A 72,089-nucleotide genomic window follows, 5' to 3' on the forward strand; every position below is an offset into this window, starting at 1 on the left:
TTTTCTTTTTTGTACATATATATATGTCGTTGAGGTGATTGACATCATCTTCATCTATTCCACCAATATAAGGTAATAGCATGAATCTCTTTCATTATTCAACTTTAGATCCATCAATCAGGGCATGTACCTTCATCCCATGTAATCTTCGTCGTTCCTCTCTGATCCTTTAACCGACACGTGCTTTAGTTGGGCTTAACTTTACCAAATGTAGGTCCACCCAGACAATAATAAATGAGGCCTGCATCATGGTAGGTCTAGCCATGTTTACTAGTTTTATGCTAGGGGTAATGGGTTCTGCCAGCCCAATGATCAGCTAGGCTTGGTAAGCATGGTTATGGGCTTGGGCTTTTCTGTTTAGTGGGAAGTTGATCGTACAGATGTATTTGATATTATCAAAGCTTCCTAATTTTTAAGGTTCATGGTGTAATAAGTCTTCAATTGAAAATGAACTTTACTCAAATGTAAGGCTTGGTTTCGGTATGCAAATTGTCTTTGAGTTCGGCCCTATATGATTGAGGACAATAGTTGGGCCTAAATATAACATTTGGAGCCATACTATGGGCCTACAAAGGGTCTGAGGCATACCAATATTTCATGGGATTATTTGTACTTAGCCCATTTAGTTGTCATAGATTATCTATATATCATTACGTGGACAATATTCTAGACAACATTTTGTCCTATATGGTAAAAAAGTTTCGGAATGGGCTGATTTTTTTGTGAGAATGATCTCTATGGTGAGTAGAGATCCTTCTTACAAAAATTCAGTTAATTCTAAAACTTTTAACCCTATGAAAAGTGGTCACAAACTAACAATTAAAAAGAACGGCCCACGATTCTTTAACTTGTAAATTGGGGCTCAAGGATGATCCCCTCGTCATATAAATCATCCTCACAAAAAATCAACTTATTCTGAAACTTTTTTACCGTATAAGACAAAATGTTATCTACGGAACGTTGTCTGGAATGTTGTCTACAGAATGTTGTTTATATATAACCCTATGGGATCCGTAGACAACATTCTAGGGAATGTGTTTTGTCTTATATGGGTAAAATGTTTCGAAATGGGCTGATTTTTGTGAGATCATCCTTACAAAAAATCAACAGATTCTAAAACTTCTAACCCTATAGAAAATGCTTAACTAATAGTAAAAATAAACAATCCACAATTCTTTAACTTGTAAAATGGGACAAGCAATTTTAAAATTAGTTGATTTTTCGTGAGGATGATCCCCTCATCATAGAGATCGCCCTCACAAAAAATCAGCCCATTCCCAAACTTTTTGCCCATATAAGACAAAACATGTTGTCTAGAATATGTTCTTCATTAAGTCAAGAGAATGAGAAATAAAAATAAAACAAGAGCTCATTGAGATCAGATCAAACACATAGTATGATTAATCCCTTTCTGACAACGACAACAAGGACAATAACAGATTACCTAAACTATGTGCAACTTATAATTATTAAAAGGAAAACCTCAATGAAACAACTCATAAGCCCTAACCCCAGACAGTTCTTCAAGGGAAAATTTTCATGGAAATTCAAACAAGTAGAACATCAAATTTCCTTTAAAAATTTGATGAATGGTGTATCAGTACAAGGAGAGTATTAAAATTAAAATTAAAATAAATAAATAATCAAAGAAGTCAGATTTCTTTAAGAAGCTCCCCCAAAAAGAATCAAATAAACTATTAAATATTAAATAATAAATAAATGAGATCTCCATATATTGAACATTGTTTTCTTTATTCATCTTCATGATTCGCCCCACTGCCCGGTGATGAAAAGATGGAAAAGATGAGAGGGGTGGAATAGTTTTGCCATGGAGGAGTGGGATGGTATTTTTTATTTTTTTATTGGATTAAAATTTGAAAAAAACAAATATTAGCCAGAGTTGATTGATAAGGTTGGGGTGTTAATTTGTTGTCTACGTGGCGTGTTGTGAATGGTGTAAATCATGCTATAGGAAATGAGTGGGATATTTGCAAAAAAACCTTTGAAGCAGGCAAACCGATTTAAAATTTTAAAGAGTCGTGATAATCTGACTTAATCACGTGGCAAACTCAATCGACTTATCTGACATGACAAGCTTAGAAATCGTAGATCTACCATCCTCGAGATACAAAACTGTATCTTTTATGGGGAACCGTAGTTTTGTATCCCGAGAAGAGCAGATCTATAGTTCCCAACCTGTCACGTGAGGTAAGTCGATTGAGTATACCATGTGCCTAAGTCAAATTATCATAATTCAATGTTATAGGAATTATTTTAATTGGAGTACACGTGGCATTTCCAAGGAGGTATTCCAAATTTTGACAGACATGTAAGGGCATAAATTAAATTCAAAATACCACGTGTCTTGTAACAAAGAGGTTTCCTTTAAAATTTTGAAGCGACGGACTCATATCTTCGCAGATACCTTTCCCGTATATGGTGCGTCATGCTGGGAAGTTCCATCTCATCATAATTAGTCATAGGGCCCACTCTCTATCAATTGGGATCTCTTGATGCATTTTTCAACGATTCTTCCGTCTATCGATAGAGATAATGATTGTAATTGCATGAGCTGTTCCATAAATTCTCTCTACTTCCTACGTGGATGCATTATTCCCTCCCTTATTGTTTCTAATTTCTGCAAGAATGATTAGATCTCAGGGTGCATCAATGTACAATACGATTTTCATTAATAATAATTATTTTAGAAAGAACAACTCACTTAATATTTGATTAGTATAACATGATATTTCATCTAAATCCAATAATTCAAAAAATTTCAAAATTTTTCATTAAATGTAATTGTTCTTCTATTGAATTAGGGTTTCACCATTGCCCAAGCCCCAACAAATTGGGTCGGTTTCCACAACATCGATGTGACACCCTACCACTCCCCAACTGCTTTGAGTATCACTTTTTTTTATTTGGTTTTTTTATTGTTTCTTGTGGGGTCGAAGGTGAGAGGGGGGGCACATGGACAAAGGAAGCTCCTTCTTCAACAATAAAAGCAAAAGGAAAGATTGAAAGAAAAGTAGAAAAGAAGAACTTGGAAAAAGAATAAAGCCACCATAATGAGATAAGACATGTACGGATTGTGATGTCAACGAGCTATCCAAAGAAAAAGTTGTTATACTTTGTTGATTATTTTCTAGATACATTGGCCTTAGAAATAGAGAATGTTTATGTTATCTTGGAAAGGATGATACAACATGTCCCATCGCTTAAAAATCCGATTAACTCATCGCAGTCTCAAAAACTATCAAGGGAGGTGCTAATCGGATTCATCTATCATGTTTACTCAATTCAAGATACAAGATGGTTCAACTAATAGTTTGAAAAAATCGAAAGAGTTTTTGAGAACTTGACTAAATCAAATTTAGTTATAGAGTTTTGTATTTTTATATAAAATAATTAATTTAAATAATTTAAATATTTATTATTCATATAAATAATTCTTTACCTCAAATATATGTAAGAAGAAGTAATAAATAAATACTTATTTTGACTCATGTGTAAACACATTTCTTGGTCTTTTACATTTATTTATTTATTATCGTGTATCCCTATAGATAAGGGAATAGGCCTATATCTGGGATTTGCTCAGTTCATAGACCATGGTCTTGTCCAAAGATTAGTCTCGAGGCATGTGCAACGCCTGCACATCACATGCACCATGTAAGTGATGGTGTGCCCTCGCAGATGGCCCTTAAGGAGCTAATACTCATATTGGGTATCAAACTTACGACCTAAGGGCACTAACCGCCTATTGATCCGAAAATGCCATTGAGCCAATCCCTCGAGGTTTTCTCATATTTATTATATTTGACTATTGTTGTATATTATTTTACACATTATTTTTATAGGCAGTCCTACACACATTGTTCACGAATTATTCCTTGCAAATTGAATAGATATTTGCTTAGTTTACATTGATAAAAATATAATTAATAGAAAAGATATCTCCAGAATATTAATCCTTAAAAGGAAAAATATTTAAAATGCAAAAGTTATCTGGAAGTATTCTACACACCTTTCCTGCTAATTATGAAAATTATTATTTTTTAAAATTACAAAAACTTATTGCATTACATTACTTGAAATGATACAAGGGTAGAGCCAGGATTTTGGTCAGTGGGGGCAAAGTGCTAACGATGATCGATCGATAGTCTTGGTTTCCTTCAACACTAAAACACATCTTTGTCTTTTTTCAAAAATCATATCTTGATCTTCATGGTTGAAGAAAATTTAAGGTTTAAGTTAATTTGTTCATCTCATTTTAGACCCGTCACTTCAATATCTTGTAGAAATCCTTTGATTTTCCTATTTATAAAAAAAAGATTAGTTATACTTCTCTAAATCGAAATTTGCTCTTGACGTTTGAAAGTTTTATTGCCAATATGGCTATGTGGGCCTAATGATGATTTTGGGAGAGAATGTTGAGAGGAGAGAGAAGATATAATAATTATTTAATTTAAAGAATTAAGCTATTTATAGGTATTTAATATTTTAAAATAATATGGGTCCCACTCAAGTTTATTGGACAACAAACTAGGTAAATTAAGGGTCTGTCTGTTATAAATTCTAGTTTCTACTTCAGACTTCTGTGTCTAGGAGAAACAGAAGCCCAAGGTTTGTAAATTACATAAGCCAACTCTAACTCCAAAAGCCCAGAGTTTAAAAGCCACATACAACAAAAACTTATTTGTTATAGAAACACATAAGTCAAAATTTTATATTTGTTTGACAACTTTTTATTGTTAGATTTTTGTAAAATGATCAGAATACCCTTAATGTTGATAATACATTCAAAATGCACTAAAAATGAGTAGAATACCTTAATAAATATATAATTACACTATATATATATATATATATATATATATATATATATATATAATATATATATATATATATATATATATATATAATAAATTTATATTAAAAAATTATAAAAATAATATATTTTCAATTTAAATAAATTTTATAATTCTATCGAAATTTCGACAGCATCTCCTCTTAAAAATTAACATATGATAAAGAAAATACCTACATAATATATAATACACAATCCAACATCCACATAAAGATAAAAGGTGTTTTGTTAATAAAGTAGTGATGATAAATTATTTTTTGTCTTGGTAATAAAGATGAAGGGTATTTTGATAAAGATGAAGAGTATTTTGGTAATTCCATTTTATTTTTTAAGTTTAAGTTTGATTGAAAATTTGATTAAAGATGAAGGATATTTTGATAATTCCCTTTTGTCTTGTAAGGTTAAGTTTGGTTGAAAATTTGATTAAAGATAAATGATATTTTGGTAAATGTGAAGAGTATTTTGGAAGATGAAGGATATTTTGATAATTTTCTTTTATTTTTAAGGTTAAGTTTGATTGAAAATTTGATTAAAAATAAACGGTATTTTGATAAAAATGAAGGGTAAAGCAAAAACAATACACAATCACATTCTATATCATTTTGAGTTTCATGTCCATACAATGCATGGTACATAGATTTGTCACACCCCCAATGTGTGACTTTAATTAAAAATGTGCCAATTTCAATTTTTTTTCTTAAAATATGATTTTCAAAAATATATATATCATAAGATAAGAATTGAAAAAAAAAAAATCTTTTACGTACACCAAAGTGTTCAATAATAGGGTTTCAACAATTGGGTGAAAAATAATTTTATTGATTCGTCAAAACAACCCAGAATGGTATGTGCCATTAGAAACATGGTTTAATCATTTTTTAAAATTAAATATAAAACAAATGCATTTTATAAGAAATTATTGAAGTAATTTATAAATTTATCGGACCAATGTGTTGTCCTCTTGAGGACAAAACTGTCACATTTTAAAGATTAGATTATTGGAGACAGCATACATTGTATTTTTAAAAATGGCCAAAAGGGTTAAAAAGGTAATTCTAGATCTAAAACTTTTGTATTTTAGAGAATTCTGATTTAAACTGTAATTGGGTCAAAATTCGATTTCAAATCGGGTCAACGACAAAAACAGATTTTTTTTATAACTGTAATTAAAAATTCTGAACTACTAAATTGGATGTCCAATTTGTAAACCATATCACCTTAGTTTTATATTTTCGACCACCATCCAACCTATATTAGTTAGGTTTCAGACGAACTACAAAAATTTATGGGTCGAAATTTTAAAACAATAACTATTTATCCATTAAAAAAAAATTGATATTCAAATAACAATCCAAACTTTATTCTAATTCTTTCCAATCAATAACTATCAATCAAACTAAGAGTTTCAAACATGAAATAAGTACAAAAAAATCTTAATCTAAAGAAAATTTTGGAAAGTAATTAAATCCTTAATTATCATCATTCATCGCCAAGACCGCTCCTTGATCTAAAATGTTTGGTATGAAATCGTAAGTTATGAAGTTTAGTAGGAAAAATCACCATACCATATGAATAACATGTTTATAATATCACATGAAATAAAAATAATAATTACTGTCTTACATTATCCAATTTCCGGCATTTAGCATTCAGTTTCGGCACTTATGGCCTAACTCAAACCTTCTACACACATGACCTAACTCATTCTGAGATATTCTCTGAAAGCTTTATGGACTACAACCTAAGGATTTCCTTCCTATTTTATTTTCAATGTAAGAATTTTTTGATAGCATTTTCATATAAATCAATGAACATGATCATAACAAAATCTTAATTTAACCACATAATATCATAACATGCATACACTACATGAAATCTGTAAAAAAAAGTGAACCTCTCGAAATTTTTTGAAATTCTTGACGATCAGAGAATTTATTTATTTTTAGATCGGATTCAATCAATAGAACTTTGACTATGTTTTGGGTTTAGAAAATTTCCATAGTTGGAGACTCTAGCACCTTCTTAAACTCTTATCTTCTGCAAAACACCATTAATCAATAGTGAAAATTTTGTGAGCCCAATATATAGTCGAAGTTCCGTCAATTGAACCTGATCTAGAAGAACAAAACTCTTTGATCATTGAGAATTTTAAAATATTTAAATCTTAGAAATTTTTTATAGGTTCACTTTCTTTACAAATTTCATGTAATGTATGCATTTTATGATATTATGTGATAAAATTAATATTATGTTATGATCATATTCATTGATTTATAGGATGAAGCTATAAAAAAAGTTAGATTGAAAATAAAACAAGATGGAAGTCCTTGGGTTGTAGTTCTTACAACTTTTTAAGAAGATATTGAAATGAGATAAGTCATGTGCTCCGAAGGTGGGAACTAGGCTGTGAGTGTTGGCATTGATTAAAGCATGTATGTTCGTAAATTTTTTTTTTTTTTTTGGAGAGTAATATCTTCGTAATTATTATTTTCATTTCATATGATATTATAAAGATATTACTAACATGTTATTCTTATGGTATAGTGATTTTTCCTGCAAAGCTTCATAGCTTATAATTTTCATATCAAACATGTTTAGATCAAGGAGTAGTCTCGATGACAGTAGACGATAGCTAAAGATTTAATTACTTCCTAACATTTTCTTTAAATTAAGATTTTTTATTTTCTTTTGCTTTGTTTTGTTCTATTGTAATTTTTTTATTGGGACAATTACTGCAAAGACCTAATTTTTTTAAATATGTATCTAAAAGTCCCTTCTAAAAAAAATATGGACTCTTTAGTACCCAATTTATGAAATATCAATCTAAAAAGTATTTTTGAAGCAAAAATACCATAATTACCCTCTCAATGATTTTTTTTAAGTTTAAAGAAACATATTTATTTGAGAATATTTGAGCTACTCCTATGTTTCATAATTAATGACATGCCCCTTAACTATGGTCATCTCTTATAGATAAATTTAAAAGAAAAATGTGTTTTTCTTACCTAAGTTAACAATCTTTAAAACACAGAAGATGATGATGATGATGACGGAGAAGAGGATGATTATTATCAAACTGATTTGGTTTTATGAATATTAGATTTATTAAAATATGTAAATAATTTTAAATAATTAAAACATAATTTAAAAACTAGACATGAATGTTCATCGAATTGATTCAACTCAAAAATTAGCAAGTTGACACAAATGTGTCTTATAAAATTATATTGAATTTAATTTTTAATAAATGAAAATTTTATTTTTTATTTTCACAGAAATATTAATAACTAAATAAATTGGTCGAGTTTTTTAATTGACTCCCAATATTTTTATAAGAAATACTTTGTAAAGTTGTTAAAAAAGGTATTTCAGGTATTTTTCTTTAAATATTCTTCAAAAGATCATTAATAGACTAATGTTTTATTAAGTGAGATTCAAATGGTCCATATTCTTTACTAAGGGACTATTCGGTACATATTCTCAATAAAAAATCCTTCAAAGTCATTTTTTTTTTTTCTATTTCATATTTGCAACTCTTAGTATGATTGGTAGTTAATGTTTGGAAAAAAGTTTGGATTGTTATTTGAATATCAGTTTTTTATGGATAAATTGTTATTGTTTTAAAATTTCTACCCATAAATTTTTGTAACTGGTTTGAAAACTATTATGTGTTGGATAGTGGTCGGAAATATGATATCAAAATTATATGATTTACAAAAATTGGACTTAAGGTTTAATAGTTATGAATTTTTAATTACGATTGTAAAAAAAAAATATGTTTTACAAAAATCTACGATTAACCCGATTTAAAATTAAATTTTGACCCAATTATAGTCCAAACTCAATTTGGACACTTATACACACTTCTAATAATAGCCTAAAGATTTAAAACGAAATTAAAAAAATACAAACCTAAAAATAAATTAAATACTAAACAAATTAGAAACTAGATAGAACAGAAACTTCTAAAAATTAAAATAGAAACTAAACTAAAAACTTCTAAAACTAAAATAGACAAAACACATAAGACTAAAATTAGAAACTGAGTCAATCCAAACCAGGTTGATAAACCTGAGTTGATCAAATTTGACTGAGTCAACTCAATCTAAAAATTATGATCTTCCTCATGTAGATGTCCTACATCAAAAACACACGAGCTAGCTATAATATTGATCGAAATGCAAGGGCTAAATAAAAAACAATTTTGTTATAAAACTCAATGGAGGCTATAGTCCCCACTTATAGGACCTAGCTCCACTACATTTTATAGAGTTAGATTATGAATCATGACAAATCAACGCATTAAAGATACGCGGTCTATACGCGGATGGCATGGCAAGGGCATAAAATAATAGATCTTTTTCATCGGTATACACGAGGAAAATGACCTACAATTATGAGCCCTTGCCATGTCATCCATGTACAAACAGTGTATTTTTTAGTGAGTCTATTTATCATTAGCCTTAGAATATTTATTTGAAATTTCTAAAATAATTATAAAGACAACTCTAATCTTATATAGAACGTGCCCCCCACTAGTTATGTATAAAAAGTACATGATGAAATTCAAGTTCTAAAGGATAATTACTATTGGAAAAAAAAAAAGGGGTGATTTAGATATGCCCTCCACATTTTGGTAAATAACAAAGATACACTTGTATATTCAAATTGATGGCCCTTTGATTCAGGTCTTCTATGAGAGACTAACATAAATGATCAAATGCCCTCATCTTCGACCTCTAGCTGGAACCCTTTGATTTTCTCCCCCAAAACAAATTAGTCTTCAACCTTGGTCTATAACACTTGTATATTCAAATTGATGGCTTCCCCCTTTGATTCAGGTCTTCTCTGAGAGACTAACATAAATGATCAAATGCCCTCGTCTTCAACCTCTACCTGAAAACCCTTTGATTTTCTCCCCCAAAATAAATTAACCATCAACCTTGGTCTACAGTTTTTAATAGTGTTTTCAACCTTAGATCCTATTTACTTCAACCTTCAAACCTCAAGAACAAATTAAGATTTTTGATAAAATATAATGATAAATTTTTGGGTAGAAAAATCAAGAAAACTTGCTAGGCATTAGAGATAATGGATTGAAGACAAGATTGAATAGGTAATTTATCCTAGAAACATCTAGAAGATGAAAGATTTTTAAGGTAAAAGTTTTTACTTTGATTTCAACTTTTAAGTTTTTATCTTCATCAATCTTCAAATCTCAAGAACATAAGATGATTTTTTTTGGAGAAAGCTAGAATTTTGCATTAAAATATCTAGGGTTTTCTACGAAACATTGAAGACAAGGTTAACGATAATTTACCCTAAAAGTTGACAATTTGAAGATGACAAATCTTCTGGGAGAGAAACCACAATTTTGGTTTACATGTAAAGTTTACAGCTTCAAGACAATATATTTTCTGATAGAAAAATCTAAGGATTTTGGTTAGAGCATTTAAATAATTTTATGTATCTATCACAACGTGAAAAGGGGGTAAATTCGGCACCAAGGTACATCAAATTTACTTGGATTTAGTAAAAATCGACAAAGCTTGACATTAAATTTACCTCTTTTTCAATCAGTATCATACAAAACCTAGGTGAATGGGGGCATGTCATCCATTTGACAAGGTGGGGATATCTCAAACATTGACCTAAACGTTTAAGTGTATTTCTAAATCACCCGTTTTTTTTTTTTTTTTTCAAGTACAAATATAAATATAAATTCCATTAACAATGAAAGAAGGGAACATAATAGCTAGGGCAAGTGTCAATGGGTCGGTTTCCTAAAGGAACCAGAAATAGAAACATTAAATTGTCTTCATTCTGGTTCCTTTGAGTTCTAATTCCGATTCTCGAAGTTCTCAAATTTATGAAACCAGAACTGGAAGGGTTAAAAATTAAGGATAACCATTGGTTTCAATTTTTAAATGGGTATTTAAATTTTTAATCTAATTTGAAATTTAAACTAACACTAAAGCTATGAAAACCATAAAAGATATCTAATTGAAAATAAGAATAGACGCAAAGACTTACAAATAAATAATAAATAAAAAGAAATGAGAAAGGCCATGAATCTTGTAAGTTACAAAAGTGAATATGTTGCTTTGATTAGGGTTTTTGAGAAAATGAGTTTCGCTCGAACCAAATACCTTCAAACACCCTACTTGTAGAGTCGATAGTTTCAGATTCTCAATTGGTTCAATTTTTTTAGATACGACTCTAATCAACACCAATAAAAATGGATTCAGAACCACAGTTTTCAGTTCTAGTTCAGGTTCCAATTGGGTACCCCATTATCACTAGTAAACTTACCCAAGGACCAACAGAAACAAAGAGAAAAACAAGCAAGAGCACAAAAATCAAAACAAAACAGACATGAAGAATCTCCCTCTTGCTTTAGAAGCTTAATGATATTATCAATGAGAGCTAAATAGCATAGATAATTAGGTAACATGGCACCTACAGACTACATACCTTTGAAACACAAAACTATCATTCAATGAGATATAATCTATATGGCTTCCATATGTAGGGGAGATTTTTCTTAATTGTTGACTTGAAATGTCAAATATCACTTTCTATAATTGCTTTTGGTCAATTATTTCCTTCCATTATGATCTCCACCTAGTTATGACACAATGATAGTGAAAGGTGTATCACTTATTCGAATACAACACTTTTAAAAAGTCCAAAACATTCATTCATGTATACAATCGTGGTTTAAAATCTCGTTTTGAGGCAACTCTTCGATAAGGAGAGAACCAAAATTGTCTCAAGAGAAACATTTTGAACCAATCCAAAATATTATGAAACATAACTAGACATCTTGAAACATTCTAGAAGCATTGAATGTTTTGGAGTCAAAAGTTTCAATCTGGTTTCGGCCGAAATCAATCTAAATGTTCCACTCAAGCATTCCGAAAAGGACAACAAAAATACCATGGTTATAACCACCAACGTGAATGAAAGACAAAACTACACAACTACTTGAGAGAGGAATGTATGGTTCAAAGACAAATAAAAATTTTAACCATTTTAATACAGAATTGCATCAACACCACACAATGTTACCTTTGCACTTCCACTTTCAAAAAAATTGACGACAAAACTTAGCATGATATAACACGCTAGGCACTTTCCATACATATGGCAGAATTAATTTACACTAAAAGTACTTCTCTAGGAATTTAACATGAAGAAAGTGAATCTTCTATCTATTCTAATATGTAAGATAGCTATCCTGCACTAAATTTTCCTGCATGCGCTACAATTACACTATTGTACCACCTAAAATAAATGTCGTACCACAACTAAATATTTGCACAATCATGCTATTGTTTTGAATTTTAAGAGGTTTCCATGTTGGACACCTTGACACTTGGCACAAGTGCCACATCTCAAGGCAATGTTTCTGTTGAGAAAAACATTGAGACTGTCTTGACTGAAACATTCCGAAATAATACAATACATTCCAACACAAACCAAAATTTTAAACCATATGGCAACCAATAAATGACCTTACTAGACCAATTAAGAGTTAAACTGCAGTCAAAGTTGAAAGATCCAATTTAGTAAAACAAGTAGATAAATTCTAAACCAATGAGAAACCTATTAAAATAAAGGGAAAAAGAGGAACACAATGAAGATGAGTCAGGCTGGTTTGGACTCTTTGGCACTACCCATATCCCAAAAGAAAAAAAAAATTATAGCACAAAATCACCATCTCAATATTATCTAGACTAAATAATCCAAACTTTCACTCCTATATGACACACATTAATTGAGTATATGAAGACATTTACATCCCATTACCCTCTCCACTCTTTCCGTCCCATAACAAATCTGTCATTTTTCACTTCTTCACCAACACCATCCCATCCTACATAACATGAGAAGTCATCATAATAACCATTGTATCTCACTCAAAATAACTTAAAATACTTACGAAGTGCACTACTAAACATTGGCAATGTTTGCTTACAAGGAAGAAATGACTTCACATATTCATACAAGAAATTTGGAAAGTTGATCATTGAAGTTACCAGGATGCGGCTCCATGCTGAATATCAAAGAAGAGAATAATGAAAATCATTTATTCTTACTAGTAGGTCAGGTCAATAGGTGAAATGGCCAAGCCAAACAAAATTTCTTGGACCAAAAACCTACGGTTTAGTTAGTGAGGCAAATGTGCAATAGGAGACACCGTCAACAACGATAAAAAATGGAGATCATCTATACACTTTTCAGCACCTTCAACGAAAGGGTAACATCATCATGATTAAACTAGCCTCGTCCCTCAATGATCTTCAAGTTGCAAAATAGCAATTCATAAATATATAGTCACCAAGTCGGGGTTCAAGAATAAGGTGCCAAAGCAAATTTATGAAAAAAAGAAGAAGAATTAAAAATAATCCCAAAAAAAAAAAATTAAAAAGAATTCGGGTTGAGGTTGTGTAATTGTGTCTACCAAGTGCTGCACTAATATATTATCATCAAATCCCACATAAAACTACAATAATAAATTACCAAACCACATTAATGATATCATCCATATATCAACAAAAATTAATCACATTTACTCCAAAGCTAATTATGATTCACTTTGAAATTTAAATCACCGTGGAAGTCCTCCAACTTTAAAAAAAAAAAAAGGTACCTATTAGGGTATTATTTTTCTAATTTTAAAAAAATAAAATAAAAGTACTTGTTAGGATTTTCTTTTTGTTGATAAGTACATGCTAGTATTTTCTTCTTGAGAGGGAGTAAAAGGAGAGGTGAGAGACCAAGGTTTAGGTTATCAGAATTACTAGACAAGATCCTAAGAATTTTAAATATCAGAACATTATTACTTTTCTTCTAAGCACAGTCCAGCCAAACCCCAACTTACTTTCCAAAAGGAAGGAAATTAAATTCACATAATTATATGTTTCAGTGTTCATTTACAAATGACTAAAATGGATAATAATACCTTACACAAGAAAAAAAATCTAGATTGATGAAATATAAGTGCTTTGCTATTTCGATCAATTTGCCACTTCAAACAAATTCCGAAAAAGCAAACAAGAGTTGCACTCCAAATCTTCACTTTCAATTCCTGGCTGGTAATCCATACGAACCAAAAGGGGTTAAGATATATTTACTAAGATAGTGATGAGATGATAACAATGGTCATAGAAAAGGTATCTGAGTTGTGAAATTCAAGAAGTTCAAGACTGATCCTCTTCTGGTAGAGATCTGACTTTCCCATCCTTCTTGGGTCCCTTCCATGCACAGTGTAATTTCCTAAATATCCATTAGATGCATGGGAGAGTAATGGTTTCCTTGAGATTTAGGAATGAATGAGCAAAATTTTAATATGTCTACAATTACGGGTTGAAGGATATGAAGCCAAGGGGAGGGCTGAAAAGCACATAGATTGACTTAGTCAAAATAGATGCAGCAATATGTTCTAACAAAGGAAACGGCTCCAGATATAATTGACTCAAGGGATGGGCTTCATGGATCCAACCCCAAATACTTGGGATACGTCCTAATCGAAGGAGGAAAAAAACTCGAGATATGACAGGTGTGATGATGGTTTCTATATCACTTTCTAAGAATAGGAATCAGTAGCAAACAAGTAATCAACTTAAGGATAAAACATATATTTCAATGTGAGTGGTAAACTTCCACTTCATCCCTAATGAGAGACTGGTGTGAATGGCTGTATGCTAGGGGTGTCAACAGGTATGTTTTGATTTAGTTCCAGATATAACCAGAATTGAAACCTAAATAAAACATTGGTTCAAGCTCTTATTGGTTCTGGTTCCAGGTATGAGACACTTGGAACTAGAACCAATCCTATAAATACCCCAATAACCATTCGGAACCCAGCCAATAAGATAGACAATGTACAGTTTTTACTGGCTTGTCTGCTTATTGTGTGGTACATCCAAAGCACATAGACTGGCATAGGTATTTTTTAACACCAAAAAAAACACAAGAGAAAACAAAACTAACCTGTAATTTCCCATTTGATAGTTGAAACCATGGATTCTTCAAGCAAAACAAACTTCTGGGAAGAAAACCTTTGAAAATTTTGGATCTGGAGTCCTTATTTGTAGTTGACAGTGAGAGAGAATGGGGAATATGAATGGACGTTTGTGTAAAGAGAACGTAAAAAAAGAAAAAATAAAGACTCCACGTTCCTTGGATTCTAATTTTTCTAAAGTGCGTTACTTCTAATTACTTGATTGATTGGTATTTAATCAAATTACTTAGTGCCCGTGTAAATAAATTATAAGTAAAAAAATTACACTACTTGTTTACCAAATGCATACCTGTCAGGTACCTGAAGGAGATCTAATTCTTAATGGGTCCCTAAGAAGGCTAACAAACTGCAAAATTATCAAGTCCATCAGGCCATGTGGTAGACCCAAAACCAAACAATCAATTCCGGATACATTGGGTCCCATTTAGTGATGATTCCTTTTCTTGTACTATCTTCTTTCCTATTTCCTATTTCTTTTGCATGTAGTCTCTCATTCTCTCTTTTCAACAAAAATTATTACGGAAAAAAAAAAAATTTGAAACAAATGAGATACATTGAATCTAGTAGTAGTATTTGTCATTTTCAAGGGCTTTAATGCGTTGTCATGAACACTGAAAATACAATGAACTAAAATTGGATACATGCAGACTCACTCCCCTTTGCATTACACAACACAGTGACTAAACATGCATTTAAGGTACATAGATGTTTAAACAACCAGATTTCCCCCAAAAAAAGCAAACTATAGACATAATTAGTCACTAGCAATGAAAAACTTACATTGAAAGAAGTCACAACAATATAAGATATTAATGTCAAACTCAAAAATTCCTTCAACATAAATCGAACAGCAGAATATCCATGCATTAATTAAAAAATAACAGCATATATAGAATAGAAGCAAATCATCTAAAAAGGACCAACCAATCAAATCTTATCATTTAGTTCCTAAAATTCTGGTAGCCGAATAAGATTGATAGCCCTCAAAATACAAGAAAGAAGTAAAGGAAACAACATATCCAGATAACCCGAAATTCCGAATTTCAAAAACATGTAACACGAATGAGATAACTCATCGAAAACCAACCTATCCGAGAAGCCCCTGCAACGGGCCACAAAATAAATATATACAAATGAAACATACCGAGCGCAATCGGAGAGCCAGTAATAGAACCCACATTGTAAACTACCTGATTGTGACAAACTTGTTGGTTCCATGTTTTGCCCAATAAGTCTTCAAATCAATTGGATTTGAAAGGTTATAACCTTCCGCTGCGAGCTTCTCCAAAACTTTCTTAAATGCACCCTGACTCATCTTCCGTCCAGCTATCCTTGCACCACGCCTTTTGGTGCTCATCGGTAACGGGTATATCGATACACTTGTGGTACAGCATGCAGACTGCCACCCACCACAGCCCCATCGATAACATTGTTGAGGAATTCCGGTACACGAGCAAACCGGTATTGGGATCCCCAAAGTATCCATGTCGATCCCATTTATGACAACTCCAGTGTTCTTCCTTGGCTTTGTTGCACGTTTAACCGAAGAATTAGTTTCATCCTTTGGCCCAACCTTCTTAGCCTTCTTAGTTTTCGGGGATTTTGGGGCTTGGGCACTTTGTCTCTTCTTCAAAGGTCCATCCTTTTTAATTCCCGACTCTTCATCCTTTGATGAACTAGGTGGCTGTGGTGGTGGTGGTGGTGGTGGAGGTTGTGGTTGTGGTTGTGGTTGTTGAACCATGTGCATGGCTTGAGTTCCGGACGTTTCAGATAGGACCGAATAATTAGAGTTCCCCGGAAGCATTTGTAGAATCTTCTCTCTTTGGTGGATCCAACCATCCCTCACAAACTCAGTGGGGATGGGCGATTCCGAGACCCCACAATCCCTATGGTGGAAACCTCTATTTGCACCTACCATCATAGAGGGATCGCGTCCAGAGAGGAAAGATTTAGTATCTCTCTCCGCTACACTTGACATTAGCTGTAATGCAAGATTCCCTTTAAGAGAAGGTTCATAATAGCAACCCCAATTACGGATACCCAATCCACTATCATCATCCATGATCACCACAGATGGATGAGAATTGCAGCAAAAAAAAAATTATTAAATCTTTATATAGTTTCTGGTCAACCCATCAAATGCATAGCAAGCTCCAGCCACCTCAACTAAAAATAGTTACAGAAATCAGATATCAAACATAAGGAAACTAAGCAACCCAAGAAAGAAAGATCGATCAACAAACAACACAGATGAACAAAAAGTAAAATCAACAAAAGGGTTTCAATTTTCAGCAATAACTCAAATACCAACAAAATAAACCCTAGAAATCTGCATTCCACTTTTCTACAAAAAAGATCTCAGCTTTTCTAGGGTTTTATGACTTAGATCTTTAAATAAAGAGGAAACAGACATGAATCAACAAAAAACTAACAGATTCACAATCATATTTTAAAACCCATAAAAAGAAACCTAAAATGTAAGTGAATCAGTACAGATTTGAGAAAATGAATTTAGATAGAGAGAAGAAAGAGGGAAGACTTACTTACAGGTCTCTAGGCTGTCAAGAGAGACGAAAGGGGCAAGAATCGATGAATAAAATGGAACAAACCCTAATAAAGAGTTTATATTGAATTTCCAATTTTATACCAAAAATATAGAAATCCGAAGCGATATCTTTCTTGGCGTAAATGCCAGGTGACACAAAACCAATGTTTTTATCAAAAATACCAAAATAAATAAATAAAATAAAATCACCTTCCCTTGGTTGATTCCTATCCTCCATTCAAGTGGAGGCACCCACTTTTATTTTTCTCTATATCTATATATATTTAGGAAACATTATTATAGGCTTGGCATAATTATACCATATAGATCAATTGTCTTCTCATAATTTATAATCATAGGTTGGAGTGGCTTGGACCATGTAGTTCATGTGGATGTCAATGGGTCAAGTTTGGGTTTGGACTTCAATAATTTTTTAAAAGACCAAACCCAGACATAAAATTCAAATTCAAGTCAACGGGCTCGCATTGATACTCTGAAGCTCAAGTGGTCGACGTAAATAAATTTAAGCTTATGCATGCTTCTATTAATATCGTCAAGGAGTAAATTGATTAATTATTCTTAGGTCCTTTTTTGCTCAATTAACAACTTATTTAGTAATAAATAATCGCAATGGAAAATTCACCGACTGAGGTGATTCATCTTACTATTTTCTTTTGTCTTTGTTGTTTTTTCTTCTTTTTCTTTCTATCTTAGAAACCTATGCCAAGGTTAGTGGAAGTAACTTTTGAACACTATCTTTAACATCTTTAAAATGATGAATATCATTTGGAATGTCATCATATCAAAAGTATGATGGATCAAATTGTTTTTATTTATTTTAAATAATTTTTTAATTAATATTGTTAGGAAATATTTAATAAATTTTTAAGTTTTGAATTGTTTTTCTTGATCTATTTTGAGATGATTCCTTATTTATATGGATTTTGATTTTTTTTTTTTTTTTTTAATTTTTTTTTTTAAGATTTAGAATGAGTGTATAAATATTCATCCTCAAAGTGGTTTCAAGGCACAGTCTCCCACCAAGATATTGATCTTTCTTTTTCACTTTATATTTTTATTGTTTTCAAAGCCATATGATAAGATTTAGTCTTATTAATTCGATATTAGATGATGTGGTTAGTTGAAAAAAGTTAGAAGTTGATAGATTACATTGATTGAGATAATTGATCAACATAATCAAACCATAATGAAAATCATCAAAGTTGTCAACCAATATTTAACGCAAGTCTATGGAGCAACGATTAAACCTAGAACCAAAACACATATCAAGTTAAAAAAAAGGAAAATCAATATTTAGCAACCTTTGAAGATTCAGTAGCTAAAATTGATTTTTCATATACGAAATAAATGATATGATTGAATCAACTTTTGAGTTTTGATAATGCAAACAATGGAAAGTATATTGCACAAAGGGTCGTATAATGTCCCATACCATAAAGGAATCAAATCTAGTGAGCATTATATCAACGGTTAAAGAAAGTGCTCTTCTATCCAAATCAAAAAATGAGGAAAATATGGGGGGCAACATATTTTCAATGTTCCAAGAGTGTTGTATAATTTATTTTTATAAGCAACCACATGTTTCTTCACGATAGGATAAATAAAATCTGAAAAACAACAAAGACATGAGATTCTATACATACAATTATTTTACAATTGTTCTATCAAGATCATTTTCTCATTCTACATTGTGAGAATATAAATATTATTTCAATTCAACATTCATGATGCGGAATATCAAATCATAAACTATATTGAATGTTTCTCAAAGTTTTGATGGTTTCTTTCGTTGATAAGTTCAAAAAAAATCATACTTTACAAAGAACAGTTAATGCTTATCTAATAGTCTTGACCTAATTTATTGTATACTCTTGATCTTGTTTCTATTATAATTGTTTAATTTCCCGATCCACAAACATTAGCTTTGTTTAGTGGATTGAAATAAATAGAGAACCAGAATTCACTAATAAAAATTGTGAAGGTGAATTCAATTGATCTACACTTCTCTATCGTATTTTTAAGTTTTTATTTTAATAGTTTATTTTAGATAAATCTCTCTCAAAAATTATTTTTAATCGACTATATAAACTTGAATTTGATTGGAAGTAAAAATACTTTGGATTAATGTTGTCTATGTGGTTCGACCCTTGTTTGTCAAGGTTTTCTTTTGTTATTTATTTTATCATCATCTACAGAAATTGATGCCGTTGTCGGGGACAATAGTGTAATCCAATACTTTTTTATTCAAAAATCTAATTCGGTTTTCTATCGATCAAAATTTTATTTCAGAAAAATTTGAAAAAAAATATCATTGGATTCCTGGTGCCAGTACGAACAAAATCCTAAAAATTGAGCCAATTTCATCAAAAAAATTATGCAGCTCTTGGGTCATCTGTGGCACCATGATCAAACTTCAAGATTTGCACTTCAAATTTGTGCAGAATCATTCTTCAGACTTTTGGATTTTCAAGAACATATAATTTTTTCTAGAATTTTAACTTTGATTTATCTTCTGTTTTCAGTCGAAGGATTCAACGAGGAACAAATGGTTCGAAATTTTATCCTACCACCCGGATCTGATTTTTGACAAATAAACATGAATTTATTTTTGTCTAAAGTAAAACTATAGTAGGATTTTCCTTTCAGAAGTTTTTAACTTATTTTCAGAATTTAATTTTAATTATTTCGAGAAGGTTTGAACTATAATAGAATCAAGAGAGGATGACAGTGAGACGTAACTATCTCGACTCCTCGGTTTAGTACACCGAGTTTGGTGTCAGTGGCCCGAGTTGACTCAACTCGATCAACGTCCGTTTAAAACGATAGGTAAAACTCAAAACCCTCAGGCATCCCTTGCAAGTGGATTTTTGTATTGAATTTGAGTGAGTTAACTGCACACTTCTGATTATACATTAGTAAAAATGACATATTTACGAGGATGACACGAATAACATAAGAATCGAATTTCATCACCACATTCTTGCTCTATTAGGAAATTAATTCACATGAGCCCAAATTTAATTAAAATCTGATTAGACTCGACCATAGGTCCCATCGAGCTCAATAGGCAAAGCTAGCCTAAGTTGCACCAATTGCACTTCTTAATCAGAGTCAGTGCCTAAGTGCAATCTTACCCCACTGTACCCTAATGTACTAGAGGGATAGACTACGTCTATTATAGACAAAGAGGTGATTTAAGAGTACCTTTGTTCAACATCGTGCACCACCTATCGTCTAGGGATTAAATTAGTTGATTTCAATTTCAAAGAACTAGGTTAGAGGCTTAAGCTATCCTTTTGAAATAGTTATGAGCTATCTAGTTTAATAGGAACCCATCAAGCATGTGTGAAATTCTTCCCTACTATATGTGTTCATTATTAGTGTATGTTAGGTAAGAGCTTTCAAAAGAATCCACTTGAATCATTCGATCCCGAGATCACAAGATCTCATCTACTTCAAGGGATTAGAAGAGAATTTGATTCCTCACATATCTTTCAGTCATCTGAGATGGCTCAACTAATCGTCCCATTGCAAATGATCCAAGAAGATCAATGAACACTAAATGAGTTATTTGCCCCCACTACAACCACTCTTCCTTCATGTATTGCCTTGCCAGCAACCAATGTGGCACAATTTGAAATTAGGGTAGCTACCATCAATATGCTCTTTAAGTTTCATGGTTTCGAGAACGAACAACCCTATAACCATTTGAACAAATTTCTGACTTTATGTCAAACCTTTCGAAATGGTCACCTCGATGATGAAAATGTCAAATTGAGGTTTTTTCCTCTATCTCTAGAAGATCATGCAGCAACATGGTTGAACTCGATGCCCTCTAACTCGATTACCACTTGGGACGAGTTATCACGAAAATTCATGACTAAGTTCATTCTAATGGCAAAAATATAACAAATCAAAAATGCCACTATGAACTTCAAGGGCAAACCCGATGAATAATTTTTCCAAACTTGGGAAAGTCCAACTAGTCAAATGCCCACATCATAAGATTGATAAAGTCCAACTAGTCAATTTCTTATATCGTAGTCTTCGACAACCCAACGTATCCTTTTAGAGTCTATGGTGTAAACACCCCATTTTCGCACTCGCATAATTAATCAACTCGTCAATCCGATTGTGATGGTTATCAATGATGGATGAATATTCTAATATTTTATTTTGTTATTAGATATGTTTTAGAAATTCGGATGAGGTATTTTAAGCAAGCAAAATTTTAGAAATCACGTTACGCTAAGAAAATATGATCAAAAAACATAGAAATCATCATTCTTCAGACAAAAATAAATTTTACGAGAAAAATCACTAAAAATGACCAAATTACTGAAATATCTCTGACATCAAAATATCCCTAAAGTCTACATTACGCTTAAGAAAATTCCTCCAAACACATAAAACAACAAATTATAACCAAATAAATCATTTCGTCAATTTTTATAATATTTGATAAAATTACGAAAATGCCCTTCATAAGGTCTTCACTCCAAAAACCCATAAGTGAAACAAACTGATACTCTCATTGAATTCCTTACGAAAAATTAATTTCAAAACATCCCAAAATATCAAAAAACGACCTCTCAATACCAAAGCCCTCTTTGAGGGCAAAACGGTAAAATTTTCAATCCTAAAAATTTAAAATTTCAAAATTAATAATTAAAACATTAATTTACGTAGAGTGAAACATTAATAAATCAAATTAAAATTTTGAATAAATAAAATCAATCAATCAAGTCCATGAGCCAAATTTTAAGTGGTTACCTACTTATTTAGTGGGGGCCCATATAATATTTATTAAAAGACCCTTCCATCTAGGGTCTCAAAGAATTAAAAATATAATTATGAGGTTCTCCAAAAAACTTAAAAATATTCATTGTACGTAAGAATTAAAATCCTAATTAAAGAAATATAATTAAATCCTAATTAAACAACTTAATCTTATCTTGAAGAAACCTAATCAAACTTTATACAAAGGAGCCTCTACAACCCAATCTCACAGGTAAAAAAAACCTTTGGAAAGAGATGTTAAAAATTATCTCCAGTCTTTTCAAAACCTTAAGTCCCTATTTAGCACCCAAATCCTATTTTTTCCTCAAAAAACACTCAGAAATACTCAAAAAACATATAAAAACCCTCAAAACACCCAAAAAATCATAAAATACTCAGATCTAAAAGGAAAATACCTTATCTTGAAAATCAAAATCAGATCTAATGACGGAGACAAAAGTAGGAAGATTCACACGAGGAACGCTCTCCACAAGTTCTGAGGTAATCGATCGTCGCAATCACTCGGGTATGTTAGGTTTTTTATTTTATTTTATTTTATTTTATTTAAGTCGTTTTTAGCAATGTAATTTTTAGGAAAAGTTCCGGGTAGGATTGATACCTAACACCTTCTAATCCCATAACGTGATCCCTAGACACATAGTTTCTTTTTTATAAATCAGTATTGTTTATATGTTTAGAGTCATGATTCGGTTCCTAAACCGTAAAACTAGGTGACGACTCCAAAATACCAAAATACAGATCTGCACTCACGGATCGATGACGCTTTCATATGCACAAAGAAAAATTCATGAATCAAACTCCAAATCAAGCTTATGAGTTTCTCATAGAACTCACTGAAAATTCTCGAAATTGGAGCACCAATTTAGGAGATTCTGATAGGAGTGACTTTTGAGCCAATAAACCAGGAATGTACGAGATCTATGCAATGACTACTCTAGTTAGTACTATGCAAAATTTAAATAAGAAATTTGATACTTTCAACATACAAATTAACCAACAAGAGATACATCATGTACTCCAAATCACTTCAGAGATGTCTTTCTCATGTAACATATGCGAAACTTTTGACTACCTCATGGAGAACTGTCCTATAACCAATACAAAACAAGCCAATGTCATTGGGTCATATAATACTTTTAGAAAACCCACTCCAAATTCATATAACCAGACTTACCATCTGGAATATAGGTTTCACCCAAACTTTTCCTATCGTTAGAACGAACCTATCTAACCAGGTGATACTCCTAATTTTCAAAAAGGCTATAATAGGCAGTTTCAGTCCAATGCAAACATTTCTTTGGTTCCACAAGCATCTTACTTCTTACCTCATACGTCTTATCAAAAGGCGATTGTTGTAGACCCTATGACCAACTATTCTCACCCAATTGCACAAACAAATTCTACATTAAAAATAATGGTGGCTGAGATGTTGAAGCAACAACAACAATTTCAGTTAAAATAATAGAAGAAGAGAAGTTGATCTCCGAAGACATGAGATAATTTTTTACTCTAATTTGGTATCTTATTTATAGAGACTAGATTAATTTATGTAAATATAATATATCAAAATCATAATTTAATAAAATACTTTCAACCGTAAAGTTTCTATGCAAATCTCGAGGAATTCCTTGATTTATTCATCATGCCATCCTACCTAACCTAGGCACTACGGTCCATGTGGGTACAATTGACTTGGGTCTTGGTCAGATGACTTTTTCCGAATCCTTGATCACAATGACATCTTCTAATTTTCTAATTTGTTTTCGAAAATTTATGATTTTTTTCCTATTACACGAAAATAACAGTAATTAGTTCCCAAAACATATAATTTTATGGAAAACAATAATTATTATGGACTAACAATGCATTATGTCTAATAAAATATTTTAATGTATATTTTATCCATAAAATCAATGCAATAAGGTCTCTAGAAACCACTTTCTAGACACTGATTAACAACAACTCCCCCTTTCGTGTATTGTCTTGCCAATTACCAATGTGGTACAATTTGAAATTAGGGTAGTTACTATCAACATGCTCATTAAATTTCATGGTTTTGAGAGTAAGCAAACTTACAATCATATTAACAAATTTTTGTCTTTATGTTAAAGCTTTCGAAATGGTCATCTTGATAAGGAAAATGTCAAGTTAAGCTTGTTTCCTCTCTTTCTAGAAGATCATGATGCGCATGGTTAAATTATTTGGCCTCAAACTTGATTAGCACATAGGACGAGTTATTAAGAAAATTTATGGCCAAATACTTTCCAATGGCAAAAATGAAATAATTCAAAAATACCATTTGGAACTTCAAGAGAAGACCCGATAAAGAATTCTCCCAAGCTTGGGAGATATTCAATGACCTACTAGTCAAATGCCCACATCATGGGATAAATAAAACCCAACTGATCAACTTCTTCTATCAAGGTCTTACTATAATCCAACGTATTCTCCTAGAGTCTATGCATAAAGAAAAATTCATGAATTAGACTTAGAATCAAGCTTATGAGTTTCTTGTAGAACTCATTGAAATTTTTTGAAATTGGAGCACCAATTTAGGAGATTTTGATAGAGGTGACTTGGGACCAATAAACCAGGCATGTATGAGATAAAAAATGATCCTTATCTCAAAAATGTAATAACCAGCCTGATTAATAGTATGCAAAAATTGAACAAAAAGTTTGATGTTTTCAATATCAAAGTTAACCAACAAATGGCCACCCCAATTTTGCAAATCACCACAGAAATACCTCCAGTATGTAACGTATACAAAAGTTTCGACCACCCCATCGAAAGTTGTCCCAGTTTACCCATAATAAAGGCAGAACAAACAAATGATATTAGGTCATATAACAATTTTAGGAAATCCACTTCCAATTCTTACAGTAAGACACACCACACTGATAATAGGTTCCACCCTAATTTTTCATACCGTCGGAATGAACCTATCCAACATAATGGTGCTCCAGGTTTCTAGAAAAGTTACAACCAATAGCCTCAATCTAATGCTAACCTATGTTTGGTTTCGCAACCATCTTACTCTTCATCTCATACTTCTCATTAAAGGACGATTGTTGTCAACTTTATGACCAACTACTCTCTCCTAGTTGCACAAACAAAATTTTCATTAAAATCAATGATGACAGAGTTGTTAAAGCAACAACAACAAATTATGCAACAGTAAATACAGACCTACCAGAACCAATCGTAAATAAATCAAGTTAATGATCAAGAAATTAACAAACTTAAGGTTCAGTTGGGTCAACTAGCTCTGTCTCTCAGGAAAAGAAACAAAGGGCAATTTTCAAGTCAAATGGTGCCCAGCCTAAGAGGAATTGCTATAAAGGAAAATATGAAATGATGAGTCAACCTGGTCCTTCTAATGACTCTATACAAGTAGTCCACATATTACATTCTAATAAACTAGTGGATAAACCAGGTGCATATGCTCATTGAGGTCCCAACACAAGGGAAAACCCAAAGTGCACCTCCTATAAAAGAAAAAGACCTACAAAAAGAAATTCCTCCACCACATGAAACTCAAATAACCATTTCTAATACCTTATTTCCACATAAACTAGCAGACAATAAGAAATGAAAACAATTGAAAGGGATTCTAGAAGTATTCAAGAACGTCTAAATTAATATTCCTTTTCTAGTCGCAATTCGTCAAATCCCTTTTTATGCCAAATTTCTCAAGGGTCTAATTATTGGGTAAAGAAAAACCCTGTGCCAAGAGAGACTGTGATCAATCCAATCTTCTTGTCTGATTCAACAGACTATTGTACCTAAATTCAAAAATCCTGATTATCTTATAATTTCTATGCATATCGGAGAACTATGATTGAGAAATGTTAATGGACCTGGGGGCCAGTGTAAACCTTCTCCCTTCTTTATTTCTACAAACAAATAGGTTTAAAGGAACTCAAACTTATATATATCGCTTTAAGTTTAATAGACAGATCTGTTAAAGTTCTCAAGAAAATAGTAGATGATGTGATCATCAAAGTAAAAGACTTTAATTTCCCTGTCGATTTTGTGATTCTTAATATCGAACCTATCATTAATCCAAATAACCATGTTCCCATCATCGTGGCCAACCTGTCTTAGCCATATCCAATGCTATTATTAGATGTCGAAATGAAATCATGACCTTAGCTTTTGGAGACATGAAGGTGAAAATAAATGTCTTCTACAACAAATTTCAATCCGTTGATATAGATGATCTGAAAGAAGTCAATATGATTGATACTTTGGTCAGTAACACATTCAAAGAAATGAAGAATATTGACCTTCTAAAAGAGTAATTAGGCAAATTCGACAAATTCGACTTTGATTTTGATGAAAAGAAGTCCATCAGGGAGGTAAACTCCCTATTAGAATCTGTCCTTGAGATGGATTTTCAACAATGACAACTAAAAGTCGAGAATCTCCCTACCCCTTCACCTCTACCATCAGTTGGAAAAACTTCCAAGCTTGAACTAAAGTAGTTGTTAGATATGTTGAAATACGTGTTCTTAGGAAAGGTTGAGACCTTTCCTATCATCATCTTGTCCAATTTAAAAAAGTCACAACAAATGTAGTTATTAGACGTTCTACACAAACACAAAGAAGTTATTGATTGGACCATAGTTAATTTCAAGGGTATCAGTCCTTCTATGGCCATGCATCAAATACATCTCGATGAAAATTCCAAACCTTCGAGAGAACCACAGAGAAGACTAAATCCGATTTTACAAGAGTAGTCTGAGGAGATGTCCTCAAATTGCTAAATGCAAGTATTATATACACAATCTCAGATAACAAATGGGTTATTCCAGTTCAGGTGATCCCAAAGAAATTTGGCGTCATATTTGTTACCAATAAAGACAATGAATTTATACTTACTCACATCTAAACTGGATGCGCGAGTTTGTATCGACTATAGGAAGTTGAGCTCAATAACATGTAAGGATCACTTCCCTTTTTCATTTATTGATCAGATGCTAGAGTGTTTGGTCAAACATGCCTATTACTACTTTCTTAACGGATAATCGAGATACAATCAAATCCCGATTACCTTTGAAGACCAAGAAAAAACTATTTTCACATGTCCCTTTGAGACTTGAGACTTTTGCCTATTGTTGTATGCCCTTTGGGCTTTGCAATGCTCCTACGACCTTTCAACAATACATGTTAAGCATTTTTTTAATATGATAGAGAAATTTTTTAACATCTTCATGATTGACGTTTTGGTCATTAAATCCAGCTTTGACGACTGTTTGAATCACCTGAAACTAGCCTCAACTAGATGTCATGAGAAGAATCTTGTGCTAAATTGGGAGAAATGCCATTTTATGGTCACCTCCGAGATCGTATTGAGACATTATATCCGACAAGGGGATTGGGGTAGGTAAGGAAAAAAATTGATCTTATCGCTAACCTACCTCTCCTTAAAACTATGAAAAAGTCCATTCTTTCTTGGGACATGTAGGCTTTTACAAGCGTTTTATCAAGGATTTTGGAAAGATTTCCAAACCCCTGTGCGATTTACTAAATATGTCACCTTTGAACTCTCAACAGCTTGTTTAAATGCATTTGACAAGCTCAAAACTGAGTTAATTTCAACACTTATCATCCATCCACCCAATTGGGATTCTTCTTTTGAGGTGATGTGTGATGCATCTGGTTATGCGATAGGAGCTATTCTGAGGTAGTGAGTTGACAAACTCCCCTATGTCATTTAATACGTAAGTATGACACTAAATTATGCCCAACTCAACTACTCCACCACTGAGAAAGAACTATCAGATGTAGTTTTTGCTCTGGATAAATTTCACTCCTATTTAATAGGATTCAAGGTAGTAATCTTCACTGACCATGTAGCGTTGAAATACATTCTTTCTTAGAAAGATACAAAAATAAGATTAATCCGATGGATTCCCCTACTTCAAAATTTTGATTTTGAAATTCGAGATAAGAAAATATGCGAGAATGTGGTTGTTGACCACCTATCTAGATTAATAGTTGAAACAAGTTCTGACATTGTCAACTATCTGGTGATAGGACAAACATCTACTACATGAAAGAAATAAGAAACGATGAGATTTCTCACCTTAGCTAAATGATTTTTCTAAGATGATCTATACTTATTTACGTATTGCCTAGATCAAATAATTCGTTGATATGTTTTTAATAGCGATTAGAAAAATATTCTTAAGTTTTGCACAACCACGTTTATGATGCTCATTTTGGAGATAGGAAAACAATAACAAAAGTCCTATAATACGATTTCTACTAGTCAATGCTTTTTTATTACGCCCATCTTTTTGCTAAATTATGATCGATGCCAACGTTTAGGTAAGATTAACCGAAAGAATAAAATACCTCAACAACCAATTTTGATCATCGAAATCTTTGATGTTTAGGGCATTGACTTCATGAGACCCTTCCCCATTTCATAAGGATTTCAATATATCGTAGTCACAGTCGACTACGTGTCTAAATGGGTTAAGGCAACAACATGCCGAACCAATGACTACAAGGTCGTTGTTCAATTCCTTAAGAATATCGTGTTTGCCCATTTTAATACTCCTCATGTCATCATTAGTGATGGGGGTAAGCATTTTTACAAACAAATTTTTAAAAGCCTAATACATAAATATGTCATTACTAACAAGGTCGCCACCCTGTATCACCCATAAACAAGTGGGCAAGTTGAAATCTCTAATGGTTAAGTTAAAATCATTCTTGAAAAAATAGTCAACCTTTCTCGAAAAAATTGGTCTTTGTGTTTAACTGATGCCTTGTGGACTTATATAATGGCTTTCAAAACTTCGATCGGCATGTCCCCCTATCATCTCATCTTCAGGAAAGCTTGTTACCTTTCGGTCGAACTCGAACACTAAGGTTATTTGGCTGTCAAACATCTAAACTTCGATTTTGCCAAGGTAGGAGAACACAAAAAACTTTAACTCTCCGAATTAGAAAAACTACGTAATGATACATTATAGTGTTAAATTGTACAAGGATTATACAAATGCTTAGCATGACAAACATATTTAGAGGAAATCCTTCCATTTAGGTCAAAAGGTGTTACTATACAATTCTTGCCTCCATCTCTTCCTTGGAAAATTGAAATCTTATTGGACAAGACCATTTGTGGTCCATAACATTCATCTCCATGATGATATTGAGATTCTCAATCCCGTAGATGGTAGTATTTTCCAAGTCAACGGTCAAAGTCTCAAGCCTTTCCTTCCTCTCTCAATATCCTAAGAAAAATATTCATTTCTAAGTGATCCTGTGTACCAGGATTAGTCCTATGTCGTTGTCTGGTTGAAGATAATAAACTTAAGGTATGTTTGATTGCACATGGAAAATAAGGTGGAAAATCAATTTCTATGGAAAATGACATTTTTCAAGTATTTGATTGCACATGGAAATGGAAATTCATTTTTCACCCCAATCAAAAAGTCCACCAAAACATGGATTTCATTTTCCCACCCATATGGGTGGGAAGGTGAAATCCACCCATATTTTTCATCCCCAATTCTTTCCTACTCATATCTTCTTCTTTCCTACCACAACCACCACCATTACACTAACCTCGTTGTCACCGTCGCCGTCGTCGTCACTATCTCTATCATTACCATCTCCAGCCACCCTCTTTCTCTCTCTCTCTTCTTTTCCATCCCTCACCTCCTCCGCTACCACCACCACCACATTTTCCCCCAATCTTTCTCATCATCTTCTTCCTCACTTACCTCCACCGTCGCCACCATCACCATCACGTTCTCCCTTTTTCTTCTTCACTTACTTCCACCGCCACCATCGCTGTCGTCGCCGCTGTCACATCCTCCCTCCTCCCTCTTCCTCCTCATCTTCTCTTCTTCTTCTTTCTCATATTTTTTCCATGATTTTATTAAAATAAAATCAAACAATGGAATTTGATTTTCCAACCCTACCTATTTTTCACCACTATTTTTTCATGGATTTCAAATTCCATGGAAAGTCACTTTCCATGCAATCAAACATACTTTTATCATTTTTTGAGAAGTAACCCTTAATGTAGAAGACTTGCAAATTGTATTTGCTACCACGTAAGATAAAATTTTCACTTCTTTTTCTCAATTTGAACTCACCATGGAGGGTAAAAAAGGGTTAAATTTTTGCAAAATTTCATAAGAAAATTTTCTTAGAAAATTTATTTTTCATTTTGAAATTTTCTTGGAAAATTAAGCATTTTTTAAAAGAACCCTAAAACTATTTTTCATCTTCTCCAAGCCTCTATTTCCATTTTCACTACATTCTCAACATCCGATCGTTAAAATTCAAATCCAATCGACTTAATCAAAATCTCTGTACAAAATGACTTATCTCCATTTTGCACAGCATCATCCTCCATAATCCCACTGTGCCGCCCAACCCATTCACGACGCTGCAATGATCTTAGGGCCCACGTCCTCCAAGTTTTTGGCTAAGCTTCTCTTCCTCCACCTTTTTCAATCCAGGGCTCTAAAAATCTGAATAATCTTTTTCGAAGAGGTATACTATGATGCATTTAACACTCCCCAAAGTATGTGGTTTCACAATGAACTACTGCACGTGGTTGAAGTCAATTATTTTATAAGGGGAATGAAAAGTTTAGCAATGAATTAGTCCGAGGATTTTATGGTTCGTATGCCTCTGTCGACTCCTCAACTATTTCGATCACCATCAATTTTCATGGCATTTTGTTCATGATTGACGCTCCAATATTCAAGCGATCTTAAAAATTGAATCGATGAAAAACGGTGAGCATGAGTCCAATTTTGGTTTCAGTTACTACATTACACGCTTCGACCTCTCCAAACAAGATATTCATATCAAAGATGGCAAGTTGAAATCCAAGTGCCTTTACAAAAATCAATACCTATGTTGGTGTTGTATTACAACCAATGTGCTCGGTACACAACACTCGATGAAGATGTATACTAAGCATCTCTACATCTTGCATGTCATTCAAACATGTGACCCGACATTTTGTCTGGTCCGTTTGCTTATAGAGACATTGGTCGATGTAATGACTGATCAAAGTGAACCTTTTGAGTTATCTCATCTCGTCTGTCGCATTCTCTAATGACAGATGGGTGTCCCAATGGCTGGTTTGATAACATAGGGTGGCCTAGAGCGACTTCCAACCTTTAAGGAGAAAGCACTTTAAAAAATCGTGTGCAAGGATTTTGGGCCCTAGGTATCAATAAGAATGAACACGACAGCCCCCATGACTATGGACCACCAAGAGAATAATTTGAAGAAGAGAAACCTGAGGAAGATCGAACATCAAGTCCGAATTTTGAGGACATTTTGACCAGATACCCCCGAAAAGGCATCACACTGCCTTTGAGAAAGTTTTTAAGGGACTCAAGAAGGTCAACTAACGTAACAAAGATTTGCAAACAGGTCAACACTTGTCGATTGAACAGTAGGGACAAATAATGACCTATATTGAGGAACAAAAGGCATGTGTGAGTACACGAGTTGCTGCGAGTTCAAATTCTAATTAGGATGTATTTTCTTAGATTATGATATTTTTAATTCCCTAATTAGGATGTTTTTGCTTTCGTAGGTAGGATTTTTGTTTCTATAATTCCCTGTCAATCATATGTATGTTATGAATGTTCAATCTTTGCATATAAGTTATAACATCAATGCAAATTAATGATAAAATTGTTTTGGGTGTGATCTAACCTTTTTTCTCTTTTTATATTACTTCATATTGGGGATAATATTTCGTGTAGGTTTGGGGGTAGGGTTAGCTTACAATTGCATTACATTACTAATTTATTTTCAATTTTTTTAAAAAAATTGAAAAAATCAACAATATTTACCACTTTTAGTGTTTATATAAGAATTTCAAATCTCAGGCTCATGTCCTAAAATTTATTGATCATGCGGTTTATTTATTCTTCATCAAGATAATCAAAAGATTACTTTGAAAGTTTCACAATATTTTTAATTGAATACAAGCAAAATAAGATTTTATAAAAATAAAAGTTGACCTTCTTCTTTGTCTAGAATATTAGGAGAAACCGAGTCTAGTGAACTATGATTTCCTTGTCCTTTGATTGGTTGGTTAGAAGAAAAATAGAATTGGAATTAGCATAACTTAGACTTCAACCATAAAATTAGATTAGGTACCTTGAAAATGACTACTTATTTTTTCAAAAAAGAACACTAGAAAAATGATGGTGTGAAAAAGTTGAAAAATAAAAAGTAGAAAGATGAAAAAAAGATCAAAGTAAAGTAAAAAGGCTAAAACTAAAAAAATGCAAAAAGAAAAAATCCAATGAGATCAAATAATTTCAATATGGTGAAAGTTGTCAGTGGTAAAAATGTGAGTAAATTGGAATATCACGGATAAAAGTTCTTAGTGGTATTAAAGTGAACTATCCACATCTCACAATATTAGACATGATGTTTAGTTTTAAGTTAGAACTTAGGTAGAATTGACTATTCTTAACGAATAAGAGGTGAAATCTTATTCTTGAAAAGATGTTGCTTTTAAAAAGAAAAATTAAAAAAATTTGCACAAGCACTCAAGTTATTCTTGAAATTTTTTAAAATGAGGAATATAAATTATAACTTTACTCAAACATAAAAGACCTTTGACTGATTTGTGAAATGTTGTTATGTTCACCTTATATACTTGGAGTTTGATTTTATAGTTTTGTAAAGTGTTGGAATTTTGTAGGTATATTCACTGCAAACCTTCACGAATCAAACTCATCCACTAAGAGTTTAAGGGATTGTTGCATTTGCTAAATGCAATCGTCTAACCTATGAAAGTGGTCTATACTTTAATTTTTACTTTACTTTTGTTCGGGATTAGAAAAATATAGGTTTGGGGGTGTGATCATGGTCTAGAAAGTGATTTCTAGATCTCAAATTATATAAAATTTATGGGTAAACTATACACTAAATCTCATTATTCGATATAATTCATTGTTAGCCCATAATAATTGTTGATTTCAATAAAATTATATATTTTTTAAACTAATTACTGTTATTTTCGTATAATAGGAAAATGTCGTAAATTTCTGAAAAGATGTCAAAAAATTCAAAGAATTCAGTACGAGTTAAGACTCGAAAAAAGTCAACTGACCAAGACCAAAGTCAATTGGGCCTATATTGACTACGGTGCCTTAGACAATGTGGGCGGCGTGGTGACGTTGGTGAAGACTTACTTGAGATTTGGGCAGAAGTTTGGCGGCCGAAGATAATTCGTATTGAATTAGGGTTTGAAATCTATTATGTTTACAAAAAGATCTCGAACCCTATAAATCTTAATCTGATCTCTATAAATAGGAGACCAGACCAGAGTTTAGAAATATCTAGAAATTTAGGAATTTTCTTTCTCTTGTTTTCTTTGAGTTTTTATTTAAAGTAGAAGTTTTGTAACCAAAGAGAATTTTGTTGGTTTCAGAAGTAAGATCAATAAAGAAAACTTTTTTCGTTATCTCATCTCCATTCTCCTTTTCTTTTATGCTTATTTTATTTATTGTTCTTGCAATGTCTATTAGTTAAACTCTCTGTTAAATTGGTCAAGGAAGCTTGAACAAGTTTCTGTTAATCTATTTTTACTGTTCCCATAACAAGGTTTATTGGTTTAAAGTGAAACTTCTTAAGTAGAAATTATCGTAAATAATATTGATTGTTCTATAATTTTGATAGTTTATATTTTGATCAGCTCAAGATAAATCATACTTTACAGAAAACATTTAATATTTATCTCATAATTTTGACTTAATAAGTTGATCACATGAATTGAATCCCTTTTTAGTATAACTACTCAATATTCCGACCCATAAACATTAATTTTATTTAGTGAATCAAGATAAATAGAGGATAATTAAGATATTAAAAGAACTTGCAAGGGTTGATCAAACCAATCTAAACTTTTCTATAGTAATTTAAATAGTTTATTTTATAGTCTTTTTAGATAAGTTTTATTCTCGAAAACTATTTTTAATTTAGTTACGTAAATCTAAATTGGTTTTGAGTTAAAAAAAATATTGAATCAACATTGTCTATGTGGATCGATACTTGCTTACCAAAGTAAACTTTTTTCTTTTTTTTATTATTGATAATCTACACCGAACAATAAACTTCTTGAAAGCATTTTAATTTCTTATTAGTATTTTCAATTTATTTTTTTACATACAAAATTCTTAGTTATAGTTTTTTCTTCTATTATCAATGACTTAAGAACTAGAAAGTAAACCATCTTTGCCTTTTTGAGGTGATATTCTCTGTGTAAAACTATTCATGCACACATCACAATCTAAAAAAACTATGAGCTAAGGTGTGGATTCTTATAAATCCATATCTAAACTCCCTTGGCCAACAAAAATAATCTTAAAGATGACACAACTCTTGCATAAGGTCTTTAATCTTTACATGGTGGTGTGCAACTCACGAACACCTCTTAAATGCTAAAAAAACAAAAAAATAATCCCAACTGAGTACATAAACTTTTAAAAAGAGCTTTGGGATCTAAGATGGTGAGATCCATGTGGATTTCCATCAAAATCCTAGGCTTACAAAAAAAATCTAGCAAGCACCATTTTCCAATTTTAGCTTGCTCACTAGTTCATTTATTTCATTTTCCAAAACTAGACTATAGTCGATTTTCACTAAATTCTCTCTATAATTCCTTCTACTTGCAAAATCCAAAAAAAATGAGTTTCTTACTTCACTTATAGTCAATAATGGTAACCATCATTGGATGAGAGGGACAAAGTGCTTAACACTTCCCTTGTCCCTCAACCGAATCTTCTTATCTTAGTTCTCTAGGTAGCCCTTCCTCTTTATCCTTTGGATATGTGACTTACTATGAGGCAAACAAAATTTTTTTTAACTTTTTTATGATGCCTATTCACATCCAAACTCTTTGAATGGTGATGACTACAAAAATTCCAAATAGGTGAGTTCAAAATCTTAAAAAGTTTTGAATCATCACGTCTACAGATTTAATACTTGACCGTGATATAATAAGACATAAAATCATATTATTGATTGTGTATTGTTAGAGCATCCAATCCAATCGACATCAAGACCATGAGGTATGGATTTAAAATACATTATAACCTTAGGCAATGATGTATAACACCTTAAATATATCAAAAAAAAATTTTAACAGGTTCTTGCATGTTTTGATGCACAACATTGGCATAAAGTGCATATCAAATCTTATAAACACTAAATATTATAACTTGTGTGATATAAATGTCCAATCATTTACAGTATTGTAGGAGACAAATCTAATGAAATTTTTTTCATCATTTACAGTGTTGTGAGTTAAACCTCCTATCAAACTATAGTGTCATGAGACCCATTTTATTTCCTTTATTCTTTAGCTCCTATAATTTTACTATATTTTCTCTTCTACCATTTAATCAACTTTATTATTTTTTATTTTATCCCTTAAACCTCAATTTTTTTAATAATACCCTTCCAACCCTATTTTTTCACTTTTACCCCCTTAACCCGGAAGAGGATGTCCCCTCTTACTTTACTATATTTTTTCTTTTACCCTTGTAATCCAATTTTCATCTCTTACTTTTTTAATCTCAATTTTTTTTTAATAATACCCCTTCCATCAAGTTATAGTTTTTGAGACCCATTTTATTTTATTTATTTTTCACCTCCTATAACTTTATTATATTTTCTCTTTGACCTTTTTAATATAATTAATTATTTTCATTTCTTACATTTTTAATCTCAATTTTTTTTAATAATACCCCTTCCATTGAGCGTTAGTTTTTTTGACCCACTTTATTTTATTTATTCTTCACCTCTCATAACTTTATTATATTTTCTCTTTTACCCATTTAATCCACTTTATTATTTTTCATCTTTTACCCATTTAATCTCATTTTTTTTATAACAATTGTACGTTAAACCTCCTATCAAATTATAGTTTCACGGGACCCACTTTATTTCCTTCATTCTTCACTTTTTTTAATTTTACTATATTTTCTTTTCTACCATTTTAAATCACTTCCTCTACTTTTACTATATTTTCTCTTCTACCCCTTTAATTTATTTTTTTATTTTTCATCTTTTACCCATTTAATCTCAATTTTTTTTAATAATACACCCCAAACTCTTTTTTTGTTTTCATTTTTACCCCCTTAAGCCTAGAGAGGATGCCCCCTCTAACTTTATTATATTTTCTCTTTTACCCATTTAATCCATTTTATTACTTTTCATCTCTTACCCCTTTTAATTGCAATTTTTGTAATAATATCATTTCCATCAAATTGTAGTTTCTTTAAACCCACTTTATTTCCTTTATTCTCCACCTCCCTAGCTTTACTATATTTCCCTTGTTACCCTTTTTATCTCTTTAATCTACTTAATTGTTTTTCATCTCACTACAAAAACTAGGGCTTTTGGAGGCCCTTATTTTGGGCGGTTCGGTTGAAGCGTCGAGATAAATAAACGAAAGGGGCTTTCGAAGGCGATTTTGTCGGAAACGCCGTGAAAGAACAAAATCATCTTCAACGGAGGTTGATCGGAGGCTTTTTCACACCGGCGGTTCTAGGAAAATGCCTCAAATTTCAGACTAAGAAGGACGTTTTTCGAAAAATGCCGCACAAACCAGATCAAATGAGGGCGTTTTTAGGAAAAACGCCACAAAATCCAGATCAAGTGGGCATGGAAATGTTTTGGCGCGATTTTTTTTCGATCTGCCCTCTCTCTCTCTGTCTCTCAAAATCGTTCCGTCTCTCGATCTGTTCACGCTGAAGTGTTCATCAGGTTTTTTTTTTTTTTTTTTTCAATTTTTCGAGCTCTCGATTTGTTCTAGTGGTTGACCTATCTATCTAACTCAGTGATATTGGATTTTTTATTTGTTATTTCTTCAGATCTGTGTGTTTCAGCTCTTGGTCTCTATCCATCTCTCTATAATCTTTGGTTGTTTTGGTGCTACGGTTCATCAGGTTTTGGGTTTTTTTTTTTTGTTTTTTTGTTATCAAAACTTTAATCAGGTTTGATAATTTGTTTTTGGTTCAATTTCAAATCGAAACCCAAGTTTCTTTAGTGTTGATTCGATTTTTGGTTCAATTTCAAATCAAAATCCTAATTTCTATAGTTTGATTTTTGGTTCAGTTTCAAATCAAAACCATAATCTCTCATTTTTATAGTTAGGATTTTAATAAAAGAATGTCGTACTTTTGATTACAGTGTGGCAATCGATCCTTGAACACTAGATTTCATTTTCCTGGTTTTTAATATCGAGAGGAGATCATCTCAGTAGAGCTTCCTGCACTGACAAACACGTTTTTTAAGGTTTCTATGGAGAAGGAAAAGGTTTGATTTCTTTAATTTTGCTTTGCTTCGATTTATGTTTTTCTCTTTCCCTAATTCATCATCTTTAGAGCTTCTCTACAATTTGAAGTCTTTTTAGCACTTAATTTCATTGTTCTTTTCCATAGTTGTGAAATTCACAAAACCTAAATTACTGATTGTATAGGTAGGTATACAAGATTGGTTGAGATTAGGATACAACCCTGATTTCAATCACGTTTTGGACAATAGTCACTTCAAACCTGGAAATACGCACTTTAAAGCTGCGAAATTGTCACTCTAAAACCACCAAATTCGTTACCGTTCTGAATTTTTCTTTAACGAAAATGTGATCATTCACATGTTGGCAATTAAAATGAATAGTTAGGCAAAATCATAAATAATTCATTTTTAGCTCACGAAATGGTAATTCACCCAATTATTTACATTAGAAGTAATAACTCTCTATTTCTCAAAACTATTAATTACAAGTTTCAAATGGATACTTCTAAGTCACTATTGTATCAAGGTCATAGAACTTGGTATTACTCTATTCAAAAAACATATTTTTGTTATTTATTTTTGCTTTTTGTCTATTGGACAGTGACTTAGTAAGATACTTTGTGTACAGGCTATGGCTTCCATGAAGATGGATTGAAGGTAATGATTATTGGATATATCCTTGATGTATTGGTAATATTTGCATTTGAAACAATCTATAGTATTGTATCCTACTCATGTCCAATGATATATGGTCTTAAGCAAATCATGGTGATTCCTATTTACTTGTTTGATATATGCTATGCAAATAAATTCTGGTTCTGTTGTAGGTTGGCATGGTTGTTGCGTATAGTGTTCTTGGAAAGAATTGTGTACTTTTGGGAGACAGAAAATATATGGTTCTTGTTCTGATTGAAATAGGAGCGTGCTTTTTCGTTACTAGGTTCCTTGAGAATTTTATCACTATAGGTTGTTTAATGTAAGTCCATTTCCTAGTTGTTGACTGTAGTATTATGAGTTACTAGTGTATTTTTGTGTATTTTTTATTTATTTATATTGGTAAATGCTTGGTTAGTATAAGAATATTGTTAATTGTTAATAGTTAGCATAAGAAGAATAGGTTCAAGGGGTGGTTTGAACTTCGGACCTGGGAACAACCTCCACAAGTCTTACCACTTAATTAAGTGGCACTTCTTGTGTTTGTTTTTTTTATTTCCTAAAACTTCAAAGCATGTTTTCTATGAATTCTATAATATTTCCATATTTTTCGAAATTCTAAAGTACCACGCTTACCGAAATATTTCTTTTGCCTAGCTGATGAAAATGTAAATGAAATCGAAATTTGAAACCTCGCTTGTTTGCCCATAAAAAAATGCTAATATGTATGCGTTCCATACTCCATGAACTGCATAACTTTGATTTCCTCTGTCAAAAACCGAGTAATGGTTTTCTTGTGAGTGTCAGGTTGGAGGTACTTTTAATTGGCATTATGCATTTTTTGGGGAGGCTATCTTGATGCTTCCATTTGTTGTGCTAGACTTTGTTATGAAACCTTTGCAATTGAAAGGTGCATGGTTTGTCATGTATTTTATCTCTCATTTCTGATTTTTTATCTTGTTGCTAATATTTTTAGATGTTGTTAACAATTTCTAATTGCAGGTTTTGTTTCCATTGAATCAAAAGAAGCATCTTTAGAGATAGTTGCATATGAAGTTGAAGGTACTGCACATGCCATTACTTTGGACTGTTGCTACACTAAATTATCTTTCTTAATATGTACCTATGTTTCACTTTTCTGATGAAGCCCCATGCACCAATGCTGAATGACCTAACACATGTCGTGGTTGCATAAATACGCTTAGAATTTCATTGAATTCAGTGGGCCCATAAATGTTGCATGTATAAAATACCCAAATGAAAAGTTCACTAAATAAAATGGAGTTTTTGAAGTTAAGGAAGTTTTTTAATGAATGCTTATAACATTGATATTAATGAAATTATACAATCCAATCATTGGAATTCAAATGGTATTTCTTAGATAAATTATTGAACTATAATCTTTATAAAAAGATTGAAAATCTTCTTTATTGCAAAAGTTCTATTGATATAATCAGTGCTCTTTTACAGTTTGAATCCTATTTTAGTAGATGTTAAATATGACAATAAAAAATGTATACAAGTCACCTAATATCACCTAACATAACATGGATGACAAGAAATTTATGTTCATGCATGTAGTTTGAATATTGAGAATTGAGAGTCAATTAGTAATGGAAACTTTCAATTTAATAATGAAGTAATGATACATGATTCTTATTTTTCATTCCTCTATGAGCCTAGAATAGTGTTTCTATTAAAAAAAATAGTGAGATCATTCAATTCATAAAGATTTTTCTTTTAAGAGCTAATTTATTTATTAAAAAAATCAAGAAAATCAAATAAATATATGCCACTTGAGTTGTTTTGTCATTTTTGCAAGTCTTTGTATAAAAGCTTATCACTATATGTTGGGTTAGGGTGTGGTTTGGAGCGCATATACGTAATCATAGCATATACGTATTTAATTTTCTTGAGTTTTTATTTTTAGCTCTTAAAAGAATTTTTTTTAATGAATTGAATGCTTTCAATATTTGAATCCTACTAATTAGTGAGATTCACCCATGACAACTTAGATATAACAGCTGCTCTTTTCCTCAAGCAGGAGCATTGTAGCTCCATACTTGCACTCATGCTTTTCTCCTTTTGGACAAGTGCACATGTAATTGATAAAATCTGAGCTACATAAGGTTGGCTATTTGTTGATTCTTGCCTTATTTGATATGAATTTCTTTCTTGGTGTTCAATGGTCACATTTTAATTGCAGACACACATGTTTCAAATAGTAAAGGTGTTGTCTTGGTTGGAAATGAAGAGTTCAATTACTTCACCTCAAAGAAAACTTCTTGTGAGGATCTCATTTAAGCTCTTCTCTATTTCTTTTCTTCTTCTCCCCCCCTCCCCCAACACACTCTTTTTATATATATTTTTGGTGGGTTACAAAATAATATATCAACATATAAGAATTTAGAAAATATACTGTTTAGGTAAGATAGTTCTATGCAATAAGTTTGTATCTAAACCACTCTTGGCCAATGGGTCTGCTAGGTCATAGCATCTGTTAAATTGATTCCTGCATGAGTAAGCTACAATGATTATTATCATCTGATCTTGCAAAAAAACAAAGAGATTAGATAGGTTATTCGTCCAAAGAGGGCCATGAATTATTGAAGTCTATAGCAGGAGAATGAGGAGTGGAAAGACCAAGAGACTTGCATGAGAGTTCAGTTTTTTCAAAGAGGCTAAAGTGACTATATGTTAGAAGCAAGTGTTGTTTTTCAAAAACATCCTCTGTTTGTATGGTTTTATTTAACTTAATGAAATCTATACTTAACAAAATAAATAAATAAACAATCATTTCCTTCCAAAACCCTAGCAGATTGCAGAAGGTAAAAAAAACTCTCCAAATTAGCTTGCCTCTAGGTGAATCAGTGGTGGTGTGCCAACTTTTAAATAGATCTAACATTGAACATGACAATGGCAAGAAATGATTAACACAACTATTTTTAAACATCTCCTAAGATATCAAATTAAAATTTCAAAAGTATTGTGCTTGTCCTCACCTATGTGTCTGGCACTGTAATGATGTCTATCCCTGAAACTATGTTGAAAAGGAAATCACCTTTTTCCTAGTTGTCCAAACAATGTTTGAGGCCATTTGTGGGGATGATGGCACAAATTTTTAGTAGTGTGTAGTGTGTAGTGGTACCCAAAATGCTGTTATCACAAAATAAAAATTAGCACTTACCGTTTATTATAACTTTTTGATTCTTCCACCATTAATGTTAATTGATGAACCTAACAATTTTAAATACCAAGGCCTTGTGTGTGTGGAGGGTGAGATTGCTATACACATTTAGTATGGGTGTGCATTGTTTTTGATGTACAAAATAGACTTTAAAAGCCTTGGATCCCCAAAACTTAGCTGACACCAAAAACTCTGCTAGATGTGCTAGATGTGTTTTGGTGTTTGGTGCTCTCTCCTCTATGCAGTAATATATAGTATAAAGACGACGAAACTCAATTCTAAAGAGGTCTGTGTACTAAAATAGCTCTAGTCAAAGCTTCATGTGGCTAATGCTTAGGCCAACAATTCCATTTGGTTAGGACCCCCAAAGCCTAAAGCATGGCGTAGGCAAGCGCTCTGGTTGAGGTTGATTTTGTTTGAGATTTTTATTTCTTGTTGTAGTTTGGGATTTGTAGTTAAATTTCTGTTGATAATTTCATACAAAAAATAACATATCTTTAATATTTATACTTATGTATTTTAGGGTATAGATGTTTACTTTCTCTTTGTTGAAGAATAATTTGATTTTCTGTTTTTACACAGGGATTCCTCAATGTTACATTTGTATAGACAATACCCACCACGGTCTTCCCAGAACTCTGTAATTCGTTCGGTTAAGCATTCATGAGTTCTTAACTTGACCAAAATGGCACAATTGCGGAGTACCTTTCTCATCGATAACCAACTTACTAACATCCTTAGAGATGTGGAAGAAGAGTAAGTCTATATTATATATCCTATTCTAGTTTGTGTTTCCTATTTCAATTTTTTTTTTCTGTAAAATTCTTCTCTTTATAGTACTTTGAGAGGGAGAGCGTATCTATAATATGATAAGCTTGCAAAGTTCGGGTTATCCAATGAAGATGTTTTCTCGAGAAAGGTTTTTGATGGAGGGAGAGAGTTCATGAAAGAGCAGATTATGAGAGCAAGCTTCTATTTCAATGAGGCCAAGGAATGAGCTTCTCATCTTGATAAGGATAGCCATTGACCGGTATCTTTCTTTCTATCTTTGATACTCTTTCAATTACAACAATTGAGACTTATTGTTCCTCAACATAAATTCATATTTGCAATTTCAAATAACTTGAAAGTCAATGTTTTCTCAGATTGGTAGATCTGCCTCTGGTTTCCCACATGGCATCATCGATCCCATTGAAGTATGTAAATGGATTGCTTCAATGTCAACTAAAATTCTTTAAATTTATTTTGGTTTCCTTCAACAAAGATTTTCATTGAATGCTCCTTAATTGTTAGGAGGTATCATTTGTTCCTTCTTTCCCTCCCTTATGAACTCATTTATGCAGGAACTTTGTGAATTGGCATCCCGTTTTGGAATTTGTTTACATGTCAACCTCTGCCTTGGTGGCTTCGTATTGCCTTTCGCTTGTAAGGTTGGGTATGTTTTACTTGATTGTCTAATAACTTTGAAATATTTTTTTTTTTTTTTTTTGGAAGGTAATGGGGGGTATTTAGCGGACCCCCAGCCGACTTTGAAATATTGCTTTTGTTAATGATTGCTTCTAATTAATATTCATTGATATATTGGATGTGTGGAAACAAATCTATTGACAAAGAAAACTAATCCATCAAATATTGTGTATCCAGAAACCAATAGGACATAAAGCCTTGCTAATTGTCTCCGTCTTTCTGCATGTTTCTGTTCTCTGCATTTATACATTTGAGTTTTGAAAGTCTTGTATGTCCCTTCAAAATTCTAATTTAATTTGTTTCATTACTTGTTTGTGAAGGATTGTTTGACACCAATCATATAAACTATTGGTTCAATAATTGCATCCCCTATTTGATCTTATTAAGGTTGAGACCATTGGCTCTTTCTTACTTTGAAGAAGAATTAGTTTAGAGTCTTCCATACTTATTCAGGTTGATATCATTAGCTTTTTCTCATTTTGAAGAAGATTTTGTCGAGTCCTACATAATTTTGTAAATTGTATAATTTGCTATTAAATGTCCAATAGGTACACATCCTATCAATATAGATCTACTGACATGTCATCTTTTGGATGGACCATAGCATTTGAGTCACCATTTGGAGGTTTCTAATTGTTTGACAGAAGAACCATCTAGAATCAAGTGGTATCATCCCATTAACGTGATGTTGGTCCTTAGAATAGTGGTTTTTCAATTAGATGCTTTTGATTTAACAATTTATGTAATGATATAGTGCTTTGTGGAACCGTCCAAGTTTTTAAACCCTTCTTTATGATTTGCACAGTCAATGAAAATAATTTTACGTCTCTAGCATTTAAGTCTTAAGTGGTTTTGGTTTTGCAATTGACTAAGAACCACCTTATTTTAATTAATTTAGACTTCTAGGTGAACATTCAAACTTGGATAAATGTAGTCTTCTGTAATCTTTCTAGGATGCAAAGATCCATTATTGTTGTGTGTTTAGTTTATAGTTTTAATTATAAAGTTTTTCCAAAAGTTGGTTGAACTCCTTTCACCACCTACTCTTCAAGAAGTAACATAATTCAATTATTCTTTTATTTGTTGATATTTATTATTTTGCACAATTTTCCCCTTTCTAGGTACCCAATTCCACCCTTCAATTTTTCTATTGAAGGAGTAACATCGATATCGGATGATGTACATAAGTATGGGTTGGCTCCAAAGGGAACTAGTATAGTTCTATATAAGAATCACACCATTAGAAAGGTATTGTTTTCTATCGATTAATGTTTGAGTTACTTATTTTGTTTATAATTCATAGAGTTGCCTCTTATTTTATAGTGAAAATATTCGTGAATACGTACTTTGTTTTTTGATTTCGTAGATGTATGCTTGGTATATTGTAGTTTATGTAGCGTAGACCTCCACACAACACATTTACAGGTTATGACATCTTTTTATAAACATGTGATAAGTGAAATGTGGGGTGCCAATAGCAGTTCTTTTTCTTTATATAATTACAGGTTTTATTTTGGAATGAATATTTTATTAATTTTTTTTACAACATTAGAGGCGGTTTTGAACTGCCTCTAATGTTGTTTTTTTTTAAAACTAATTTGTTATTAGGGGCGGTTTTGAAATTGCCTTTAAAATATAAAAACCGCCTTGAAATAACAATATTTAGAGGCGGTTTTAAAACAGCCCTTAAATTATTATTATTAGAGGCGGTTTTCAAATAGCCTCTAAAATATAAGAACCGCCCTTAAATCATATTCTTTAGAGGCGGTTTTTAAACCGCCATTAAATTATTATTATTGGAGGCGGTTTTAAAACAGCCTCTAAAAATATAAAAAATGCCCTTAAATCATTATTTAGAGGCGGTTTTAAAACCGCCCTTAGTCGGCCACTAAAAAGAATCAGCGACGCCATTATAGTGGGCGGTTTGACTAAACCGCCCTTAAATATATTGGAGGCGGTTTAGTCGAAATTGGAGGCAGTTTAAAACCGCCTCTAAATACCTCATATTTTGTAGTGTCTTTTACCCCTTTAATCTCAAAAAATTTATAATAATATCCCTCCAACTTTATTTTTTTCTCTTTTACCCCTTACTCCGAGTGAGGATTACGGCATGGTGAACTCTAGTAGTCTAATAATAGATAGTGCTCGTGAGCAAATTTACATCGCTTAAGGAAAGTACTTTGTGTTTATGGGAGTGACAATAGTTTCACAATAAAAAAATTTGACTCCTCTCAAAAAAAAATTTTGTATGTTTTATTTAACAGTGAATAAGTCCATCATCAACATTACAAACCTCAATGCCAAAAACATAGTAGAAGTGGCCATGATCTTTCATAGCCTTACTCTTCTAATAAAAAATGGTATCAAAACCTTGATATATCTTTTGATCAGGCTCAAGTTCCTAGTTACATCTACTTTTGATGGGGGTGCCATCACTACTAGTTGGACATGTCACTCCTTTCACCATTCATTAAGAAATTTCTTCAAATAGATCATATTATTCATCTAATTTACAAATAAATAAATTATCACTTCTCTTCAAAGGCTTTTCTTAGAACATGGCGTACGCAACAACCATGACAATGTATTTGATATCATATTCTCTATATAAACATCATCTCCGTCACCAAAACCTTATTAACATAAAGATCTTTTATCCAAGAAAAAAAAGAAGAAGATATTAACATGAAGATACTTCTCTAATATTCCTCATAATCTGTAACGCATAATCCCTTATCCATTCATTGGGCTTTGGTGGCCCTAGTGTTGCAATAGGAACGGGTGGATGTTCGTTCCATCCCAATATGTATTTAACCAACCATGCTCATTTACAAAGATGAGCCCTTGAACGTATTAAAATATGGGAAATGTTCAGCACCAAACATTTTGGCAAAACATTTTTCAAAACATGGGTTAGAAGTTTTGGAATGGACTGCATTTTGGTGAGGATGAACTCTACGGTGAGGAGATCATCATCACAAAAAATCAGCCCATTCCAAAACTTCTAACCCCATAAAAAATGGTTTACAAAAAATGGACGGTCCACGATTTTTCAACTTGTAAACATGGGGCTAGAAGTTTTGGAATGGGCTGATTTTTGGTGAGGATGATATCTATGGTAGATATCATCCTCACCAAAAATCAGCCCATTCACTACAACATTTTTGATCTACAGCGGCGGATTTTTCCGCCGCTACAAGGTAATATTTCCGCCGGTAAAAGCTATTGCGGCGATGAGCAGCGGAACCAACGATCCGTCGTTGAATCCTCCGTCGCTACCTATAGCAGCGGATAATGTATTCCGCTGTTGCAGGTAGACCTTTAGCGGCGGATATTAATATCCGCTGCAATAGATCGGATTTTTAATAAATAGAATATAATTTATATAGCGGCGGATATTAAAATCCGCTGCAATAGGTCAATTTTTTTTAAAAAATATATAACACATATAGCGGCGGATACTAAAATCCGCTGCTATAGGTAAATTTTTTTTAAAAATATATATAACACATATAGCGGCGAATATTAAAATCCGCAGCTATACGCTCTTTTTTTTTAAAAAAAAATTATTATATATCCTTAAAAAACAATATATAAAGACGAAATTTGTATTCACTGCTGTAATTTTTTTTCATATATATATATATGGGTCCCGTTGAGCAACAAACATTTTTCAAAACATGGGTTAGAGGTTTTGGAATGGGCTGATTTTTGGTGAGGATGATCTCTACGGTGAGGAGATCATCCTCACCAAAAATCAGCCCATTCCAAAACTTCTAGCCCCAGTTTACAAGTTGAAAAATCGTGGACCGTCCATTTTTTGTAAATCATTTTTGATGGGGTTAGAAGTTTAGAATGGGCTGATTTTTGGTGATGATGATCTCCTCACCGTAGAGATCATCCTCACCAAAAATCAGCCCATTCCAAAACCTCTAACCCATGTTTTGAAAAATGTTTGTCAAAATGTTTGTTGCTGAACATTTCCCTATATATATATATAGATATATATATACATTTAACCTGTGTCCCCCAACCTGTACAGATTGATAACTTTAAAATAAATAATATAAGAGAGCTACTATTGCCACACTAACTTTTATTAATCTCGCACTAATACATAAGTAAATCACCAAAGAACTGCACATGTTTATAGTTTAAACTAACATCTTTATTCAAGAGTCAAGACTATATTGACAAAAAAGAATGGTAGTTTGGAGATCACAATGATGATTTAGGATATCTACAAAAGCATTCATACCGCTAAGGAAACTGCATATGAAGCATGCCCACTATAAAGGGTTTTCTCTATCTGCTCTTGCATTTCGGGATCTGTGAACAGCCAAACAAAAAACAAAACATTATGTATAATAGAAAAGTGGTTACTCCGGTTTGAGTATGTGTGGACTTATTGCACAATAAGGATTTATTATACAAAGTGATTTTTGCATAATAAAAGTGCTAATCTTTCCAAGCAAGAGGTTTTTTGCCACCCAAAGAGGAAAACCAGAAGCTATGGCACACAAAAGCTTAAGAAATCTCATCTAAGCTTTGGCTAGTTGTTCCCCTATTCTAGGACATTTAATATCATTGAATTTTCCAGATTTAGATAAGAAAGCTAAGTATTAGTACCATAGGTGGTTAGTTTTCTACAATTCCCAGATTAAAAAGTAGCCAAATGTATCAAAGTTTTCTGGAACTTACAACCAATTATGTTTTTGTATTAAATTGGGTAAGCAAATGAAGTACATTTACAGATGAAAATTGTTGGGTAGGCAGATGTCATGAACCTTAACAAACAGATAGTGACATCAGGAACGGTTTGAAATTTTACTGAAAAAACAAGGGTGAGCTGCTATAAATTTGTAAAGTGGTTTGTGTGTGTTAAGGAAACATAAGTTGTATGTTTCTACCAATATGAATGGCCCACCTAAAAATTTATGTCAAACATTTGACCAGATTACTACCCTAAGTTAGAATCTATTGGTTTTTATTATTGGATTGACAATTCTAAAGAAGGCAATTGGTTCCACGTCTGTAAAATGGTGCACCTCTATTCAAATTGCAAACTGAATGGTAAATGACATTGACTGAGCTATATATTAAAATCAAATTCAGCTAAAGAACAAGGAACAGAATCGATGGACTTTCCATAAGACCTATTAAAATGAAAGATATCCAAATATGTTGACCAACAAAGTCAAGAATACACCGAGTTTTTATAGAATAGAACTAAAAGCAAATGTAACAGACTAATCGGAAAAACACAAATGCAATATAAATAATTACACTCACCAGTGTACGGTTCAACAATGAAGCAATAGCAAGTGCAGTCCTCATTTGTTTCATCTGAAGAAACCCTTTTTTATGTAATTAACAAGTCACAACAGAGATTAGTATTAAAACAAGTCCATGTTATACAAGATAGAAGATTAGGCTGACATATGCATACTTGGTAATTTATGAGAGAAAAGTGTGATTCAACATTATGCTCCCCATCTAACATGAGGCTCTTTGGGATAGACGGCTTAAATGACAAGAAACCTCCTACATAAGTTCCCTGAAAATATAAATTTTCTCATCTTGGCCGCCAAGAGATTGATGCTAATGACAACTAAGGCAGAATCCATTACAAACTTCTATAAGGTAAAGATTCCAAATTCCTGAGTATTATAAAAACATAGAGAAAATTTTGAATGTTATCAAGCAACAAGGATATATGGAACTCATTTCCAAACAACAATGTGGAGTTTAAATTAGGGTCAACAGTCAATAAATGAGCAAGTATAAGAGAAAAAAATGAGAGATCACGTGGGATGATCTTCTTATTTTATACAATTGATTGGCTTAATGACAATGACCAAGAGTGGCTTTGAGTGAATAAGTTAATATCTTTCTCCCAACCCACCCTAACCCAAGCTCATCTCCACTCCTTAGAATAGTCCTTATTTGTATTTGTTGACAAAATAAGTTAGTTGTCAGAAGTCGGGGAAATAATGAATAACTACAACAGGTAACGAGAAAATTGTGTAGTATAATTATCCGTAAAGTATGTGGAGTGATATTGGAAGGCTAGACATGCTGAAGAATCTGTGAAACACAGCCAACATCACCTCATAAAGATCGATAAGATGTATGACAAGTTGCACAGAGAAGATCTAACCTGGTGAATCATAATATTCTGGTTCATCGTAGAAAAGCATAGCTTCACGTAATCGATGACGCTTTCCATCAGTAACTGCAAACTGAAAGGTGGTATGCACAGCATATCGTTCCAATCTGAGTTGTTGATGCATGGCCTGCAAATGTAGCTTAAGCATTAATAGTGAACGAAAGTGAACAAGGTATAGCAAAAGAAACTTCTAAAAGTCTAAAACTAGGACCAAAATACCTCTAGAATAGTGTCAGCACCAAAATCCTTCCTCCACTGAATCATTTCAGCCCACATGTGTTTTGCTTTATCAACCTAAATCATGATCTATATCAAGTGCAATGATTTCTTAATGTATCCCGAGGCAAATGATCTAGTTTCCTATAATGGATATGTTTGTTTTGCTAAAAATTTCGAATAACAATAAATGAATTGAGATGATAAATTTAGTAAAGAGTTAGGATCCCTATCTATGTAATTGATATCAGTATCACTTTAATGTAATAGTGTGATATCAGTCTGATTTTCGGGATGTGCCCTATCTATGAAGTAGACTTTGGATTGAACATTCAATGGACCACATATACAACACACAAATACAGCAATTAAAAGAGGTATAAACTACTGCACACAAATACAGCAATTAACCCTTCAACACCACACAAACAAACAAACACACACACACACACACACAAATACAGCAATTAAAAGAGGTATAAACTACTGCACATAATCATATATACAAATAAAAAACAAATGTGAAAATGTAATGACAAGTAGGAAATCACCAGTATGCCTTGTGGCTATGGGAAAGTCAACAAGGTATAAATCCAGATAGTCTAACAGAAATGCTTTAAACTAGCCTTGGTGGTAATCAAAAGGTCTTCTCTTTTCACAAGGCCAGACTAAAATCCTTTAGCAAGTACTTCTCCAACTCTACTTCGTTCTGGTAATCAACTGTAAGTAGCAATAGTTTATCAGACTTGTTACTTCATGCAGAATACTCAAAATGTAAATGGAAGAAGAAAATTATAAAACTATTGGATCAATGAATGAATCCCTATCAAAATAACCCCCCCAATCATGCACAATTGACTGCATATTACCCATTGGGCATAAGTCAGGTCTGAGTCATTTCGGAAAAACAAATCTTAGCTGAATCAGAATCAGCAATGTCTCCTTATCACCAATTCACTTGCCCCACATCGATCTCGACTAATTGGCTAAAGGAATCAAATTTTTCGATCCAATGAATAACATAAAGGCCCATCTTATCAACCGAAATATTCTTACAATGCTTCAAAGATACTAAGTTAATGATAAAAAAAGACCAAAATTTTTAATATAGTTACCAAATGTTCAAAGAAGTTGTTTCCTAAAATAGCAACTCTCACCAAGCTATGTATTTAGGGGACATGGATTGTGCTCCCAAACAGGGCCTTAAATTTAGATTTTCAGATAATAAAACTTCTATGCAGGCATACGTCACAAGATGACAATGAAACAGCTCTTAGCACTACCAGGGGTGTTGTTGCGTGAGCGTCTACAAATGCTTGTATGTGAACAGTTTCTAATGAGGGGTGTGGAGACAACGAGGGGGTAATATATTAGTAACAAGGTCATGGTGAATCATTGTGCCAAGGCTAAGTGTAGTAATTGTGCTTCAGTGTGTACATGTAAGATGTAGGAATGATACGAAACTAGTTTGATTGGATCACAAAAATAATAAAAGATAAAGAAATAATTTATCTGTTTATTTTTATGGTTCATCCTTCTTTTGGCTCTATTATTGATCGTTATGTTGAATATTTAGTTTGGCACACTCTTTATGGTTCAATCTAAGGATATTCGGAACAACCTTAAATAATTTGGAATTTCAAAAGGTTGATTTCATTAAGGACGGAGTGTTAGTTTAGATGTTTTTGTAGTTTTTTTTTTTAATGAATCCATCTATCCTTTGACTTTTTTTTAGTTTTTATTGTATTTTTGTCAATCTGCCCTTTGGCAGTATGTTTTTATAATAAAAAAAAACATAAAATAAAATTAAAAAAAAAGGTTTTTCAGCATGCTGTTAGCATGAACAACAACTTACTGGTTTAACTCGTTGGTGTGCCCCTAGCAGAAACTCAATTTTTAGTGTTAAACCCTTAATGCTTTCATATTGCTGGGAGGTGTGCCAGTAGCAGATCAGTTTTTTCATTTTTGCATCTCCTTCTCAAAAGAGAAAGAAGGACAGCAAAGAGGAAAGGACGTCTCCCTCTCTCTCTCCCTTTCTCTCTGTCTCTCTCTCTCACAAAAATAAACAAGAAAAAACAATGAATCTAGAAGTATTGAAGAAGAGATTGATGACCTTGTATTCAACCTGATTCAAACACAAACGAGATCTTTGGTCTGATTCAGACATTCTTCTGATCTGCACTCCTCCTTCTGATGATGATGATGATGATCTCTCTTTCCATCCGATTTCCTCTTCTTTCTACCAATGGTTGCTTGGATTCAATTTCCCTAACACGATCTCCATCTTCATGCGCAAAGAGATTCACTCTATCTCCACCAACAACAAAATCCCTCTCTTAAGAACCCTAATCATCTCTACCAAGGAATCAATCGGATCTCTCCTCACAATCCATCAAAAGCCCCAAGGAGATGTTAAGCGCGGGAGGGACGACTAGCTGCTTAGATTTAAACCCTGGCCTAATGTTCTTGAAAGGAAAAGCTGGACCCTTTAGTCATCAAAGAGTTGGAAGTTTGCTCGGTTCATGAACGGGTAAATGCTCATGGATCGCCGGTTTCCTCCAAACCGATGGTTTACCCTTCGAAGGAAAACATCTGAAAATGAGAGGGAAGAGGGAAATTCGCGCGCTGTGATATTTTCATTTAGAAACTTTTAGAGGCGGATTGTATTTTCCGCTCCAACAAATGTTTTAACGGGTTGAGTGTAGCAACAAATGTTTTAAAGGGTTGAGTGTAGCCGCGGATAAATATATCCGCTACAGAAAAACGCACCTACTGCAGCAGAAATATAAATCCGCTGCTATAAATTGACGTAAGAAATGTAGAAAAATTAACTCTGCAACTGCGGAACATATATTCCGCTGCTATTATTCGATTTAAAAAAATTTTGATAAAGAGAAAAACTTACTCAACATAATTTTTTACATTTAAAATTTTTTTTTTGATTTTTAGTGGCGGATTTACTAATCCGCTGCTATATTCAATTATACTAGATATAATTTGTTATATTAAAAAAATTGAAAAAAATTTAGCGGCGGATATAATAATCCGCTGCTAAATTCAATTTTTAAAAAAATATGATAAAAAGACTCATTAAATATAATCTTATATATATAAAAAATTGATTTTTTAGTGGCGGATATATTAATCCGCTGCTAGATTAAATTTATAATAGAAGCACTCATTAAATATAACTTTTTATATAAAAAAAATGTTATTTTGTAGTGGCGGATATATTAATCCGCTGCTAGATTCAATTTATAAAAAAAGAGAATAACTCACTAAATATAACTTTTTATATAAAAAAGATTATTTTTTAGTGGCGGATATATTAATCCGCTGCTAGATTCAATTTTAAAAAAATTACTACAGAGAAGAACTCAATAAATATAATTTTTTATATAAAAAAGATTATTTTTTAGTGGCGGATATATTAATCCGCTGCCATATGCACTGATTATATAAAAAAGGTTATTTTTTAGTGGCGGATATATTAATCCGCTGCTATATGCACTGAATAAGTAGGGAGGATATGTGGAGGGTCTCTATAGCGGCGGATATAATTATCCGCTGCAAAAAAGTCTACCTATATAGGCGGATAATAATTTCCGCTGCAAAAAATGTATATGTAGCGTCGGATAAAATTATCCGCCGTTATAAACCGTCGCTATATATCAAAAATGTTGTAGTGATTCCAAAACTTCTAGCCCCATGTTTACAAGTTGAAAAATCGTGGACCGTCCATTTTTTGTAAACCATTTTTTATGGGGTTAGAAGTTTTGGAATGGGCTGAATTTTGGTGATGATGATCTCCTCACCATAGAGATCATTCTCACGAAAAATGTTTTGCCAAAATGATTGGTGTTGAACATTTCCATATATATATATATATATGGGTAGCGTTCAATGGCTAACTTTTTAGCAAACTTTTTGGCAAAACATTTTTCAAAACATGAGTTAGAAGTTTTAGAATGGGCTGATTTTTGGTGAGGATGATCTTTTTAGCAAACTTTTTGGCAAAACATTTTTCAAAACATGAGTTAGAAGTTTTGGAATGGGCTGATTTTTGGTGAGGATGATCTCTACGGTGTAGAGATCATCCTCACCAAAAATCAGCCCATTCCAAAACTTCTAACCCATGTTTACAAGTTGAAATATTGTGGACCGTCCATTTTTTGTAAACTATTTTTTATGGGGTTAGAAGTTTTGGAATGGGCTGATTTTTGGTGATGATAATCTCCTCACTGTAGAGATCATCCTCACCAAAAATCAGCCCATTTCAAAACTTCTAACTCATGTTTTGCCAAAAAGTTAGCCATTGAACGGGACCCTAAATATATATATAGGATGGCGTTATTACGACCCCATTACGACCCCCTTTGCGACACACCATTTTGTCTTATATGGGCAAAAATGTTTGGAATGGGCTGATGTTTTGTGAGGATGATCTCTGTGATGAGGGGATCATCCTGGCAAAAAATCATCTCATTCCAAAACTTCTAACCCCATCAAAATTGATTTACAAAAATTGGACGGTCTAAAATTTTTCAACTTGAAAACATGGGGCTAGAAATTTCATAATGAGCTGATTTTTGGCAAGGATGATCTCCTCACCATAGAGATCATCCTCACAAAAAATCAGCCCATTCCAAACATTTTTGCCCATATAAGACAAAATGGTGTGTCGCAAAGGGGGTCGTAATAACCCGACCCATATATATATATATATATATATATATATATATATATATATATATAAAACACCACTTATCCAAAGCAACCATCTTTCTACCAGAAAACTTCAAGGTACCAAAAGAAAAAACCTTTTGAACGTTCAAAACAAACAAAACAAAAGAAAAAGATACCCATATGTTTCAAATGTGGGAAAACAGGACATTACAAGAATCAATGTAAAGTAAAACAAAAAATAAATGATTTAGAAATAAATGAAGATTTAAAAGAGCAATTAGAAAATCTAATGATAAACTCTGAATACAATAACACTAGTAGTAGCCAAGAAGAAATAATTGAAGAAATAAGCTCTAGCTCCAGTGAACAAGAAGAAAAGAAACATTCACTACAATTTTGTAATACAACTTGTAAATGTAAATCAATAAACACCTTAACTAAAGAACAGAGAGTACTATTCGACTATATTGACAACATAAAAGACCCAGAATTACAAAAAGGGTATTTATTACAGTTAAGAGAAACAATAAAGAAAGAAGAAACAAAACACCAAGAGTTCCAGAAATATAACCTACAGGAAATATTTGAAAGACTAAAAACACCAGAAAAGGAGGTAACAATCCAAGATTTACAGAGAGAGGTAAATCAAATAAAAGAAGAAATAAAAAGGTTACATATTATAAACAAAGGGCAACAAGAACAGATTGATTTGTTAAAATTTACCAACCCAAAACAAAAACAAATAATACAAGATAAGGAACAACCAGAAGAACACTTTATACAGATAATTAATAAAATACAATTTCAAAAATGGTTTGTCAACATAGAACTAGTAATTAATAAAGAATTCACAATCACAATTGTCGTCTTAGTAGACTCAGGAGCAGATTTAAACTGTATACAAGAAGGTATAATACCAACAAAATATTTTGAAAAAACTACAGAAGGAGTATCAACAGCGGATGGATCAAGTCTAAAAATAAAATACAAGCTGACCAATGTTCATATTTGCAATCAAGGAATTTGTATAAACACCCATTTTATCCTAGTTAAAAATCTAACCCAGTTTGTAATCTTAGGAACTCCATTTTTAGCATTAATACAACCTTTTACAGTAGACTCAAAAGGGATAAGGTGTAAACTGTTAGACCAAGACATACAATTTGAATTCATACAAGAACCCCAAGAAAAGGAACTAGATATAATAAAAAACAAAACCATAACAAAAACAATCAATTTGATAAATAAAAAGAAAAAACAATTGAAGTTTCTAAAACAAGAAATAAATTCGTTAAAAATTGAAGAACAACTAAGGGATCCAAGACTAAAAACAAGAATACAAGAATTTAAGCAAAATCTTGAAAAACAAATATGTTCTAACATACCTAATGCCTTTTGGCATAGGAAACAACATGAAGTTTATTTACCATATGAACCAGACTTCATAGAAAAGGAAATCAAAACAAAAGCAAGACCTATTCAAATGAAAAAAGAAGATCTAGAATATTGCAAAAAAGAGATACAAGACTTGTTAAACAAGAAACTCATCAGACCAAGTAATTCTCCATGGAGTTGTCCTGCCTTTTATGTCAGAAAACATTCAGAAATAGAAAGAGGAGTACCCAGATTAGTAATCAATTATAAGCTTCTAAATAAAGCCCTTAGATGGATAAGATACCCAATACCTAATAAAAAAGATTTATTAAACAGATTATATGAAGCCAATATCTTCTCAAAATTTGACATGAAATCTGGTTTCTGGCAAATCAAGATAACAGACAAAGATAGATATAAAACAGCATTCACAGTACCATTTGGACATTATGAATGGAATGTAATGCCATTTGGACTAAAAAATGCTCCAAGTGAATTTCAAAAAATTATGAACGATATTTTCAATCAATTTTCAAAATTCATAATAGTATATATAGATGATGTCCTAATATACTCAAAATCAATAGACCAGCATTGGAAACATCTAGATACCTTTGTCAATACCATTAAATATAATGGGTTAGTAATCTCGGCCCCAAAAATAGTTCTATTCCAAACACAGATAAAATTCCTAGGACATAATATCAAAGACGGAACAATAATTCCAATAAACAGATCGCTACAATTTGCAGATAAATTTCCTAATGAAATCAAGGACAAAAAACAGCTACAAAGATTTTTAGGAAGTCTAAATTATATAAGAGACTTTTATCACAATCTACATCTCATAGCGAAACCTCTGTTTCAAAGGTTAAGGAAAAAATCTCCAGAATGGACCAAAGAACATACAGAGGCAGTAAAACAATTAAAACTAAGACTAAAGGAAATACCCTGTTTAAATATTCCAAATCCTCAATCATTAAAAATAGTAGAAACTGATGCAAGCAATATAGGATACGGAGGAATATTAAAACAAAGAATAGAAGAAAGAAAAGAACAACTGGTAAGATATACCTCAGGAATTTGGAACCCTACACAACAAAAGTATTCCACTGTCAAAAAAGAAATTTTATCCATTGTTTTATGTATTTCAAAATTTCAAGATGATTTGCTCAATCAAGAATTTATTTTAAGAATAGATTGTAAATCTGCAAAGTTTGTTTTAGAAAAAGATGTCAAAAATATTGCTTCAAAACATATTTTTGCTAGGTGGCAAGCTATATTATCTATTTTTGATTTCAAAATAGAATATATAAAAGGAGAAGCTAATTCTATACCAGATTTTCTTACCAGAGAATTTTTACAAGACAAACAAGATGAGTGAAAACCCATTAAAACCTAAGTCCAAAAGCTCTTATGCAATGGCAACTGCCTCTCCAGCAAAGATAACCCCAGTCAATCCTCTCCAATTTGGATCACCAAGTAACTTATCCAACAAGTTTCAAGTCTTAGGTACCACCAATCCAATAAAACCTTTTTCAGGATCCATAGCAACTTCTCCAACCCAAGAACAAGAATCCAGTTCTCCCTTTTCCTTAAGGCCTCAATACATCTACAAGCCCAATTTAAGCCCAATAATGACACTAGAACCAGAACTAGAAAAGTCATGTCCAAAGACAATTGCCCAGTCAATCTTTGTCAAACCAAACCATTTCATTTCTTCTGTCCATACCAAGACCCAGGATCTTAACTGGAAGTGAGTTCTACTTCAAATTTTGAAACAGTTTTATAATAATAATAACTTCAAATATTCTTGTCTAATTTCACATAATTTTTGATAATTATCTTCATATTCTTCATCTCTTGGTCTATTTTCTCTTGTATAAGAAGCATGTATACTATATAATTCTTGATAATACATTTTCAGGATTTCTAATCTTTCTTTTTTGTTAAAATTATAACGAGGCATGATAAATTAAAAGAAACAAGATTAAACAAGACAGTTTATAATTTTAAACAAACTTGCTTACAAACTTGATTACAGACTAAGAAAGCAAAATAAAGGAAGAGGAAATATTTGCAAAGATAGGAAATAGGAAATATTTTAATAAAAGATTACCTAAAATATTTTTCTCTTCTCTGACTTGAAGTTGACCAAGGGTTTGTTGGGGAAAGGTTACTGGTTTATAGGGAGCTTTGGCTAGAAGTGTTGGAGTTTTCTTTTTCAGATAATTTTTTCGGATGGATGCACAAGAAGTTCCTCCTTCCTTTTATAGAGCATGGACTTCAAATGATTTATTTGGAGTCCGAACAGTGTTGGTCTTGAATTTTGACACTTGGCTATTGTTTTGGATTGATAAGAATTGCTTTTTGAAAATAGACGTAAAGATTGAGAGATGGACAGAAAATGGGACATCCACTTGGACACTTGGCTCTTGCTTTTTTAAAGAGTGGGGGCATATTTTTGACTAATACGGGATGAGATAAGGATGGGTGACTTGTCTTTTCTTCAGAGAAGATATGATATTTTAATGTTCTCTTTTATCAAAGATTCCTTCTGATCTCTAACAGCACATGGGCGGCTGCCTTTGGGCGGTTTCCCGCTAGAGATAATTATTAAGACTTGACTCTTGACTTGTCTTGACTTTCTTGAATGTTCCTGAGACTTAATTATTGATGATGATCTTCTGGTTGGATTGTCTTGGGTTTTCTTGACTTCTTGACTGGTTTCTTGACTCCTTGTCTGACTTCTATAATTCTGGAAAATGACATGGAGGGAGAACCCCCTCACAATCATCTTCATTGAGAGGTGTGAAATCTTCGTATGGATCTTCATCTTCATCTACTTGGGACAATGCTTCCATTAAGTACTTTCGCATTTCAGCTTTTGATGATGCTCCTGCCAACTTGGATTGTAACTGTGACTTGGATAATGGGAAATCTGAAGAGCTTGGTGCAGTTATTCTTGATTGCTGGGGATGATTATGTAACCAGGCTGTTACTCCTGCTCTGGTGGCTTTGTCAAATTGTAAATTTATCCACCACTTGACTTTGAATTTTCTTGAAAATGCTGGTATTGGATGATATTGAGATATTGAGCCTATGCAGTATTCCCAGCAGCAAATCCATGCTAGGGAAAATTGGGCAAAGAAGGTTAGTAGGTTGGGAGTTTGGCTTAAATGATCTGGGGCCATGAAATTTTGGATAAAATATTGGAATCCTTCTTGTACTGGTGCTGGGAGGATGGCTGGAATAGGTCCATATTAGTTCCACCAATCTGCGAACCAATTTGGAAATTGAACTTTGATCTGATTGTTGAATAGGAAAAACCAAGAATGGTTATATTGATCGTTTTGGAAGGTAAAGGTGTTGAACCAGGCTTTTTGGTAATCCCAGTAATTGTAATATTGTGGATTGAAGGGTTGAGAAAATTTTTTCATTGTGTTGGGGTTTTGTCCCCAGGTGTTGAGTGTAAGGATCTTTAGAATCTGGCACTTAGAATGGGAGATTCTATTTGAATCGTTCTTATCTGGAGTATGGGTGATAAGGGCAGAATCTGAGTCTACGAGGATAAACTCATAGAACTTTTGGGTCTTGGTATGGACAGAAGAAATGAAATGGTTTGGTTTGACAAAGATTGACTGGGCAATTGTCTTTGGACATGACTTTTCTAGTTCTGGTTCTAGTGTCATTATTGGGCTTGTAGATGTATTGAGGCCTTAAGGAAAAGGGAGAACTGGATTCTTGTTCTTGGGTTGGAGAAGTTGCTATGGATCCTGAAAAAGGTTTTATTGGACTGGTGGTACCTAAGACTTGAAACTTGTTGGATAAGTTACTTGGTGATCCAAATTGGAGAGGATTGACTGGGGTTATCTTTGCTGGAGAGGCAGTTGCCATTGCATAAGAGCTTTTGGACTTAGGTTTTAATGGGTTTTCACTCATCTTGTTTGTCTTGTAAAAATTCTCTGGTAAGAAAATCTGGTATAGAATTAGCTTCTCCTTTTATATATTCTATTTTGAAATCAAAAATAGATAATATAGCTTGCCACCTAGCAAAAATATGTTTTGAAGCAATATTTTTGACATCTTTTTCTAAAACAAACTTTGCAGATTTACAATCTATTCTTAAAATAAATTCTTGATTGAGCAAATCATCTTGAAATTTTGAAATACATAAAACAATGGATAAAATTTCTTTTTTGACAGTGGAATACTTTTGTTGTGTAGGGTTCCAAATTCCTGAGGTATATCTTACCAGTTGTTCTTTTCTTTCTTCTATTCTTTGTTTTAATATTCCTCCGTATCCTATATTGCTTGCATCAGTTTCTACTATTTTTAATGATTGAGGATTTGGAATATTTAAACAGGGTATTTCCTTTAGTCTTAGTTTTAATTGTTTTACTGCCTCTGTATGTTCTTTGGTCCATTCTGGAGATTTTTTCCTTAACCTTTGAAACAGAGGTTTCGCTATGAGATGTAGATTGTGATAAAAGTCTCTTATATAATTTAGACTTCCTAAAAATCTTTGTAGCTGTTTTTTGTCCTTGATTTCATTAGGAAATTTATCTGCAAATTGTAGCGATCTGTTTATTGGAATTATTGTTCCGTCTTTGATATTATGTCCTAGGAATTTTATCTGTGTTTGGAATAGAACTATTTTTGGGGCCGAGATTACTAACCCATTATATTTAATGGTATTGACAAAGGTATCTAGATGTTTCCAATGCTTGGTCTATTGATTTTGAGTATATTAGGACATCATCTATATATACTATTATGAATTTTGAAAATTGATTGAAAATATCGTTCATAATTTTTTGAAATTCACTTGGAGCATTTTTTAGTCCAAATGGCATTACATTCCATTCATAATGTCCAAATGGTACTGTGAATGCTGTTTTATATCTATCTTTGTCTGTTATCTTGATTTGCCAGAAACCAGATTTCATGTCAAATTTTGAGAAGATATTGGCTTCATATAATCTGTTTAATAAATCTTTTTTATTAGGTATTGGGTATCTTATCCATCTAAGGGCTTTATTTAGAAGCTTATAATTGATTACTAATCTGGGTACTCCTCTTTCTATTTCTGAATGTTTTCTGACATAAAAGGCAGGACAACTCCATGGAGAATTACTTGGTCTGATGAGTTTCTTGTTTAACAAGTCTTGTATCTCTTTTTTGCAATATTCTAGATCTTCTTTTTTCATTTGAATAGGTCTTGCTTTTGTTTTGATTTCCTTTTCTATGAAGTCTGGTTCATATGGTAAATAAACTTCATGTTGTTTCCTATGCCAAAAGGCATTAGGTATGTTAGAACATATTTGTTTTTCAAGATTTTGCTTAAATTCTTGTATTCTTGTTTTTAGTCTTGGATCCCTTAGTTGTTCTTCAATTTTTAACGAATTTATTTCTTGTTTTAGAAACTTCAATTGTTTTTTCTTTTTATTTATCAAATTGATTGTTTTTGTTATGGTTTTGTTTTTTATTATATCTAGTTCCTTTTCTTGGGGTTCTTGTATGAATTCAAATTGTATGTCTTGGTCTAACAGTTTACACCTTATCCCTTTTGAGTCTACTGTAAAAGGTTGTATTAATGCTAAAAATGGAGTTCCTAAGATTACAAACTGGGTTAGATTTTTAACTAGGATAAAATGGGTGTTTATACAAATTCCTTGATTGCAAATATGAACATTGGTCAGCTTGTATTTTATTTTTAGACTTGATCCATCCGCTGTTGATACTCCTTCTGTAGTTTTTTCAAAATATTTTGTTGGTATTATACCTTCTTGTATACAGTTTAAATCTGCTCCTGAGTCTACTAAGACGACAATTGTGATTGTGAATTCTTTATTAATTACTAGTTCTATGTTGACAAACCATTTTTGAAATTGTATTTTATTAATTATCTGTATAAAGTGTTCTTCTGGTTGTTCCTTATCTTGTATTATTTGTTTTTGTTTTGGGTTGGTAAATTTTAACAAATCAATCTGTTCTTGTTGCCCTTTGTTTATAATATGTAACCTTTTTATTTCTTCTTTTATTTGATTTACCTCTCTCTGTAAATCTTGGATTGTTACCTCCTTTTCTGGTGTTTTTAGTCTTTCAAATATTTCCTGTAGGTTATATTTCTGGAACTCTTGGTGTTTTGTTTCTTCTTTCTTTATTGTTTCTCTTAACTGTAATAAATACCCTTTTTGTAATTCTGGGTCTTTTATGTTGTCAATATAGTCGAATAGTACTCTCTGTTCTTTAGTTAAGGTGTTTATTGATTTACATTTACAAGTTGTATTACAAAATTGTAGTGAATGTTTCTTTTCTTCTTGTTCACTGGAGCTAGAGCTTATTTCTTCAATTATTTCTTCTTGGCTACTACTAGTGTTATTGTATTCAGAGTTTATCATTAGATTTTCTAATTGCTCTTTTAAATCTTCATTTATTTCTAAATCATTTATTTTTTGTTTTACTTTACATTGATTCTTGTAATGTCCTGTTTTCCCACATTTGAAACATATGGGTATCTTTTTCTTTTGTTTTGTTTGTTTTGAACGTTCAAAAGGTTTTTTCTTTTGGTACCTTGAAGTTTTCTTGTAGAAAGATGGTTGCTTTGGATAAGTGGTGTTTTTACTATATATATATATATATATATATATATATATATATATATATATATATATAGGGTCACGTTCCTAAGACTCATATTGCGACTCACATTGCGACACACCGTTTTGTCTTATATGGGCAAAAATGTTTGGAATGAGCTAATTTTTTGTGAGGATGATCTCTGTGATGAGGGGATCATCCTGACAAAAAATAATTCCATTCCAAAACTTCCAACCCCATCAAAATTGATTTACAAAAATTGGACGGTCTATAATTTTTCAACAAAAATTGGACGGTCTAGAAGTTTCATAATGAGCTGATTTTTGGCAAGGATGATCTCCTCACCATAGAGATCATCCTCACAAAAAATCAGCCCATTCCAAATATTCAGCCCATTCCAAATATTTTTGCCCATATAAGACAAAATGGTGTGTCGCAATGTGAGTCGCAATATGAGTCTTCGGAACGCTGTTCATATATATATATATATAGGGAAATGTTCAGCACCCTAAGTTTTACCACACACTTTAACAAACGTTTTTTGTCCTATATGGGTTAGAAGTTTTGGAATGGGCTGATTTTGGTGAGGATGATCTCTATGATTAGAAGATCATCCTCCCCAAAAATCAGCCCATTCCGAAATGTTTAGCCCCATGTTTACACGTTGAAAAATCATGGACCGTCCATTTTTTGTAAATCAATTTTGATGGGGTTAGAAGTTTTGGAATGAGCTGATTGTTGGTGAGGATGATCTCCTCATCATAGAGATCATCCTCACCAAAAATCAGCCCATTCCAAAACTTCTAACCCATGTAAGACAAAACGCGTTTGTTAAAGTGTGTGGTAAAACTAAGGGTGGCGAACGGGACCCATATATATATATATATATATGGGTCCCGTTCAGCACCCTAAGCTTTACCACACACTTTAACAAACGTGTTTTGTCTTACATGGGTTAGAAGTTTTGGAATGGGCTGATTTTTGGTGAGGATGATCTCTATGATGAGGAGATCATCCTCACCAACAATCAGCTCATTCCAAAACTTCTAACCCCATCAAAAATGATTTACAAAAAATGGACGGTCCACGATTTTTCAACGTGTAAACATGGGGCTAAACATTTCGGAATGGGCTGATTTTTGGGGAGGATGATCTTCTAATCATAGAGATCATCCTCACCAAAAATCAGCCCATTCCAAAACTTCTAACCCATGTAGGACAAAAAACGTTTGTTAAAGTGTGTGGTAAAACTTAGGGTGCTGAACATTTCCCTATATATATATATATAATATATTATATATATATATATCATATTCTATTCGGTAAAGTATGCCTTGGTCTCACTTCCTCACATCTTGGACACCAAGACATCTACCAAACTAGCCCTTCTCCTCATTCGAGTCCGATATTCATTCTCAAGAAAAAATATTCTTTGTCCAAATTAATGAGAGCCAATCGTGTTAAAAAAATATTAAATCCTGATGGGTTTGAATACTGTTCAAAAAATCTCCAAATCCAAAAGAGCCTCTGAATCTTTTATGATAGAGTTCATCATGGTTTATAGAGACCCATGTTCAATTTTAAGGCCCAATAGAAGTCATTGATAATGATCGAGTTCATGGAGACGACATTGAATTCCGTTTTCTAGTCTATTAGAGACCACATTTTTTTTTATTAAAATCTAAAAGATGTTGATCAAACCTAAATCGAGTCCCGGTAGAGTTGTGTTATTTGCTACTAATTCTCTACAACATATTTGGGGGCATCATGGTTTTTGAGCATACACTCTACATTTGGCAAAAATGAGTTTCAACTAGGGGTGTACATTGGATTGGGTAAATTTGAGAACCGAACCAATCCGAAGTCTTTTGGAGTGGATTGGTTCGGATTGAGCATGGTTTGGTTCGGGTGCGGATTGTAAAAAAAAAAAAATTCGATTGATTTGGTCTGGTTTCGGATTAGGAATATAATAGAACCGAATCAATTTGAAGTATATTTATATATAAAATCCTTTTTTAATTTCGTTCTTCTATTCTCTATTTCTCTCTTCTTCAAATTTGAAGAAAACTTAACCGTCATTCATCTCCCTCACTCGCCACTCGCCACCTTGTCGAAAAACGAAGAGGTAACTCATCTCTTTCTCTCTCTTTCAACTGTGTTAGTATGTTACGAGGATGTAACTCGTCAAAGTCTTCGACTTCATCTCCTTTGTTTTTTTTTCTAACAAAAACTCATAAAAAATATACACAAATCTCTCTCTCAACTCTCAAATGGATCTACCCATTTACGGAAAAAAAAATTCAAAGAGTTTAATTTCTTATTTTTTTACGAAAACTTTTATGTTGTGTTTGTTAGATGAAATATATTATACGAACCTAGACTTGGATTCTTTAATCTACCATTTATGGATTAGTTTTCTCACTAATCCATCCAAAATACCAATTTTAAAATTATAATTTTTTTTAATTCTTATTGAGCTTCCTCTAATTTTTAATTTATACATATTTTAGTCAAAATTTAATCATAAAATCATTTTCATTTTAAAAATAGGCATTATTTATGATTTGATCCAAAGGGTTCCTCTTTTGAAAGAAAAAATACTAGTTTTTCTATTTTTAAAGTATGAGAACCAAGAACTAATACGAACCAAGGTTGGTTTGAATTGGTTCAGTTCCAAATTTGTAGAACCAATCATGTTTGGTTCGGTTCCAATTTTGCCAAAATCTGAACCAATCCGAACCATGTGCACTCCTAGTTTCAACGACCTAACTTATTCAATAACAAACAATTGGCTATAGGCGGCTATTCATCAACAATTGCATTCTTGGAGGAAGGTGATTGATTTCAACAAACTCAATGATTGTTGATCACCCTGAGTTTGAGGTAGAGTGCGTCAAAGTATTAGAGAGAAAGCAATGTAATAAAGTGTATTGAGACACACGAAATCATTTAATTTCTATGAAGATTATGAAAGATTTGATAGTATCATATGAGATAATGATCTAATTAAATTAGGATTGTATTTAGTATGTGTTTATCCAATTGGTTAGAATTTTCTATTGAAACATTATTGTACTTAATTGATCTAATTATTAAGATATTTACTCAAGTTTCTATCCTTTCATATATGTCTTTTGAAAATTACTAAATTAGCCATACATATATGTCTTCTGAAAATTACTAAATTAGCCATATGAACGTGTTTATTAGTAAAGACACATACTTCAAACCATCTCTATATACCATTAGAAAATAAAGAGGACTATACCAATTCCACTCCAAATGTATGATTGCATTAAAAAAAAAAAATTACACTCTTTCTTTCATCTTATTATTATTTTTCTTGATCAGTCAAAGTCCATGATTAGCTATGATCAATATCTATGCATCACCAATCAAACTATTTTTTTTACTGTTTCAGATCTAACAAGATATGACTGTGCATTTTTTTTTAGAGTGGAGTACATCAACATTTTTACTTTGATGGAATTCAAAAAGAAAAAGAAATTATTATTTCAGAGAGAGAGAGTGAGAGAGAACGAAAGGATTACTTTAGTTTTAATTAGCACATGTTATGTTGTGTGTTAGAGAGAATGCAAAATGAGAAGAATATTGGTTGAAATTGTGATTTTCTTCAAAACAAGGATGTCTTTGTAATTCTAGCTTCTTATAGAAAAATGGAAGGCTAGGATTTAATGGAGTGATACAATGGTTAGAATCTACTCGAGGAGCAAAGGCTTTAACAGAAAGTCCCCTGTGTTTTGTAGGGATAAAAAGCTTTTGATGCAATGGAATAATCGCTTAATAAATTCCTATAACCATTTAGTTTCTTTAATTTGTTATATTCGAGTCGTATATTATGTTGGTATTATTAAATTGTAGATCATATATATTCATAATAAACTTACTTTGGGATATCTATGAGAGATTTTCGGCTTTTTTGTTTTTGGAGTAAATAAGAATTAAGTGTAACCCAATTTTTCGATGGATGTAAGAAATTTCGCCGAACCATATCATGTTTTTTATATTTTCAGCTTTGATGAAGTTGCAATCCACACAAATGTGTTTTTTAAGGAATCATAACTGAAACCCCTCCAACTTCACTATGTATAGTGTCCATGCCACCAACCACTTGTCATTTGCTCCTAGGCCACCTATTGCCCTTGCGACGCAGGCCATCCGAGTCCAATCTGCCCAAACCAACCGGCCGACCATACCAAGTAGGCCACCTAATAATTGTGACCTATACCAACATTCACAATGGGGTGTATCCTGCGATGACACCCATTCTCAAGCATAACTAAATGCAATAATTCATTTCGAAAGTTGTTACCAATTCTCTGTACTCCCAACACCCAAAACCCCACTTTCCAAAATGGACCTTGCCATGGCCATCACCTACCATTAAAATTTCTCGAAAAAATATTTATGACAAAAAAAATCAGCAGCTTCAATCGTTGACACAGGAAAATCTACTAATTGGGTAGTGGTATGGTCGATTGCCCATCAATTCTTCGTCTTAAGCTCATACGATATAATATTTTATTTACCATATAATACTCAACGAACATTTTTGTGTGCCACATCGTAGTGCCCCCACGACTTATTGTGCTCGATTCTAGCCATTGGATGTAAATATTTTTCTTCATGACCCAAGTTACTCAAATCCAATGGCTAAGAAATGCGATTCAGGCTCATATATGATGAGTGGTTACCAAAGGGTAAGCCAAAAAAAATATATTAATGAGGTCAATGTCTGCCACATGGAATGCATAAGTAATGCACTGGTGCACCATGACTGTTGAAGAAAAATTGGACCCACAGACAGAACATTGTATGTTGTGGGTGTCTTTGTGTATGAGAGAGAGTGAGAGAGGGGTGTGTGTATGTGTGATGGATATTTAACGATGCTGATGTAACCAAAATAACAGCCCACATTAGATAGAGAGAGAAGAGATAGACTTAAATGTGATACCTTCCAATAGTAGATAGATTCATAAATGTAACATAGTTACTAAACAGAAGTCAATACCCGAACCATTATACCCATGCTGCCTTGGTAGTTAATCAAAGAAAAAAAAAATTGATTTAAGAGAGAGAGAGAGAAAGAGTCCACACAGCAAGGAAAGGCAGTTATGGTGCGTTCTTGACTCCCTCTTTAAAGGGTCTTCCTTTAAAGGTAAAATTGAATAAGTTCTGTTGTAAAAATTTGAAGACTTGTTGTAGTAGTTGAAGCAGCTTCAACTCTTGATGAAGGCATTCAAATGTTCTACCAACCAAACCCAACTTTCAAAATCTCTAATATTTCTCCATTGAATGCCAGCAATAAGAGCTTCTTAAGTTCATCTGATCTCACAATTTAAAGAGGAGAGTGAAGAGTGAGAGATCATCAAGAGCCTGAACAATTCAAAGCAGCTTTTATTTGTTGGACAGTAGTGCTGATAAGGTTATTAACTGTCGTCACTGACTCCAAGTTTAGCTTCGCAGAAGGCAAGCTACTCACTAGTATTTGAAACACCACCGTAACAAGTGAACCTCCACCTGACCTACTTGTACCACCCCATTGTATGTTTGAGCTCGTTGAAGCTCCTCCTTGGTCGGGTCGGCCATCTGGGGAGATTGTGAATCCCGAGGGAAGTAGAGGGATGTATGATGGGTCTTCACCGCTCATCGCTAAATTGATGGCTGGTAGATCAACAGGAGAGTAGACTACGAGTGAGCCCGACGAGTCTGTGCAGCTCTCTTGGAGTATCAACATGTTGTTCTGGTTTGAATTGAGAGCCTGTTGAAAAGAAAATTTTGAAATGTCGTAGATCGATTCAATCACGAAAGCAATTAAAAAAAATGTGAAAATTTGAAATGTGTGGGTTAGACCCTAGACTAAATCACAAAGACACTAAAAATAAAACACACAGAAAACCCTAGACTAAATCACAAAGGCAATAAAAATAAAACGCACGGAACTATTTTGAAATGTGAGCCCGAAATCCTAGATCAAATCATGAAAGCAATTGAAAAAAAAAAACGAAGAACACACCACATAAAAAAATTTGAAATGTGTGGGTGTTTAACCCTAGACCAAATCACGAAGGAAATAAAAATAAAAGAAACACACGACACAATTTTGAACAAAACGCACTAGGTCCATGTATGAAACCAATAGATCCTGAAACCCTTGTTTTCTAGTTCAACTTCATTTTCCTGTGACCCTAAAACAAGCTACATTAACCTGAAATAAACAAAACTCTACGATACCTAATTTGGGTGTCAGTGTACAATAACACCCCTGGTGATCAATCACCGAATAAATTCAAAAAATTTCATTACAACATAATTAACTAATCCAGACTAAAATAACTTATATTATTTGTAAACATGAGAATTGGTGAAAAGAAGACTTACTCGGAGAACCGATATACAGTTCCCAGGATGTGATCCATTTGCAATATGAGCAACCTCTTGAACTGAATTACCATTCGATAGAACATCCCACTGAAAATAATTATACAAAAGACATAAAAACAGTTTATGGGTTGGATTGAATAATGCTGATTAAAAGGAGTATTGTTTGTATGAATACCTGAGCACGGGTACTCTCATCCCTGAAGAAGTTGAATACATTCTGTGAAGATACTGGGAGCCATATAGAGGTTGCAGCACTAAGTACCACTCCATTTGGTTGGCCAGGGTCCGTGCTCCTATGAACCGTGACTCGAACTCCAACATCATTCGAACCGGAAAGTGTGGTCCATCTATGGCCATTCGATGCGCTTATGCTTGTACAAAAACTGTTAATCATCCTTTGGGCAAGCTTCATCATGCTTCGTCTACCATCGGGTGAAGGAATAACTGGATACCATAATGAGGATAAAATAAAGATAGTGTTCATGAAAAGAAAAAATATTTTGAGAAAGAAAAAGTTGTTTTAAGTACCTCCACTAAGGTCGCGGGTAGAAGTATTAGTCACCATTAAACAAGCGAATCGCTCACACATCCTCCGCAGAGTAGCTAGCCATCGTTCAGCTCCAAATGCCATACAGTTATGAACAAGGTCTCGATATAGCCGATTAATTGAAGTCTTCTCTTCCACTTCCACGTGTTCCACCCAAGTAACCTATAAAGAATTTTCCCAAAACCATGTTACTAAGAGTCTAAGACAATGACATATTTGGGTGTATGAAGATGCTCGTGAAGGGTGAATTTGATTACCTTAGAGTACCCATTAGGCATGTCTTGAATCAAACATCCGGATGGAAGTTTCCGAGAGTTTGAAGGAGAGCCAAATTGGTTCTCTCGGGAAAAATCAAAAGATACATCAGCTATCGCCCACAATCCTTGCTCAATTTGCTGACAATAACGGAGGAAATAGAATTCTCGAGTTGATAATAGAGGCGAGAGTACTTGCAATGTCTCGTGCATCTACATTGACCAACCCTCTTGAATCAGAAGACTTTCTAACAAAATCGAACTCAAATTGTCACAATTAACCAAAAAAGGGAAATTTGCAAGTAATTACCAATTGCAAGGATCCGCTATGGCTTCCCACCATGCCAGATGCTAGTACTTCAATGGTCTTTGCTTCGGCGACAATAGTTGGAAACATTTCCACCCATTTGTTCTACAATTAAAACAATCCTCATTACATAAGAAATCCAAAATTGGAAACGATAATCTAATTTCTCAAATGGGATACTCACCGAGTCCATTAACATGTCAACCAGTGCCAATCCATTCATGATCACCACAATAGAACCTCTAGATCCCTCAGTTCGAACATTAGGATTCTTCAAGGGATTAGCCCTATGGAAAACCCTCTCATAGCTTTCAAGATTAAGAATCTCTCGTCCATCACTACTGGACTTAATCCACAATGGCCCGTCTGTCCGGGCAAGCTTGATTAATTCATCCATGGCATTGGTAGCAATCTCAGACATTAATGATCTCTCCATCTCGGATATGCCCGTCGTCTGAAAAGACGACAATGTTGGCATAGAAGAAGAATTTCCCGAAAGAAGATCAAGATCGAGATCGAGAGATGGACCCGTGATCCCATGGTTACAGAAACTCCCCACCGATAGATCTAACGAAGTGGCGATCGGTTCAATTGGAGGGATTCGTGAAACAGGTCTTCCTATATACTTTGAAGCAATACTAGATACTCTATCAAGCTGAAAAAATTTCCCCAAAAACAGAAAAAAACAAATGAACAGAAATTTACCCAATTAACCAAAACAAGAAACAAAAAACAAAACAAATACAAAAACAATACCTCTTCTTTCAATCGGGCATTTTCCATTCTAAGTCTTTCCTCATCAAAAATCATGTCTTCACCCCCAACTGGAGGACCCCCACAAGAAGGGCAGATCACATTCTTTAAAGCTTCTCTAATAGCTATGTTTTCACATCGAATCCTATCGTTCTCCGACCGAAGCGCACAATTGTCTGCTCTTTCATGTTGGGTCTGAACCATTGGTGTGAAAAAAAGAACTTAATCATAAAAAGAACAAACGCAATCTCACAATATACCCAACCCAATCTCACAATAAAAAACAACAAGGAGATGTTGGGTCTGAACCATTGGTGTAAAAAAAAGAATTTAATCATTAAAAAGAGAGAGAGAGATAGAACTACCCAATCACACAATAGCCCAAAAATTAAAAGGAAAAAAGAAAAGTACCTTCATTTGGGTCCTCCTGTTTTGAAACCAAAACTTGATCTGGCGAGGTTCCAAACCCAAATCCCTGCTTAACTGCATCCTTTGCTTCTCATCTGGGTGAGGACACTCCTTGAACACACTATAAAAGAATATAATAAAAAAAAAAGGATTTTTTTTAGGAACAAAACTGTATTATAAAGTAACGAAGCTAACGATGAAGAATGGGTCGATCTTATTACGCTTCAAGTTGTTGAATCTGATGAGCTGTGTGACGATGGAAGCGTTTCTTCTTTCTTTGAGGATCAGAGACATCTTGCTCGTCGCCGGACCCACCACCTCCGCTTCCAGACTCCATTTTTTTTAAAGGTTGTCGTTGTTGATGGTGTGAAGTAGTAGTTGTGATGCTCTCATGGTAATAAAAATACTATTAAAACAAGAACTGTTCAAATAAAGAAGTTTAACTCCCTAGAAAAAACAGCAAAAGAACAAGGAAATGTTGCTGTTGATGCACTGTTGTTCAACTTGAAAACCCATTTTCATTTGGAGAAGAGAAATGGGTTGTAAAAATCTGAGATATTGGCGTCAATCAGGGAAGAGAGAGAGAGAGATTTTGTGAATTTGAGGGAATTAAAAGCGTTTTCGCGTGGTTTTCGAAGATGGGTAAGAGCCTAAGAGGTAACCCGACGGATTTAAAGCCTTCTTCTGAGAAATCGGTGCGCCCTTTTAAATACCTTCTCACCATTCGAGGCCTTTCTCTCTCTTCTCTCTCTTTCCTCTCTCTTCTCTCTCTCTAACCGGAGCTGAGATTTCTCTGTCATTTGAGTGTCAACTTTTTCCAACAAAACAACGGTACGATTTTTGCTATTTAGAAGTGTAATGACGAAAATACCCTTGATTCTTTGGGTTTTTTTCCTAATAGTACTTTCTATAAAAAAGTTTTTCCCAAAAGTCAAAGTTCAGATATAATGCAACGTTTCTTTCTATTTCCACACCAACTTGTACTACGAGCAACCCAATTCATATATAAATCACCAAGGAATTAGCAAAACTCTCGGGGTGCTCTTAGTAAATAGAAGCACTCTTTTTATAATATCTCAGGTGCAGAAAATTAATCTTGTTTTTAATAACCACACTCCATTGTTTGTGGGAACAAGAATAATGAATGATGGATGTTAAGTTACTATGGCCATTGCCTTATTTTTTATTTTTTTATTTGAAAACCTCTTTGGTGTGTTAAATATAATTTTATCATTTGTTACGTTAACATAAACTTCTTTATTTAGCATTACGAACATTTTGCGTCGCTTGTAAGATAATATAGATAATATTTTGGACAATCCAATTATCATTCTTAATAGAATTAGAATGATTATTATAACGAAAAAAATGCCTAACCCATTCAATAATGTATGGTTGTCTATAAAGTTATTTAATTGAATAATTCAGATTTTTCAAATTCAACCCAACTTTTTGTATGATAAAGAATATCATAATGG

At 32.8% G+C, this 72,089-nt stretch overlaps 3 protein-coding genes and 1 pseudogene across 29 annotated transcripts; 1 reads left to right on the forward strand and 3 right to left on the reverse strand.

Annotated features, from left to right (window-relative positions):
* Positions 1-15,811: 15,811 nt before the first annotated feature.
* On the reverse strand, positions 15,812-17,705 carry LOC147398100 (protein BASIC PENTACYSTEINE1 pseudogene; annotated as a pseudogene). 2 transcript variants are annotated; one of them, XR_015179754.1, is made up of 2 exons: positions 17,451-17,705; positions 15,812-17,069 (listed from the first exon to the last, which is right to left on the reverse strand). The product of XR_015179754.1 is annotated as a protein BASIC PENTACYSTEINE1 pseudogene, transcript variant X2 (transcript). The 2 variants fall into 2 exon arrangements; XR_015179753.1 differs by having other exon boundaries at positions 17,447-17,705.
* Positions 17,706-36,668: 18,963 nt separating this feature from the next.
* LOC147398101 (uncharacterized) lies at positions 36,669-44,364 on the forward strand. 17 transcript variants are annotated; one of them, XM_086447251.1, is made up of 13 exons: positions 36,669-37,050; positions 37,158-37,232; positions 37,477-37,602; positions 38,210-38,238; positions 38,409-38,557; positions 39,043-39,145; positions 39,238-39,297; positions 40,442-40,522; positions 42,005-42,178; positions 42,260-42,452; positions 42,568-42,618; positions 42,766-42,857; positions 44,011-44,364. In XM_086447251.1, exons 6-9 carry the CDS (start codon positions 39,094-39,096, stop codon positions 42,064-42,066), a joined length of 255 nt encoding a protein of 84 aa, XP_086303377.1. In that variant the 5' UTR covers positions 36,669-37,050; positions 37,158-37,232; positions 37,477-37,602; positions 38,210-38,238; positions 38,409-38,557; positions 39,043-39,093; the 3' UTR covers positions 42,067-42,178; positions 42,260-42,452; positions 42,568-42,618; positions 42,766-42,857; positions 44,011-44,364. The 17 variants fall into 17 exon arrangements, with proteins under 17 accessions (XP_086303377.1, XP_086303366.1, XP_086303378.1 ...); XM_086447240.1 differs by lacking the exon at positions 38,409-38,557 and adding an exon at positions 40,280-40,364 and having other exon boundaries at positions 42,766-42,852; XM_086447252.1 differs by lacking the exon at positions 38,409-38,557 and having other exon boundaries at positions 38,183-38,238.
* Positions 44,365-46,890: 2,526 nt separating this feature from the next.
* Positions 46,891-49,235, reverse strand: LOC147398102 (arabinosyltransferase XEG113-like). Of its 9 annotated transcripts, none has more exons than XR_015179757.1 (4): positions 49,050-49,195; positions 48,339-48,433; positions 48,182-48,246; positions 46,891-48,045 (listed from the first exon to the last, which is right to left on the reverse strand). XR_015179757.1 is itself a non-coding variant. In XM_086447254.1 (4 exons), the coding sequence occupies exons 1-4, from the start codon at positions 49,204-49,206 to the stop codon at positions 47,195-47,197; spliced, it is 330 nt and encodes a 109-aa protein (XP_086303380.1). In that variant the 5' UTR covers positions 49,207-49,235; the 3' UTR covers positions 46,891-47,194. The 9 variants fall into 9 exon arrangements, 4 of the variants coding, with proteins under 4 accessions (XP_086303380.1, XP_086303379.1, XP_086303381.1 ...); XM_086447254.1 differs by having other exon boundaries at positions 46,891-47,218; positions 48,182-48,235; positions 49,050-49,235; XM_086447253.1 differs by having other exon boundaries at positions 48,182-48,235; positions 49,050-49,235.
* Positions 49,236-66,853: 17,618 nt separating this feature from the next.
* Positions 66,854-71,382, reverse strand: LOC147398103 (homeobox-leucine zipper protein ROC8-like). Its single transcript, XM_086447258.1, has 10 exons — positions 70,833-71,382; positions 70,615-70,732; positions 70,207-70,398; positions 69,635-70,105; positions 69,454-69,555; positions 69,147-69,356; positions 68,871-69,051; positions 68,518-68,786; positions 68,340-68,429; positions 66,854-67,719 (listed from the first exon to the last, which is right to left on the reverse strand). Exons 1-10 carry the CDS (start codon positions 70,946-70,948, stop codon positions 67,327-67,329), a joined length of 2,142 nt encoding a protein of 713 aa, XP_086303384.1. The 5' UTR covers positions 70,949-71,382; the 3' UTR covers positions 66,854-67,326.
* Positions 71,383-72,089: the final 707 nt, after the last annotated feature.

The sequence above is a fragment of the Akebia trifoliata genome, chromosome 7, assembly GCF_017979445.1.
Source record: "Akebia trifoliata isolate Shusen 1 chromosome 7, ASM1797944v1, whole genome shotgun sequence".
In the NCBI taxonomy this organism is placed as follows: domain Eukaryota; kingdom Viridiplantae; phylum Streptophyta; class Magnoliopsida; order Ranunculales; family Lardizabalaceae; genus Akebia; species Akebia trifoliata.

What these genes read in the sequence shown, in the direction of transcription:
- LOC147398101 (XM_086447239.1), top strand. Translation starts at nt 42,403, where the DNA reads ATGAGGCCAAGGAATGAGCTTCTCATCTTGATAAGGATAGCCATTGAC. An exon ending in GCATCATCGATCCCATTGAA is followed by an intron (nt 42,619 to 42,765) that starts GTATGTAAATGG and finishes TCATTTATGCAG; the next exon opens with GAACTTTGTGAATTGGCATC. An exon ending in TATTGCCTTTCGCTTGTAAG is followed by an intron (nt 42,853 to 44,010) that starts GTTGGGTATGTT and finishes TCCCCTTTCTAG; the next exon opens with GTACCCAATTCCACCCTTCA.
- LOC147398102 (XM_086447253.1), bottom strand. Translation starts at nt 49,206, where the DNA reads ATGCTTAAGCTACATTTGCAGGCCATGCATCAACAACTCAGATTGGAA. An exon ending in TTTCTCTCATAAATTACCAA is followed by an intron (nt 48,236 to 48,338) that starts GTATGCATATGT and finishes GGGTTTCTTCAG; the next exon opens with ATGAAACAAATGAGGACTGC. An exon ending in CATTGTTGAACCGTACACTG is followed by an intron (nt 48,046 to 48,181) that starts GTGAGTGTAATT and finishes TCATTTTAATAG; the next exon opens with GTCTTATGGAAAGTCCATCG.
- LOC147398103 (XM_086447258.1), bottom strand. Translation starts at nt 70,948, where the DNA reads ATGGAGTCTGGAAGCGGAGGTGGTGGGTCCGGCGACGAGCAAGATGTC. An exon ending in CAGATTCAACAACTTGAAGC is followed by an intron (nt 70,733 to 70,832) that starts GTAATAAGATCG and finishes ATTCTTTTATAG; the next exon opens with TGTGTTCAAGGAGTGTCCTC. An exon ending in ATAGCGGATCCTTGCAATTG is followed by an intron (nt 69,357 to 69,453) that starts GTAATTACTTGC and finishes TGGTCAATGTAG; the next exon opens with ATGCACGAGACATTGCAAGT.